At 43.8% G+C, this 62708-nt stretch overlaps 4 protein-coding genes across 5 annotated transcripts; 2 read left to right on the top strand and 2 right to left on the bottom strand.

Moving 5' to 3' along the window:
* The first annotated feature begins 19656 nt into the window (after positions 1–19656).
* On the top strand, positions 19657–25208 carry RNF39 (ring finger protein 39). The gene is made up of 4 exons (XM_032140915.2): positions 19657–20214; positions 21943–21965; positions 22173–22264; positions 23740–25208. Exons 1-4 carry the CDS (start codon positions 19852–19854, stop codon positions 24318–24320), a joined length of 1059 nt encoding a protein of 352 aa, XP_031996806.1. The 5' UTR covers positions 19657–19851; the 3' UTR covers positions 24321–25208.
* PPP1R11 (protein phosphatase 1 regulatory inhibitor subunit 11) lies at positions 25096–28242 on the bottom strand. The gene is made up of 3 exons (XM_032140924.2): positions 27940–28242; positions 26730–26838; positions 25096–26324 (listed from the first exon to the last, which is right to left on the bottom strand). Exons 1-3 carry the CDS (start codon positions 28006–28008, stop codon positions 26122–26124), a joined length of 381 nt encoding a protein of 126 aa, XP_031996815.1. The 5' UTR covers positions 28009–28242; the 3' UTR covers positions 25096–26121.
* Positions 28243–30483: 2241 nt separating this feature from the next.
* Positions 30484–34104, bottom strand: POLR1H (RNA polymerase I subunit H). 2 transcript variants are annotated; one of them, XM_032140926.2, is made up of 5 exons: positions 33971–34104; positions 33700–33854; positions 33352–33452; positions 33036–33145; positions 30484–30718 (listed from the first exon to the last, which is right to left on the bottom strand). In XM_032140926.2, exons 2-5 carry the CDS (start codon positions 33842–33844, stop codon positions 30694–30696), a joined length of 381 nt encoding a protein of 126 aa, XP_031996817.1. In that variant the 5' UTR covers positions 33845–33854; positions 33971–34104; the 3' UTR covers positions 30484–30693. The 2 variants fall into 2 exon arrangements, with proteins under 2 accessions (XP_031996817.1, XP_031996818.1); XM_032140927.2 differs by having other exon boundaries at positions 33989–34085.
* A 453-nt stretch (positions 34105–34557) lies between these two features.
* LOC116460057 (putative uncharacterized protein ZNRD1-AS1) lies at positions 34558–38784 on the top strand. Its single transcript, XM_058432235.1, has 3 exons — positions 34558–34625; positions 37556–37631; positions 38029–38784. The coding sequence occupies exon 3, from the start codon at positions 38179–38181 to the stop codon at positions 38782–38784; it is 606 nt and encodes a 201-aa protein (XP_058288218.1). The 5' UTR covers positions 34558–34625; positions 37556–37631; positions 38029–38178.
* The last annotated feature ends 23924 nt before the right edge of the window (positions 38785–62708 follow it).

Raw genomic sequence — 62708 nt, 5'->3', positions numbered from 1 at the left:
TGGTTCCTAAAGGGATGTAAATGAAGGAAGGGTTCAAAGTAAATGAAAGAATACTTTGTAGCAAGGTTTAAACTTGGAGAGGTCTTCCAACCTGGACCTTAACCTTGAACTATGACCACAGTCTTCTCAGCCATGAGGGATAGGGGTCCCCTCTTTAGGAGCTTCTCAGAAGCTCATTTACTCAAAGAGAGTCCTGGCCATTCATTCGATGTTATGGCTGGGAGGTCAAGTGAATACTGAACCCTGGCCAAGATTTCCATTCCCCAGTCCAAAGTGTTTTCTGCCTCTTCACACAGTTATGATACTACTAACAGCATGTTTACAACATTGAACAGTTTAATAATGGATTCAGATACATTATTCCATTTGCTTCTCACAACTGCTTAAATTAGGTATCATTACATTCCCATATTCCAAATACGGTATGAATGTTCAAACTCGGGTCTTTCAACCCAAAGCACATGCAAAGTTGTCTTGAAAAGATAAAATCTCATAAAATGTATGATAAAATGGCTATAACAAATAATAACTTTCCATTGTATTTCCCTACACAGACAGATGGACACACACACACGTATACATGCACACACACACACACACACACACTTATCTGCTATATTAGTTTCCTAGGGCTTCCATAACACATCACCATAGACTGTGTGGCTTGAAACAATGACACATTTTCTTACAGTTCTGGAAGCAAGAAGTCTGAAATCAAGGTGTCAGCAGAGCCATGCTCTCTCCAAAGGCTCTAGGAAAGAATGCTTCATTGCCTCTTCTAGCTCCTGGTGTTTGCTGGCAATCCACGGCATTCTTTGGCTTGTAAATGCCTCACTCCAATCTCTGACAGCATTTTCACATGGCCGTCTCCCATGTGTCTGTGTCAAAATTTCCCGCCTCTTATAATGGCCCACCCTAATCCAATATGACCTCATTTGAACTTGATGAAAAGACCCTATTTTCTTTTTCTCTCTCTCTTTCTTTCCTCCCTCCCTCCCTCCTTCCCTTCCTTCCTTCCTAACTTCTTTCTTTCTTTCCTTCTTTTCTTTCTTTCTTTTTTGAGACAAGGTCTGGCTCTATCACCCAGGCTGCAGTGCAATGGCATGATCTTGGCTTACTGCAACCTCCGCCTCACTGGCGCAAGTGATCTTCCCACAACAGCCTTCCGAGTAGGTGGTACTACAGGCACACAGCACCATGCCTGGCTAATTTTTGTATTTTTTGTAGAGACAGGGTTTTGCTATGTTGGTCAGTCTGGTCTCCAACTCTTGAGCTCAAGCAATCTGCCCACCTTGGTCTCCCAAAGTGCTGGGATTACAGGGGTGAGCCACCTCATCTGGCCAAGACCCTATTTTTGAATAAAGCCACATACATAGGTACCTGGGGCTAGGACTTCAATATGTCTTTGGCAGACACAATTCAACCCACAACTCCATAATCTGTCACCCACAGGAAAGCGAGGACATAAAAAAGAAACAATGGTATTGGAAAAGAGAGCCAAGGACAACACTTGGTGGAGGCTAAGATGAGGAGAAGAGAAAAGAGATAGTGGGGATATAGGGTGTACTCTCCAGGGAGGGTCAAATTTGAGTATGTGGCCTGGAAAACCAAAGAAAGGAGAAAGATGGTTTTCAAAAGCTAAAAGAGGAAAAAGCATGGCGGGAGTGGAGAAGTCATTAGGAAGGTGGAAGAGCTGCTCCCTAGGGAGGGAGAGTAAGAGCCACTCCACTCCTGGGGAAATCCAGTGAAAACTGGGGCAAGTGTCAAGAGATGGAGACCCACAGTACTGAGCCCCTTCCCCTACCAGAGTGGCCCCCTTGAGGAGCCAGGTGTCTGCAAGCTCCCAAAGCATATTCCCATAGAAACTCTGGGGTCATGAAATCATCTTGTCCCCCTCCCCAGACCTGATCCTGCTGCCTGTTTTCTACTCATTGTTGCTACCAACCCCCACCCAGTCACCCAACCTAGGTGTTATCCTCAACTCTTTCTTCTTCCTCATTCTTACAGCCCTTGAGGCCCCAACCTCCTTGATGTTAGTGCCTACCACAGGACTCCACCCATCTTCCTCCTAGCACTGTCTAGATCAGCCCTCACCTGGATTATGACAGCTGCCTTTCTCATCTCCCTGCCTCCAAACTTATTCTGCCCTATCCATCTTCCATTACCCAGGCCAAAGTCTATGCTTCTCTAAAATTTTATTTTGAAAATCTTCTGACAGAAGAGTTGAATGAATTTTACAGTTACCACCCAAATTCCACCACCTACATTTTATCATTAGCATTTTACTGTACTTGCTTTATCAAATATATTTCCATTGATCCATTCCTTCATCCTTCTATCCATCTTATAATTTTATGCATTTTAAAGTAAGTTGCAGATATTCAAATGATTCCTAAAAATATAATCTGGTCATGTTAGAACTTGGACTTTCAATAATGCCCCCCTTCTCTAAAGGATAAAGCCCGAGCTCCACGTTGGCATGCCTTCAGCCTAACCCCTGCCCCCACCTGCTTCCCATTTTTCACTCTAGAAAGGCCAAATGGCCTAAAATTCCCCACTCACCACACTGTTTACATCTCCCTGACCCACTTTCATTGTTCCTTCTTCTTAGCTTGTCCTCAGCCTTCCAGGGCCTCAAATGCCTCCTTCCCTGAAAGCCTTTCTTGATCCCCCACTCCTCTCCGACACTAGTTTAGGCACCACCTCTATAAGCTCATAACAGTCCCCAGGGCATACCTTGATCACTGCACTAATCTCCACAATCAAGATGATCTGTTTATGTGTGTTTCTCACCTCTACCCCAACTGAGAGCTTCCTAAAAATACAGGGATCCTGCTTTATTTGTCTATTGTCCTTGGTACCTAGAACAGTCTGTGGCATGTGTGGGTGCTCCATAAATATTTGTTGAGTGAATGCATTACTGATTTTGTCCTTTCTAAGAGCACTTCCTGCCTTTGTACCAGCTTCTCCCACACAACATGGGGCCAGGTCTTCAATGTAGATCCCAGAGAGTTAAGAAGGAAGCAAAGAACACTGAGTGTTACCCGTGTTTTCCAGCCAAAGACCCCCCAGGAACATAACTGTCATTAAACACGCTGGGTTTATTACTCCTTGCAGCAATGGAGAATGCACCCCATGGGGAGTGTGGGACATCTCAATAAGAGTGTTGGGAAAAAACCTATGATAGGATTTGGGTTTTGGTTAGGTGATTTGGGGAAAGGTCTAAGGAAGTGGGGGTTTGCTCTGGATTAATGCTGTTAGAAAGCAGAGCAGATCCTGTGAATGAATACCCAAATAAATATTTTCTATAGGGAGGGGAGATTAGAATGAGGGGAAAGCTATAATTGGTAAAGAAGTAGCAAACATTTCTGTTAACCAAAAGAAGGGGTGTTTGCTATTTTGTGGGTGGCACAGTGTCTTTTTTTGGGTCTGTGCTCAGAAAAACTTATGAAGCAGCCTTGCATTGTCTCACTTTATCAAGATCTAAGAGTAAACTTGTCTGAGATTGGTATTCTGTAATATAGTTTATGCCTAATAGGTGAATAACATGGTTTAGCTGTGTTAGGCCAACTTCTGAATGTCAGAGGCTGCTCTTTTTATTTTCTCTCAGTGTTTAGGTGGGGAATTGGGAAAAAGATGAATTAGTGGGGTTGGGGCATGTGTATAGATGTGTGCAGAATCCAGTTCAATGCAAAAAACTTTTCTTTTTTTTTTTTTTCTGAGACAGAATCTTGCTCTGTCGCCCAGGCTGGAGTGCAGTGGTGTGATCTAGGCTCACTGCAAGCCCCGCCTCCCAGGTTCACGCCATTTCCTGCCTCAGCCTCCACAGTAGCTGGGACTACAGGTGCCTGCCACCAAGCCCAGCTAACTTTTTGTATTTTGTTTAGTAGAGACGGGGTTTCACCGTAGCCAGGATGGTCTCGATCTCCTGACCTTGTGATCCGCCCGCCTTGGCCTCCCAAAGTGCTGGGATTACAGGCTTGAGCCAACGCTCCCGGCCACAAAATTTTTCAAATAGAGGAAGTCTGGAGTTTATTTCCAAGATGTCCACCTCCTCAATCCAGGCATATATTTCCAGGTCACAGTGCTGACACTTTCAGCCTCCCGCAGTCACAGACCCCATGGTCATGGTATGGGACACATGGCCCAGGTCCCTGGTGGCTCTGAGTTGTGGGGAGGGAGGAGCCAGTGGCTTCGGCTGGGACCTCTCTCAGGCTTCTACCTGGACATCCCTTGTTCTCCCAGGGCAAACACTCTGAAGCTTGTTTTCTTGGCTGGCTGTTTTTGTTTGTCATCCTGCCTGGGATCACAGCCTCCCGGTGACTCCCAAACCTACTCATTTGAGCCCTGAGGAAAATCTATTAGACATGAATTCTTTGTTGGTTTTGTGACAGTGGCCTCTGACCAGACGGGTTCAGCTCCCTGGACCCCAAGGGCCTTGTTGTCTCTGCTCCCCGCCTTCTGGGGTAATGATCTCACCCTTGCCCCCAGTTTCAGGGATCCAGTGACTCACTGCAGAATAAATCAACATCATGGCAGATGCCTGGCACCTGAGGTGTCTGAGGATACTCTCTAAGGATATGGGGCTGTGATCTTTTTTCCTTCAGTCTGGTGCTTCTGTCTGACTGTTAGTGATTTCCCTTTCCTGATAAAGGCTTTAATATTTCCTTCAAATCAGACAGCCCTGAAGTTGCTGCCTCCTGCTTTCATTATTCCTTTCTGCACAAGGCTGAATTGATTCTGTTCTGAAATGTTCCTTATCCCTGCCCTCCACACACATACTTACCAATGCATGGCTTGCTTTTTCATGGCCTCTTGTCTTGTGCTTCTCTACCTTTTGGTTCAAATCTTCTTCTTCTTCTTCTTCTTCTTTTTTTTTTTTATGAAGTCTTGCTCTGTCACCCAGGCTGGAGTGCAGTGGCACATCTCAGCTCACTGCAACCTCAGCCTCCCGGGTTCAAGGGCTTCTCCTGCCTCAGTCTCTTAAGTAGCTGAGATTACAGGTGCCCACCACCACATCCGGCTAATTTTTTGTACTTTTAGTAGAGATGGGGTTTCGCCATGTTGGTCTGGCTGGTCTCAAACTCCTGAACTTGGGTGATCCGCCCACCTTGGCCTCCCAAAATGCTGGGATTATAGGCGTGAGCCACCATGCAAGCTGAAAGTCTTCTTTAGCTATGATCTTCCTGAATCCTAGTTTGATTTGACTTTTCAGGACATGTTTCTGTGTATTTACACATCTGTGTTTTGTATACATAGAAATGTGTGTGTGTGTGTGTGTGTGTGTGTATGTATTTTTGAAATAGCTATAAACCAGGGACAGTGGGAATAGTGAGGATATGTGTTTGTGGGATCAAGTGAGGTTGTGGTTACAAGAAAAAGCTATATCTTTGATAACAGCAAATCGATAATACACAATGCCTAAAATTAGAAGAGCAAATAGTAATAATATAATCCTTGTATTTACAGCTGTGAAGGCGAACACCAAAACAGCTAAAAGAGTTGAAAGTAGTGGAGATGGGGGTAAGGGCTGCCATTTAAAAAAATTAACTCATCAACTTGTTTAACTTTTTATTTGCATGTATAACTGCGATTAAAATCCTGAAAATAATCTAATTGTGTTCTGTGGTCCTTTTTTTTTTCCCTACCAGCTATGTGAAGATCTGTCACCCACTCATTTCCTCAGCCCAGTTTCTCACCCTTGCTTCCTCTCCCCTGACTCCGTTTCCAGGGGCCAGCCTTGTCCACCCCTTGGGGTCTCTCCTACCTGACTGCTCTTCTCCCACCTCCAATCTATCCACCTGCAGACAGAACAATCTCTACAACCTGTGTCATCAGAGTGTGTTTCACTTCCACTTGAAAATTCTCTGAGACTTGCCTAGTGTAACAGGATTTAGTTATGCCCTCAGTATGACAAGCTCCATGTCCCTCTCAGCACCAGCCCCAGGCACGCAGCCTGTGCCAGGCTCAGACACACCTCCTTCTCTTGGCTGCCCTGGCTCTGTACTCCCTCTGACCAAAACTCTTCCCCTGTATGTGTTTCTTTACAATGGGTCATAATTTATAGTACATAAAAAGTACTGACTTTTTCTTTTAACCATGATCTTATAGATCTTCTCATGTCAACCCAAATAGGTCATCTTCACTATTTTTAACTGATACATGAATTCAATTACATAATGTATATAAAAACATTTTGCATGCCATCTGGCATATAGGAAGACTCAAATATATCCTTATCTCATTTAATTTCCCATCACCACAACATAATGTAGAAACACCCTTTGTCTCCTGTAACACTGTAGTTGTAAGATTCCTCCTCAACTCTTATTACAGCTATGCATTGTGGCTTTTAAAAACATTTAGTATTTTTTTTCATTGAGACAAATCTTGCTATGTTGCCCAGGCTGGTGTCTCACTCCTGGGCTAAGTGATCCTCCTGCCTCAGCCTCCCAAAGTGCTGGGATTATAGGCATGAGCCACTGTGCCTTGCCCTATGCAATGGTTTTAAACAGATCACGAATTTAATTAATATCACTGTTCTCCCCATTCTTTCTTTAGCTTTTCCATCCAGCTCCCTACACATCCCTCTTTTGTGGATCTCAACTCCTTGGAGCTCTCCCCCACACTCTGCTTGCTTGCTTTTCCCTGAAATGCCCTCTGCTATCCCCTTCCGCCATCCACTGGGGAAGTGGTTCTCTTCTCTCCATACATTCCCTGTAAAAGCTTCCCTAAGCTGCCCTCCCCAAGAGGAGCCCTCAGCCTATGGGCAGCCCCGCCCCCCATCTGGTTTGCACCACTCATATCACTCCTTAACCAGAAGGTCAGTCTTTTGAAAGCAGGGTGTCTTAGTATCTTCAGTGCTTAGTATATTGCCTGGCACATAAAAAGTGCCCCATAAGTGTTTGCTGGATGAGAATCCTCAACGTCTAAATGTCTAATCTCATTTTTCTGTTTAATATGCCACATACAGAAGAGGTGCTCTGTGGTATAGAGGAGAATGTACCTTCTTACTAGCTGTGGGATCTTGGACAACTCACATCACCTCTCTGAGCCTCAGTTTCTTGATCTGTAAAATGGGGGTAATGATATCTATGATGAATGAATGATGAAATAAAATATGTGAAGATGTTCTAAAAATGTAAAAAGTATTACTATCACTCCTTCTTCAACCTCATTTCAAACTTTCCATAGTTCTGACAAAATCCTCTCCCCAGGTCCAGCCCCTTCTGTAAGATCATGTCTCTCCCCTCGACTCCTGATCCTCATTCCTTTCTTTTTCTTTTTCTTTTCTTTTCTTTTTTTCTTTTTTGAGATGCAGTTTTTCTTTTGTTGCCCAGGCTGGAGTGCAACGGCGCATGAGCTCACCACAACCTCCGCCTCCTGGGTTCAAGCGATTCTCCTGCCTCAGCCTCACTGAGTAGCTGGGATTACAGACATGCGCCACCACGTCCCGCTAATTTTGTACTTTTAGTAGAGACAGGGTTTCTCCATGTTGATCAGGCTAGTCTCAAACTCCTGACCTCAGGTAATTCACCTGCCTCGGCCTCCCAAAGTGCTGAGATTACAGGCGTGAGCCACCGCGCCTGGCCCTCTCATTCCTTTCTGGTGCTGTTGTTTCGCCCTCTCATTCCCTTCTTCTAACTTAGTAGGCTTTGTTCTTGCCTAATTCCTCTTCAGTATTCACTTCTCTGTAGCCTTTGCCTTTCTCCTTTCAGCATAGCTCTATCTTCACAGCTTCCTGGAAGCCATCCCAAGAGCTCTTACAGGTTCCTTTCCCTCTGCTTCCTTGAAGCTCCTCCCTGCTCCTCCTGCCACACACGCCACCCAGGAGGCAGGGGAGCCTCATGTGGGCGTGGATAACTCCACCAAGCGCTGGTTTCAAGGACGCTTGCAAAGGTGCCCAGAAATGGCAGATAAAAGGGTGCGAGATGCCGTGCTCTGCTCAGGGAGGGGCTGGATGAGGGGAACCAGAGGGTCCAAGGCAGGTCTCGGGGCCAGTTTTCCTTCGAGATTCAGGGCAGGCAGGACAGAGCTGGAGCGGTGTGTTTGGGAGATGGGGGAGGTAACATCTGAGGCTCAGGAGGCAGTCAGAGGGAGTGGCTCCTGAACTAATTGGCAGGCTGGATGCCAGCAGCGTGCCGGTGATGTTTTAGCTACTGGTCACCAGAGGAGAGGAAGGAAGGGAGGGAGGGAGAGTCTGTCATGTGGACCAAGACACAGAGGCACATGGGGCCTGCTGTCGGCTGGCTCTCAGCTCATCAGGCTTTTCTAGGTCACTTTGTGTTGCCACCTCCCTTGCTGGGTTCCCCTGCTCTGCCTCGTGCTGCCTTGCATGCCCCTGGCTTGGTTTCTCTGACTCATAGTCTATGACCCGGACACTCTTCAAGTCTCTGTGTTCCTGGGAGTTGGTGCTCTAACACTGTTGGGGAAGAAGCACTTGAGTCCCAGCATGCAGGCTTTGACCTTTATCCTGCATGGCCCCCAGTTTCCTCCCTGTGACTGGAATGTGACACAGGCTCCTGGAGTAGTTAAGAAAGTAGTAAAATCTTTAATGATTTGAAAATTATAAAATTACAAAATTATTACTGTGTTAATATGAACTATCCTTGTTCTTTTTGTTTCTCCACCACTCCTAATGTCAGATATGCTTACATTGGGCTGCACAGTTCACAGTGCTGTTGGATGGCCCACAGGCCTCCTGGCTTCACATGTCCAACATGCCACCCCTGGTCTTCCTGCCCACGCCAGCTCCTCACAGTTCTTCCCATTGCAGTCACTGGCAGCTCCATCCTCCCCATGATGGGGTCAAATTCGTTAGAGCTTCCTGCCTCCTCCTTTGCTCTCACACTCCACAACCAATGCAGAAACTCACGTCCAGAAATCAGCCCCCTCCCACTACCTCCAACCACTGCCAGGCTCAACTCACCCAGTACTGAAGAAAGTCCTGACAATGACAAGGCCCTGCACAGTCAGCCACTCACCTCTCTGACTTCCTACTCCACACCAGTTGCTCCCTCTGCTCCAGCCACATGGCCTCATGTTAAATCTCAAACACATCAGCAGCTTCAGCATCACAGTCTTTGCCTCTGCCTTTCCTTTCATATGGATGAGCCTTCCTTCAGATAAGCACTTGACGACTTCTCTTACCACCTTCAAATCTTTGCTCAAATAGAATCTATTGAGTTTGTAACTCTATCTACTCCATCCAGCACTCCATCCAGCACTGAGGAAGGCCCATCTCCCTAGGTGATATTTAAGGGGAGACCTGAGAGATGAATAAGAGATCATCATGCTCAGAGAGGAGAGAAGGGCATTCCAGGCACAGGTAACAGCTTTGCATCAACCTAGAGGCAAGAACAATTTGGGCTAATTTAAGCAAAGTAGACGTATGATGAGTTGGGAGTAAAGATGGCACAAGATAATAATGAAGACTTAGAGACTAGAGCAAGCAAAAACTTAAGTTTTAGTAGTGGAATAGGCAAGAGTGCAATGGGGGAAGATCCAGGGCCACTACTTGCTAATGGCATTCCCTGGAGTTGTATAAGGTAGTCATCCCAAAGAGAGAAAACTATGCTAGTATCTTTTTTCCCAGCTTTATATTGCTTCATGGTACCTACCATACATTCCACTTATTTATTTGTTAATGAGCTGTTCTCCCCACTAGAGTTTAATTCCCATGAGGGCAGGTTCCGGTCTGTGTTGATCGCCACTGAGTCCCCAGCTTTCAACACTGTATCTGGCACATAGTAGGTCCTTAATAAGTATTTTTGAACGAATAAATATAAATTATTTTTATCATCCCTAAAAAAATTTTTTTGATATAAGTATAATTGTTTTCACTTTATAGTCACAAAACTAACAAGAGTCAAGTCAAATCTTGACACCCTACTGTTTCTAAGTGGTGTCAGTGTTCCTTCATACTGTATAATTTCTTATCTGGTTTAGTCAAAATGGGCAAAGGCTTCAGTTTTTTCAATTTTAAAATGAGGAGTTTGTCTCAAAAAAAAAAAAAAATGAGGAGTTTGGACTAAGGGATTGCCCATTTGCTGGAGGATGATGCCTGCTCCTTCCTCCAGGGCCTCCCTTGCTGCTCCAGTCCAAGTTCTTTTCCCTCTTCCAGCCTCACCTCTTCCTGGGGTCTGGACAACAGAGGTTAAATGGTTAAAGGCCCACTGGGAGACTGTGAATCACAGAAGCACAGGAATCCTTTCCATTTCTAGCTGCCTACGCTCCATCTCTCTCACTGGCTGAGACTTCGATTCTATCGAGGAAATAGGATGATTACAGAGCAGAAAGAAAGGACAGAGAATGAAAAGGAGAAAATGATGAAGGAGAAGGCAGGGAGGAAGGAGAGAAGGACAGAGCAAACAGGTCTCAGTGAATGTTAGGGAATATTCTGCAGAGAGGAGAAGCAGTTATTGTGGACTGTTGTCCAACTGAAACAAAATATCTCATCACTTTGTCCTTACCCCCGCTCTTGTGATCCCATCTCAACATCCAAAGCTGTTTGGATGCTTAAGAATGTAGCCCATTTTTGTAACAGCCTTGCAATTACACAGTCATCCATTCCAGAAATTAGAAATTCATCCTTGATTTTCCCTTCCCTCATCGCCCAAAGGCCACTTCAATGTTTTTGTCAGTTCTATCTACAAAATACACTTCAAATTGGCCTGCTCATTTTCAGCTCCACTGGATCCCACTATCTCAAGCCATCATCCTTTCTCACCTAAATTACTGGCATAGTTTTCTCTCTTTGGGATGACTGCTGTGTACAACTCTGGGAATGCCATTAGCAGGTAGTGACCCTGGGTCTCCCCCATTCCACTCTTGTTTATTCCACTACTAAAACTTAAGATTTCACTTGCTCTAGTCTCTGCCTAAGTCTTCATTATTATCTTGTGCCATCTTTACTCCCAACTCATCATGTGTCAACTTTGCTTAAATTAGCCCAAATTGTTCTTGCCTCTAGGCTGTTGCAAAGCTTTTACCTGTGACTGGAATGCCCTTCTCTCCTCTCTGAGCATGATGATTCATCTCTCAGGTCTCCCCTTAAATATCACCTTGGAAGATAGGCCTTCTTCAATGTTCTCCATCTAAATTAAGGACTTCTGCTCTCAGTCTCTGTGCTGGATATTTGTCAAAATGTCAGATTTATCAAATAAAAGTACAGGATGTCCATTTAAATCTGAATTTCAGATAAATAATAAACAATTATTTTGTGTAAGTATGCCCCATGCAGTATTTGGGAGATACTTATACTAAAAAATCATTGTTTTTCTGAAATTCAAATTTAACTGGATGTTCTGCATTTTATCTGCCAACCCTACATATGTGGAATTGAGAGGTGACAGCGTGCTGGCAGTCCTCACAGCCCTTGCTCGCTCTCGGCGCCTCCTCTGCCTGAGCCCCCACTTTGGTGGCACTTGGGGAGCCCTTCGGCCCACCGCTGCACTGTGGGGGCCCCTTTCTGGGCTGGCCAAGGCCAGAGCCAGCTCCCTCGGCTTGCGGGGAGGTGTGGAGGGAGGGGCGAGAGCGGGAACTGGGGCTGCGCGGCGCTTGCAGGCCAGCTGGAGTTCCGGGTGGGCATGGGCTTGGCGGGCCCCTCACTCAGAGCAGCCGGCCGGCCCTGCCAATGAGGGGCTTAGCACCCAGGCCAGCGGCTGCGGAGGGTGTGCTGGGTCTCCCAGCAGTGCCAGCCCGCCGGCGCTGCACTCGTTTTCTCACCGGGCCTTGGCTGCCTTCCTGTGGGGCAGGGCTCGGGACCTGCAGCCCGCCATGCCTGAGCCTCCCACCCCCTCCATGGGCTCCTATGCGGCCTGAGCCTCCCCGACGAGTGCCACCCCCTGCTCCACGGCGCCCAGTCCCATCGACCACCCAAGGGCTGAGGAGGGTGAGTGCTGGCAGGCAGCTCCTCCTGCAGCCCCAATGCAGGATCCACTGGGTGAAGCCAGCTGGGCTCCTGAGTCTGGTGGAGATGTGGAGAACCTTTAGGTCTAGCTCAGGGATTGTAAACACACCAATCAGCACGCTGTGTCTAGCTCAGGGTTTGTGAATGCACCAATCCACACTCTGTATCTAGCTGCTCTGGTGGGGCCTTGGAGAACCTTTGTGTCCATACTCTGTATCTAACTGATCTGATGGGGACGTGGAGAACTTTTATGTCTAGCTAAGGGATGGTAAACGCACCAATCAGCGCCCTGTCAGAACAGACCACTCGGCTCTACCAATCAGCAGGACGTCGGTGGGGCCAGATAAGAGAATAAAAGCAGGCTGCCCGAGCCAGCAGCGGCAACCCGCTTGCGTCCCCTTCCACACTGTGGAAGTTTTGTTCTTTCACTGTTTGCAATAAATCTTGCTACTGCTCACTCTTTGGGTCCATGCTGCTTCTATGAGCTGTTAACACTCACCGCAAAGGTCTGTAGCTTCACTCCTGAAGCCAGCGAGACCACGAGCCCACCGGGAGGAAAGAACAACTCCAGACACGCTGTTTTAAGAGCTGTGATACTGCGAAGGTCTGCAGCTTCATTCCTAAGCCAGTGAGACCACGAACCCACCAGAAGGAAGAAACTCCAAACACATACAAACATCAGAAGGAATAAACTCCAGACACGCCGCCTTTAGAACTGTAACACTCACTGCGAGGGTCCGTGGCTTCATTCTTTAAGTCAGTGAGACAAAGAACCCACCACTTCCGAACACAGAATGACCTCATTTCCTTTCTATTGAAGAGATTGAAAAGTAAAAAACTCTATTTCTCAGAATTTTTGGAACTAGGATTCTGGACATGAATTAAGCCCTTCCAACTAAATGTATTTGTATGAGATTTGAAATGCAGAAGTGAGGTAGAGGCTATTTTCCTATAGAAGAGCATGGATGAGCCCCAGTAAACATGAAATGTGCATGGGAGTAGGGCAGCTGGGCCCGTGGCCGCTATGCTAGCAGTAGCTGCAGCACTACTGACCTATGGTGATTGACCTTGAAGCCAAGAATCCAGTTAGGACATCCTGACTTTTTTCTTTTTCTTTCTTTCTTTCTTTCTCTTTTTTTTTTTTTTTTAGGCGGAGTCTTGCTCTGTCACCAGGCTGGAGTGCAGTGGCGCGATCTTGGCTCACTGCAACCTCTGCCTCCTGAGTTCAAGCAATTCTCCTGCCTCAGCCTCCTGAGTAGCTGGGACTACTTCATGTGCCACCACGCCCAGCTAACTTTTGTATTTCCAGTAGAGACTGGGTTTCACCATGTTGGCCAGGATGGTCTCGATCTCTTGACCTTGTGATCTGACCGCCTCAGCCTCTGCGAGTGTTGGGATTACAGGCGTGAGCCACTGTGCCCAGCCAATATTTTTTTTTCTTAATTGAAATAGGTGCCTAAAAGACAGGAAGGAACCTGCTCCTGCATTCTTGACAGATGAGGATCAGAAAGTTTTTCTTACTTACACACCAGCAAAATCATCTCTCTGGGAATCAATTTTCTTATCCATATTGTAAGGGCTAGACTACACATTGTTAAGGTTCCCTTCCACTCTAGCATTCTGCAAATCTATGATTCTTTGAAGTCTTTACTAGAGGTGGGAGCCAGAATCAAATTAGCTATATTTGGTGCACTTACTAGCGATCCTTGTACAGGTTAATAAATAACTTGTTTGGAAGACCTATTCTCCCCGATGGGGAAGTGGACATGGAAATGAGATGATCGTCTTGAATGTAAATAATGTGAAGGGGAATAGGAATTAGAAAAGAAAACTGAGAGAAAAGACTACTAGGACAAAATGAGCTTCAAAATACATAAATCATGCTGAGTGTGGTAGCTTATGCCTATAATCTCAGCTCTTTGGGAGCTGAGGCCAAAGTGGGAGGATTGATTGAAGCCAGGAGCTTGAGACCAGCCTGGGCAACACAGCCAGATCCCATCTCTACAATCAATCAATCAATCAATTAGACCATGTAAATATCACACTTACAGCTCCTCAGTGGCATTCCACTGCTCTTAGAACAAAGATCAACTCCTTGTCCTGGTCTCTAAGGTCCTACACAGCTTGGCTCTTAGTACCTCTCCAATCTCACATCAAACCATTGTCATCACACTTCATACGTTCAAGATCTTTCCCACTTCAGGGCCTTTGCATCTGCTGTTGTTGCTCTCCCCCAACTCTTCTCACTGCTGGCTCTCTCTCATCACCTTCTCAGAGGAGGTTTTTCTAACATCCTATTAAAAGTAGTGCATACCTCCTCCAGTTAATTCCTCTTACATTACCCACTTTGTATTCTTCAAAGCACTGATCACAATCTATAATTATCTTGTTAGTTTATTTGTTTACTTGCTTATTGTTGGCCTTTTTCAATGGAATCTAAATGACCAGAGGACAAGGGACTATGGCTGGCTTGTTCTCCACTGTTCCTAACTCCTAGAACAATGCATGGTACATAGTAGGTGCTTAGTAAATAGTTATTGAATGATTAAATGAATGGATGAATGAATGCACAGCTCTTAAAAGGAAACTGCTGGCCAGGTGTGGTGGCTCACACCTGTAATCCCAGCACTTTGGGAGGCTGAGGCAGGCAGATCACCTGAGATCAGGAGTTCAAGACCAGCCTGGCAAACATGACAAAACTCCATCTCTACTAAAAATACAAAAATTAGCTGGGCATCGTGGCATGTGCCTGTAGTCCTAGCTATTTGGGAGGCTGAGGCAGAAGAATCGCTTGAACCCAGGAGGCGGCGGTTGCAGTGAACTGAGATCATGCCGCTGCACTCCAGCCTGGCAACAGAGCGAGACTCTGTCACAAACAAACAAACAAACAAAAAAACGGAAAGTGCTAAGGGCTTGGTGAACAAGAAGGCCTTGAGAAAATTGAGAAGACAAATAGTGAATGCTTAGGGGAGAATTTAAATGATGGATAGAAATATTAGTGACATTGATAGGTGGGTTGTCAGAAGGAAAGAGAATAAGTGAGCACCTAGGATGAACTTGAAGGATGGGCAACATTTCAGAGAAACTGTTAGCCCTAAGCAGAGATTTAAAGGGAGAGAAAGGAATGAGGCTTCCAGGAGGGGCAGAAAAGAGAAAGTAAAGTTTCAGAAGAAAGAAATTAGTATTTAAGGAAAAGAATACAGACTTTGGAGCCAGCAGGTTTGAATTTCAGTCCTGGCTCTGCCTCCTGCAGGCTGTTTGAGCCTAGTCAAATCCCTCACCATGCCAGAATCCCAGGGGCCTCAGTGTAACGTGGCTGGACTTGGCCTCACAGCTGTTATAGGGTTAAATGAGAGAAGGGACTATGAAGGTGACATTTCTATAACATAGTCATGTATTTGAGTATCAAGATTGATTGGATTAATCTGGCTGGATCTTATTCCTCTATCCCTGCCTCAAGCCACCCCTCCTAAAACTGCCTCCCCCATCACGGCAAGATTTACTCAGAGTCCTTGGAGTAGTTGCATAGGAAAACTGCTCTGGTCTAATAGAATTTCCAGTTATGTTAAAGCACAGTGTAAATATCCAAGTCCTTAAAAAAATGAGTAATTATAGACACAATCAAGATTGAAGAAAATCTTTGGGAAGGGCATAGTGAGTGGGAATTGAGAAAGAATTATGGTCTCCTTCATTGGGATTTCTTACCTGCTAGCCCTTCTTTTCCCAATCCAGTTTTTTCCCCAGAGATGCTTCACATTCTTTGTTCAGGCCTTTTCACTTCTCTTCCACTCAACACAACCTTCATTTCTTTTACAGGTCACCTCCTCCTGGAAGACTTCCTGAAATGATTCCAACTTGTCCTTCAATCTGTCAACAGAATCCTCCCTCACACTTCCCCCCTCACTGCACCTTTAAAATTTGGTAATGACAGATTTAGGTTGATGATGGATACACTTTATCTGCCTTCTTACACACCCTAATTCAGTAATGCTAAATTTTGTTGATGACGGATACTTTACCTGCCTTATCACACTTCCTAAGGGCAGGGACCATGACTGTCCTGTGATCAGTCTCCCAAACTCCTCTTCATACTTATCTCTCCCTCTGGAAAGCTTCTAAAGACTTGTGGGGCTTTTAAAAGCATGAGGATGTTGCTAATATGGAGGAGAGAGACTGAAGGATAAATGAAAGGACAGAAGAAAAAAAATGAATAGAAGGAAAAGAAGGGATGGGTCAAGGCCTGTCCCACCTCTAACATTCCCTAGTGCCATGCATGGGTATCAAGCTGTCACACTCCACAACACCACAGTAGGAATCCTGGAAGGAGTTGGAAAGGGGTGGGAACAGTTATTTAGGAGGCACCTACATTAAGGAAGGAAGATGTGGATCCTAGCAGAGAGACAGGATCTCGTCATGGTCAACTGGAACAAGCCAAGCCAAGCTGACACACATAAAATCACATCCACCCTTCTGGCTCTCTGGAAATAGAATGAACTCAGGGGTGATTAGAGGATCAAGTGTAGAGTTGTTAGGGATTCTGGAAAGGGATGGAGAAGGTCTTGAGAAGTGAGATGTTTCCTGGCAGAGTCTATCTCCAAATGCCTTTTCCCTTACTGGTGTCCTGGAACCATTAGGTATGAACTCATTGTAACCAGGACGTAAAGGCTGAGCTGATGCTTCGTTAGCAGGAATCCTCACCATCTGGTTATGGAAGGCAAATGACAACTAGTCATGAGGCTCCTAGCCAGACAGAGCACCATATGTCTTACATCACATAAGCGTTTCCCAGCACTGTACCTGGCATCTGCCAGTGAGGCATGACTATTGGTTGAGAAGGATAAGAAGGTCTAAGCAGAGTCAATCAAATGACCCTCTCAGATTGTCCAATTAGTGTGATGAGCAATTCAACAACTGGGCCTAAGTTTATTAAGGCTCACTGTGTGCCAGGTGCTATTCTAGGTGCAGGGAAAGCAGCAGCGAACATGAAGGTTAGGTCCCTGTTCACTTACCTTCTATTGGACAGAGACAGATCAAAAGTCCATAAATAGATCATTGCAGACAGTAATAAATAGCATGAAGATAATAAATATGGGTAAGGAGATAGTGAATACCTTTGAGAAAGACCACTTGAGATACAAGTGGTAAAAGAAGTCCTCTCTGAATGTTACCTTTGGGTTGAGACATGAGTGAGAAAATGGAGAAAGCCATGTGAAGCTCTGGAGGAGCAGGGGCCCAGGCAGAGGGAACAGTGAGTGCAAAGGTGGTACAGCCGCACCAGCAATGGCATGCTCAGGGAACAAGAAATAGAAGGCACTGCAGACAGAGCACAAGGAGCAAGATGGAGTGACCAGCCCACATGAACACTCATCATTCAAGACCATGTTTCCCCTGTTAGCTAAACACTGGAACCATCTGGAAAGCTTTTAAAAGTGCTGACACCTGGGACCCATCCCCAGACTGTCCGTTTAATTGGTCTGAGGTATCACTTGGGCATCAGGAGTTTTAAAGTTTCCCAGATAATTCTAATGTTCAACTGAAGCTGTTAACCACTGACAAGCCCATGAGGGCCATGGCAAGGCACTTGGATCGGTGACAGTTGAGGTTCTTGAGGAGTCTCAGAGACAGTTCTCCAGTACTTCAAGCCCAGATCCAAAAAGATCCTGAGAGGCCTTGGAGTTGGGGATAAGCCAGGACAATGAAGGAAAAGAGATAACAGGAGACTGAAAAGAAGGTCAAGAGAGGCAGAGACATCCAGAAAATGTGACAAATTGGAAGGTGCAACAACACAGAAGTTGAGACTCAGAGAGCCAGAGACTGGAGGAGAAAAGGCAATCTTGTGTATTAGTTTCCTATTGATACTGTAACAAATTACCACAAACTTAGGGGCTTGAAACAATACATATTTGTTACTTTATTATTCTGTAGTTCAGAGTCTGAAATGGGTCTTACTGGGCAAAAATTAAGGTGTCAGCAGTGCTAGGCTTCTTCTGAATGGTCTGCTTGAGAATCCATTCCCTCGTCTTTTGCAGCTTCCAGAGGTTACCCACTTCTTTAGCTTGTGGCTTCCTGCCTCAGTCTCCAAAGCCAGCAATGTCAGGCCGATCATTTCTCATGCTGCTATCTCTCTATGCTACCTATCAGAGCGTAGAAGTGCATCTTTTACAAAATAGATTTCAGTCACAACTGTAGTCTTATGCTTGGGTATCTGTGTGTTTTATGAGCACTGAGCTGGGAGGGTTGTTCCAAGATGAATGTATGTGTGTTTGTTTGTGTAGGTTTGTTTATCAGGGTGTCATATTTGAGTGTCTCCCTGATAAGTATGGGGGAGGCAGAAGAAGGGTGCCTGGAGAGGGTGCCTAATAAAGTTCTGCTGCTCCATAAAGACTTACTGCTGTTATACTGTTGTTCTTATTAATAGTAAAACTGATGATAGAGTATCTGTCTCTTTGCCTGTTTTCTTTGAGCATGTCCATCTGTTCCTAAATATAATACTGGACATTTATCCCAGTGATATTCAATGCATATGAGGCTATTCATACACATTATATTTAACTGTGATGTTTGTATTACATGAATGCTTCTGTCTGCAAGTTTGTGCACATTTGGGCATTTGGACACTGATGGATGCAGACACATGTTATATAACAGTGTGGGTGATCATAGTTGTAGACATCTGGATGTTTACTTATGCACAAACCCCCATGAGTATCCAGTTAGCTAGGCCTGGCATTGGAAGGGTAGAGAAGCTAGGAAGAGGAGGGAGCAGGGAGGAAGAGGAGAGGTGGGGAGAGGAGCAGGTAAGGAGAAAAAGAGAGAGATGGAGGTGACGAATGAAGGCACAAAGGAACACCAGAAAAAAATTAGGAAGCAGGAGGGGGTCCCAGGGATCTGCAACTGAAAAAGGCAGGGTTGAGTCACAGCAAGAACACAAGTCAGAAGACCAGGGTAGGGGTCCACTTCTGGTCATTCCCTTGCTATGTGACCTTGGCTATTCCAGCTCTCCGGGCCTCTGTGAACTACCAGAGTTGAAATAAATAATACCGGCTACATTCCAAAGAAGGAAGGAAAGAGAAAACTGGAAATAAAATCACACACGGGGAAAAACAGAAAGAAAGAACCAGAAAGAGAGACTTACGAAGAAAGTAAGGAGAGGCCCTGGGAAGCTGGCCAGAGGTAGAGCTGAGAGAGCTCTGCCCCGGCTCCCTGAGGCCGGAGTGTGGGCGCCTGCTCCCCACCCCTTACCCCAGAGCTGCAGAATGCCCTTAAGCCCTTAATAGGTAAGGAAGGAAGATGGAAACGCGAGAGGCACCGGGAATGAAAACCACACATCAACACTCAGAGGCTTGCCAAAGCCACACAAACCAGGATCTGTGCTTCCGGCCCCCAGCCCCCAGATGTAGGTGTGCCAGCCACCTGGAATGACTCACACCTTGGCAATGTGGGCGCACATGCCAAGAGTGAGCCTGGGCACCCGGCCCATGCGCGTACCACAGGCGGAGGGGAAGGTAAAACTGGGGCTCTTCGGGGGGTCACAGGCGGCTACCCTCCTCACACAGGGTTACCCCGCCCCAGAGCGCCCTCTAGTGACCGCCTCCTAGGCTCTGGGAACCAGGTGTGCTATTCTCCCCTCCCTGCTCCCCCAAACCTTACCCGGGAAGCAGGAGAACTAGATGAGGCGTTACGCAAGGCCTGGTGTTTACCTCCCGTGGGAGCCTCCTCCCTCCCTATAAAGCCTGACGTGGTGGAGAGATTTGCCGAGACTGAGACTCTGGTTGAAGAGAGAGGCAATCCCAGGAGAGGGGCGAAAAGCGGCAAAAGTTAATGCAGGAGTCGGAGAGAAGGGCATCTACACAGCAAGCAGCAGGGGCGGCCCGCCATCTGCGCGCTCGAAGGCGGTCACGGTGGTCGCGGAAGGGGCGGCGTCCAGATCCTTGCTTTCCATGGATGCGCCCGAGCTGGGCCCGGGGCTGGTGGAGCGTCTGGAGCAGCTGGCGACGTGTCCTCTGTGCGGGGGCTCCTTCGAGGACCCGGTGCTTCTGGCGTGCGAGCACAGCTTCTGCCGCGCGTGTCTGGCCCGCCGCTGGGAGACTCCGCCGGCGACCGGCACCGAGGCTTCCCCCACCGCCTGTCCCTCCTGCGGCCTGCCGTGTCCCCGCCGCAGCCTGAGGTCTAATGTGCGGCTGGCGGTGGAGGTGCGAATCAGCCGCGAGCTGCGAGAGAAGCTGGCTGAGCCTGGGGCCCGTGCGGGGAGACGCCGAGGGGGGCGCATCCCCACCATGGGCTGCCTGGACCTGCCCGGAGAGGTGAGGCTGGGCGCGCGTCGCGGAGTTGTTGGTGGAAGCGGGAGGTTTCCGGGGAAGCCAGGAATGGCACGTCTGGAGCCGGAGGCCCTGTGGAAGTTTAGGCAAAGGATGGGGTGGGGAAGAGAAAAGCAAAGGATGAGGGGACGAGGACCCTGGGTCCTCAAGGTGAGAGGCGCCCAGAAGGACGATGGATGGAGTTGACACTTGGTCCACAGGGGAGGAGGCTGGACGGATGCCTGAGCCTTGTGAGAGGGGCTGGAGAGAAGAGACTGGGGAGGCAGAGAAGGGGCACTGGATAGAACGCGGAGAGCCCTGGAGTCGCCGCGAAGGGCACGGGAACTGCAGAAGTTTTGACAGGGCCGCCGCAGGCACCCGGGAGGAGGAGAGCTGGCGGAGGGGAGGGAGCTGCAGGCGGAAAGGGGAGCCGACCCAGGTGAGGGTGAGGAGGGGGCCTGGGAAGAGGGTGGGCGAGGGCAGAACCTGCTTAGAGGAGCGAGAGCAGGAGGCTGGGCTGGTGGGTTGGGGGCGGAGAAAAAGCTGGGGAGGAGGGGACTGACAAGAGGATGGAGGAAGGGAGCAAGGGGTTGGGGCAGATCCAAACCTCCCCGTAGCGTCGTGGGGGTTGGTCCCGGACTCGGCTCAAGCTAAGCTGTGTGTTGTTTGTTATTGTTATTTCGGCTCCTCCCAAGGCCGAGGGAGCGGGTGGAGCGAGGTGCGGGAGAACGGCCGCTGGGGCCTCTGGCTCCTCTCCACATCCCAGTCTTACCACCCATCTACCCCCGCGCCTCTCCTGGGCCCCGGCCCCTTGGCCACCAACCAGCCCATTCCCTTGCCCGACCCCCGGGCGTCTGGGACTCCTGAATGGCTTCTCCCCAGCAGCCAAGCTGGTCTTGGGTCTTGCTTCTGCCCTTTGAAGTCTTCATAGACCCAATTAGTCTGAGTGTAATTGGCACAATTAGGCAAATTGTTTCTCTCTCCCCCTCTCCACCACATCGGCCTGCTCCAGCCATCAGCACTAGACAGTGAAGTGGAGGGGTCGGGATCCCAGTGTTCGGAGGGGAGCACACAGTGCCCTCCCCTGGCTCCCATAGTACTCTGTGGATCTGCTGGGCCTTTTCGGACACATTCAAGTCTAGCTGCCTCCCAGGCCAGGGTCCAGAGACACAAAGCAAAGGGCCCAATAAATGCCACTGGGCTTTTATTGCAAGAGGGGAAGCAGCTTTATTGTAAGGCTTTTATATACCAACTCTTAGCCCGAGGGCTCTGGGTGTGTGTTTGGTCTGTGTGATGGAGGGAGGAAGGGACAGATGTTTTTCTGGGATGCATTGGGGAAGGTGGATAAGAATGGGGCCGCTGAAAGAGACAAAGAATGGGACTGAGGAGGCAGCAAGGAAGGCAAGGGCTCTGAGGACAAGAAACAGTCATGGACGAGCCTGGGAAAAGAGAATTGAGAACCCTTGGAGAGTGGAAAGGGGGAGGACAGTGGGGATGGAGTTAGGAGGATGAGGGAAAAGTGATGGGGTGAGAGGAAGGAGGGATCATGAAAGGTGAAGGAGGAGAATGAGAGGAAAAGGAGCACAGGGGGTAAAGAGGTGAGATCACTCTGAAAGGTGAGGAGGGACACTGCCAACTCAGACAGAGCTCACCTGAGGAGGGGAGAGATAGGGAAGGATGCCCCAGGGAATGAAGCCCAGAGCTCACATTCATGTTTGTTTCTGTCCATCCTAGGATATGAGGAAGACATGGAGACGGTGAGTTCCACTTTTCTGTTCCTTCCTTTTCTCACCAGCTGCCATAGCCATCACATTCTCACTGGGCCCGCACCTTTGATCCCATTAATAGGCAGGTTTTCTGGGGTATAGCCTCATCCCTTCTTCCTCTAGAGATGTGAGTGGGGTATGCGTGGGGACATTAGGATCAGAGGGCTGATTTCCTAACCCTTCCCCTCATCTGTCTAGATTCGAAGTCCCAACATCCAAGTCATCTAATTCAGAGGATGATCTCCCTGAAGATTATCCAGTGGTCAAAAACATGCTTCATAGACTGACAGGTAAGGAAAGAAGAAGGGAGGGAAGGGAATTGAATGAGAGTCTGTGTTAGATTCTCTTCCTTTTAGCCCTAAGAAGTGATCAGGTCCTTTTTGATGTCTGCATTAGTTTCCTAGTACTGCTGTAATGAAGCACCACAAAGTAGGTGGCTTAAACAACAGACATTTATCTCAAAGTTCAGGAGGTAGAAGTCTGAAATCAAGGTGTCAGCAGTGTTGGTTCCTTCTGAGGGCCATGAGACAGAATCTGTTCCATGCCTGTCTCCTAGCCTCTGGTAGCCTCACATGTTCTTTGGGTGATAGGTCTGCACATTTTCTTTTGTATGCATTTGTCTCTGTGTCCAAATTTCCTCTTTTTATAAGTCAGCAATCTGGATTAGAGCCCACCCTAATGACCTTCATTTTAACTTGATTACCTATGTAAAGATCCTGTTTCAAAATAAGGTAACATTCTGAGGTTTGGAGGACTTCAACCTATCTTTGTGTGTGTGTGTGGAGTGGGGGAGGGCAGAGTTCAGCCTATAAAAACGTCTATCCTCGATTCCGCATATTCCAGCCATGTTCCCTCTTCCTTTTTCACACATTCAAACACTGTTGTTTGGATCTGTTCCCTGAAGGTTAGGTGCCTCTCAAAAATCTCTGCTTTCACCACCTCTCGTCACTCCTCTCTGGAAGGGGACCCCAGCATCTCCTTGACCCTTCTTTCCTCACTCACTCCCAAGAAGAAGGGTGCCTCTATCCTTCTTTAAACTGCCTAGAGAAGATGGTCCACCTTCTTGGTCATCCACCATCTTGCCCAGTCCAGATTGCCTCTGGCACCCCTAATCCAGAAATTTTTCTTCAAAGCACCCCATACATATAAGGCCAATGGTTCTTTTTCTGGTCTCTGGTTATCACCACCTGCTCTCCTCCTCTGCCCCACAACCCCTACAGAAATAGGCCTGTCCACCCCACCCCCATTCCTGTGGGTTGGTGGGCTGGTTTCTCAGGATACCTTGGACTCCTCCCTGTACCCCTCCCATCACGTGAGGTTCCAGTATCAGTATGACTTTCTCTTTAGATGAACCTTCCCCATTTTGCTGACCCAGCTCCGGTGCCCCACCCCAGATGCTGCAGATTGAGGTATCAGTCCTTATTCCTCCCTCGAAGTCAGATCAGCCTCACTCTTCTTCCCCCAACCCCACAAACCAGACAACCTCTCATTTGATCTTCCTGCTGTGCTCCCTGCACTGGGCCAGTATGATCCTTCCCCAGGTCCAGTTCTACAGAAGTGGTGCATCAGTACAAGGTCCGATATTGCCCAGGCCTGCTCTTCATATGCCTTCCTCCTTTTTGGTCCTGCAGCTGCCTTTTGGGCTGTTGTGGGGTCACTAGCTCTCAGTCTTTTACGTGATCTTCGTTGACTATTCTCCACCCTACCCCTCCTGTGATTTAGAAAACTCTCTCATGAGGTCCTCTCCCTGCCTCCCCCTCTCCAGCCGACCTGACCCTGGACGCTGGGACCGCACACCGCCGCCTGCTCATCTCCGCCGACCGCCGCAGCGTACAACTGGCCCCACCAGGAACGCCCGCGCCCCCTGACGGCCCCAAGCGCTTCGATCAGCTCCCAGCTGTGCTGGGTGCGCAGGGCTTCGGGGCTGGCCGCCACTGCTGGGAGGTGGAGACTGCGGAAGCCGCCTCCTGCAGAGACTCTTCTGGGGAGAATGAGGACAACGAGGAGAGCCACTATGCAGTGGGCGCGGCCGGGGAATCAATGCAACGCAAGGGCTGCGTGAGGCTGTGCCCTGCGGGTGCCGTGTGGGCCGTGGAGGGCCGCGGCGGCCGTCTGTGGGCCCTCACGGCACCCGAGCCTACCCTGCTGGGCGGTGTTGAGCCCCCGCCGCGGCGCATTCGCGTGGACCTGGACTGGGAGCGGGGCCGCGTGGCCTTCTACGACGGCCGCTCGCTGGACCTGCTTTATGCGTTCCAGGCGCCCGGTCCCCTGGGGGAGCGCATCTTCCCGCTGTTCTGCACCTGTGACCCTCGTGCTCCGCTCCGCATTGTACCAGCGAAAAGCTGAGTCTCGTCTCCAACTAGAAGTTTGGCCCGGCCACTGGCCCTGCAGCTGCTTTTTGGGCGTGAAATTCCCCACTCATTTCTGGGAACACATTCACACGCCCATTGCAGGAGTATTAATACCAACCCACATTTTCCCCCCAAAATAATGAGACCTCACCTGGTCTCCACGTTTCCACATCCCTGCTCAAAATCAAATCCATTCCTGCCTTCTGGCTCTCAGAATCTTCTCTCCCCTACAGCTACTACAGTACTTCCTAACTGACTTCTCCCATTCAAACCATTCTAGGCCTGCAATGGGGAACAGGCCCTCCCCATCAGTACTGGTAAAGTGACCATGTTTCCTACATAGAGGCTCTGCTGGTCAAATACTTGACTCCCACTCTTGCCTCTCCTAGCTCCAGAAGGGCTCAGGGCCTTCCTCGCAGATCTAAGGACTGGGCTACCCTGTCCACTGAGGTTTCTCCTAAAACAAGAGGCTTGACTCTGGTCTGGGCCCTGTGGCCCTCTGGGAAGCTTCGTACCTCTTTTGGGGGATCTGGGGGTGGGGAGGGACAAGCTAGTTCCCCAACCTCCTATGACTGCTTTCTATGCTCACAGCCTTTTTTCCATAAGAACCTTCTTGAAACTTCTCCCCGCACAGTCACAGAAAGGAACCAATGGTGTTATTTCCCCTCTCTCCTCCTCAACCTGGGAATACTTCAGACATCTCCAAACTCATCCTTGTGTATAGTCTCACACCCTTCCCCATAAGTATAAATGGGCCCATATTTAACACATTTTGTGATTTTGGGTTATTTATTTTGTGCATCTGTGGCAATAAATGAGATCTCAGTGGTGGTATGGATTTGACTGATCTCTGCAACTGTGTATGGCAAAAGGACCAGAAAATGAAAACCAGATCCCAGTAAGGGGTAGAGAGGGCCAAGAGAACTGAACATCTGGGCTGGCAGAGAAATCAAAGTCTAGGAGGTAAGAGGTAAGAATGTACTACAGGGGACATACCCCAATCTCTTTGCTCCCTCCCTCTTCCTTCCTCTCCCAGAGACCCAGGTCCCTGGGACTATATTGGATCTGTCTCTGAAGCTGAAAAACAAAAGGTGGAGGAAATAACTGGCTCTAAGTGACCAATCTCAAGCCAGCTTTGTCAGATATCCTAAATCACAGGAGAAGGGTGGGAAGAAAGGATATGATTATTTCTTGTTCCATTTTCCATAAGAGGTGAGAATGACAAGGACCTCTTTTCTAACTCCTCTTGAGGGCGTGAGGAGGGTTAGCAGGAGAAGAAGGGCTGGGAGCTCTGAGGTCTCCTGTAAGACCTCATATCTCACAGGCAAGGACTAAGAATTAGGATTAAATATTTTAGTGGGATAGCTCTAAACCAGGATTAGTAAGCAAAGCTAGGGCTCAAATTCCTGGAATCTGACTGGGACCCTGGCAGTGAAAGCTGGGACTATTGAAAACCCAATTTAAGTGTTCGCTACTCATGTTGAGAGTGCAGGGCCAAGATAACTAGATCCCAGGACAGGCAGTTTGGCAGTGAGAACAAAAGGAAGAGACTGGGACCAAGGTGCCCAGATCCCTCAAGAGAGAAGGGTGGGTATTGGGAGGAAAAATGAGGACTGGGAGAACCCAGGAGGCTGGGTTCTGGAATAGCAGCAAGTCAGAATTCCAGGATCTCTGTTCATCCTCCTCTTCCTCTTCCCTCTATCAGGCAGAAGAGAGGGAAGGAGGGGGCTGGAGAAGTAGCCACATGGATACATTCAGGGCCAGACAGACACAGGAATGGTGGAGGAGAGAGGAATTTAGTGCTGCATTGGCCCTGGTGGGGGCTGGGAAGGGTCAGGAGGCTGGGGAGGGGTGGTGGGGGTCGGTCCTAGGGTTGCACGACGCCGTCCTTTGCGGTGGCCACGTACACAGTGTGTATGACCACAGCCCTCTTCTTCTTCCTCATCACTTTCCGTGGAGCTCTCGCCAAAGGCCCGAGGTTTCTCATAAATACAGCAGCCTGGATTTAGAGGGAGGAGCCCAGTCAAAGAGGAGGAAGGGTAAGATATATAGTCAGTTCCATTCCCATTCAAACTCAGCGAAAATTCCTATTTTCTCCTACCTTCTAGGATCCAGCTTCCCCAGGCCCACCCTCTGGGACTCAGGCCCCACCCCTCTTGTCCTCTTAGAGAGCCACGAATTCAAAGCCCCACTTCTCCCACCTCTGACACTTCTTGCTGTCAGACCTAGGCAATTCCAGTTCTAGCCCTTCCCTACCTCTTTCCCTGATACCACAGAACCACCAAAAAAGTGACAGAACTATGAGCATCTGGGGGCTCCTGGAAAGCCAGTAGACATGAGTAGATACAAGATATGCTGAAGGGAGCCAGAACTCCAGGGCTACTGCGGGCCAACAATTACTCACATTTTGATGAGCGGCGGCCCATGTGTTCATTGTCCACAGTGTCACTTGTCCATTCCACCTTTTTCTCTGGCTTCCGTTTCCGAAGTTTGATGGTAAGGCTCCGGTTCTCCTAGAAGGTTAAGGATGATCATACCTATCTAGTCCCCTCCTACTAACCTTTCCCACGCCCTCCCAGGGAACCTCCTCTCTTTTCTTCTTCAGCTGAATCAGTACCACAGACATAGCACCAGAGGAGCTGAGAGAAGATAAAACAGAACAGGTCTTTGACCTCAGATAGTCCCTTGAGGAATAAGTATTATTTCCTATTCTTATACCACCAGTATAAGAGAAGACACAATTCCTAACCTAGAGAAGGTCCCAGCAACTCTTCAAAGGAAAATATAATCCTTGCTGTTTCTCCAGCTTCCTCCCCAAATCATCCTTGGTAGTATTAATACATGAAAATTGTTTTCCAGTCCCCAGCACCTAATCTTTGATCTCCCTTCCTTTTTCCAGATCCCCTATTCTTTTTCCCATTAAAAAAACAAACAAAACCTTTCTCATTCTCAAGCTCCAGCCGTCTCTACCTCTTATCCACCTATTCTCTGGCATCCTGGCATCTCTAGTAGCAAGTATTACTAATCTATTAATTACTAAACTCCCTTTAATCCAAGAGTATTAAGCCCAATGCAACCTTCTCCCTTTGAAGGCAACTTAACATGTTTTTGGATAAATACTTCTTGTTTCTCCATTTACATCTTTGCTCTCTGATTTCTCAAAATACCTCTTTTCATCTCCTTTTCTTGTTTCCTCATTCCTGCCACTTTCTTTTACATTCATCCATTCAATAAATATTTATTCGAATATCAGTATTGACAATATTGATAAGTTGGCCTCCAACCATGCTTTCTTACACTACCTTTGATTTCCTCCCAACATCTTCCTGGCTCTTTAATCCTCAATTTCCTTTTCGCTTATTACTTACACACATAACCACCCCAAGCATATCCTAACTGTACCTTCCTATTACAAGTTCCTTGACCTGCCTCCTGCACCATCTCTGCCACTCCAAATAGCTCCAATACCTTCCGATTCTCCCAGCCCTAGATATTCAACCCCACACCTCCCATATCCCCAGGCCCAGCTCCTGCAACAACTCTTCTAATTCCTGTCCCCTCCCTCCCAGTATCTCCCAGACCCCTAAACATCACCGCCCCCCCGCCTTTCTCACGGGCTCGGTTGTCACGGTAACCGTTGTCTCAGTGACGGTCTCGCTCAGCCCAGCCCCTGCCTCGGCCATGGCTAAGGCTCAGGAGAGGGAGGAGAGGAGGAAGGGGGATGAGACACCCTTCCCTTTTTCTGTCGCTGAGGTCTAAGAGAAGCGGTATCGGATTCAGAGAGGTAGCCAGGATCCTCCACCTTCTTTATTCCCCCTCCTCCTGGGCCTTCGCTTCTCCACTCCTGGGGATAACCTGGCCAACCCCACTTCCGGCTCGCCGCTTCCGGGTGTGACGCACACTGCAGTCCCCCTTTTTCCCTTCCGCGGCACCAAATGCGTCAAAGCGCAGGCGTCGCTGGATTAGTTCCGCCGTAACGTGACAGCGCGCAGGCGCTGAAAGAAAGAGAAACAAATTTGGCGGAAGGGGTGTCACTGCGGGTGTGGGTGGAGGAGGGAGAGTCAGGGGCAGCACGCGTACTCACAGCCTAGAGGAAGCAGGAGGGGCGCCCAGATGGGTAGGGCCGGGCCAGACGCTGCAGAGTGGGTGTGGCGAGGGCGGAGTTGTGTGCACCAAACTGAGTCCTGCTGCAGATTTCCATTTACCTTGTCTGGGTAGGTGGACAGGCGAGGAAGCTTAAGGAGCAATAGTAATGACCCTACCGTGGCCTATTTCCCTTTCCTTGTTTGATCTGGGTTTCTCTAATGAAAACGGGACGTGGGAGCAGTTGGAAACACACTTAAGAGTCAAGCGATGTTGTTCTACCCCTCGCCCTGTGCCTGTAGGTGTTTGAGCAGTTCAGTTTAGTGCACGTTCAACGTGGGTTTTTTTCAGTCACTGTGCTACGCCTTGATGATGGAGGCGCGTAAGACGCTCAGACCCTGCCTTTTAGCTCTAGTAGGAAAGACAGGCATGCTGAAAACTAACAAAAATATGAAACACTGGGGCATTAACAAATGCCATGTCTGATTTGTAAATCTGAATGTAGTAACATACTGCCAACATATTCATTCTCTCTGGGGTGATAAGTAGAATGAAGCAGAGAAATGGTCGTAAATTACAGTATAGGCCATTTTATAAAAATATATGCACGTTTCTTAGAGAGCAAAAGAAAGTGGTAAAACAAGAACCAGGAAGGCCGACAAGTAGGTTTTTTTAGAAGAGCAGGTTAAAAAGTTGTAGATGTGTGCACTACAGGAAATGGAGTTTTGTACCGCTTGGGTCTGAGGGAGTGCCAGATGAAGCTTGACAGGTAAGCAGTGGTTATATGGAAGGACCTGTATGCTTTGCTAAGAAATTGAGCTTAATCCAATCACTGTTACGGGCCAGAGAAAGGCTTAAAGTCGGGTAGAAACATGAACAGGTTTGTTTCAGATTTCAGGAGTGGGTCAGGAAAGTCAACTGCCAGAACGGTTCAAATGTACAGTGGGGAAGACTGCCCTGCCCATTCTCCAGGTTGCTGTGGGGGTCAAACAAGATAGCTATGTTTGAGAGCTCTGAATATATATAAAGGGCCACACAATTATATGATAATTATTACAGTAACCCCTTGATCACTATTTAAGCCAAGGAATGCGGGACCTGGGTATGCATTTGTTCCCCTTGAAAGTTTTTGGTTCAAACAGAAAAAAGCAAGATATAGTTCAGCATGTCTAGTATAGTCCATTAAAAAAAAACAAACCCATATATAGCAACACACATATACAGAGCCACATACATATACACAAGCACAGATATACAGTATAATTTGGTTATCTCTGTGGAGTAGGATTCCTTGTGACTTTACTTTTTTCTTTCTTTCTATATAAGAATCTAATAGATATACAGTTCATGGGGTGCTGACCCTCTGAACAGCCAAAAAATCCATATAACTTTTGACTCCCCCAAAACTTTACTGTTGACCAGATGCCTTACCAATAACATAAACCATTGATTAACACATATTTTGTATGTTATATGTATTATATACTGCAATCTTACAATCAAGTAAGCTAAAGAAAACATTATTAAGAAAATCATAAGGAAAAGAAAATATATTTACTATTCATTAAGTAGAAGTGGATCACATTTTCATATTGAGTAGGCTCAGGAGGAGGAAAAGGAGGGCTTAAATGTGCTGCTATCTTATGGGTCTTGGAAGTCGAAGAAAATCCACATATAGGTACTCAAGCAGTTCAAACCTGTGTTGTTCAAGGGTCAACTGTATATTGTATTTATCTCAATACTAATAAAATACTCACCTATAGTGATCACTTAGTGGCATTACTTAGTATCAGATTTTTTGTTGTCCAAATTTATATGCTAAAGAGATCTGGTTAAAATTTCTGTTAAATGTCTCACTATCCAAATTCCTAGTTTTTCTTAATCTAAACTCAGGAACCAAATAGATTTAAATAGTATGGCAATACTTAAAATTGCTTTTTGTTTATATTAGCCTCATTCCTGACTCTACTTTTTTGTCCTAATTTTTCCCCCTTTTCTTTTTCATATAAATATATCTCTGTAAACTCATTTAAATTCCTTTTGGAATAAGACAGATTATAAGTAACATACATATGTCAGGGTCTTATAGAAAAATATAACTTTAATAAGGAAATTCAACTAAGGGTAGGAGTACTCCAGGAACAATGGTAATCCCCACATGATGATCTGATTCTCTTCTGGGAGCAAAACATTGCAACCAGACAGGATGGACAAGGCATCTAAAAACCCAGTATCCTTCACCTTCTGAAAGGACAGAGGGACTGTTGAGTTGCCCAGGAAAAAGGTCAAGAGTCTTCCTTCTCCTGGAACCTATGAGGAAAGAAAGGACTTGTTATATTCACCAAAAGATGAGTTTCTAGTAGTAGTATAAGATATGCAATCAAATAATCAAGGAAGGACTTTTATTTACGACATCATTGAGGACTGTCTCCCCTAAACAAACTTCCAATTCTAATTCCAAGACAACTAAAAATTCTGAGATTAAAAATATATCCAATGAATTATAACCTCAAAGCAAAGATTTCTTAGGACATAGAAAGCACTAGCTGTAAAAGAAAAAAAAAAAAGGATAAGCTGAACCTTATAAAAACTTAAAACTTCTGCTCATTTAAAGAAGGTTAAGAAAATAAATAGGCAAGCCACAGGCTGGGAAAAAAAATCTTCTTTTTATTTAAAAAAAATTTTTTTTGGTAAAATGACAACCAGTGATAGGAAAAAAAATACTTTTAAAAGATATATCTGACTATGAATATTTTTAATCCTTTGATGAGATTGCAAGAAAGTAAAGGCAATCTGCACACTGGTTAAAAGTTCTGTAAAACCAGAAATCCAGACAGGGAAGTTAAAACTAATGTCCCTATGAAACGTGACAGTGACACTATGGTGCCCTTTATACTGTTGTGACAGTCACTGGAAGCATAGGAAATGAGGGACAAAATGTACAAGGTCTGATAGGAGACCTTGTGCATAAATTTGGGAACTGCAAAAGGCCGCCCTTTCTTGTAAAAGTGAACAAGAAAAGAAAAAATTCAACTCTATAGAAGGGGAATTTGACTGTCTCAGTAGGTAGAAAGAGACAAAACTCTCTCCTGAGAATTTCTAACCATAAGCTAGCCCTTACATGGATTTGCAGCTCAAATTCATACTATCTGTCTGCTCCAAAAAACATGAAGCCAAGAATTTATTTAAAGTAATTCCAGCTTGATAGTGCTTCAAGGCACCTAGAAAAGAAACACAAATGCTGAGAATACAGCACTCGCCCAAGGCCTCAAAGAATTCCTACAGTTCAAGTTCTAAAAAACTCGAATTTATAGTAAAAAATCACAAAACAAAGAAAAAAAGCACTATGAGAGAGACAGCAGAAACAAAAGACAGCAGCATCAGACACACAAAATCCACGGATATCAGAATTATGAGACATAGAATATAACAACCATATTTAATATTTTAAATATATATTTAAAGAATAATAAAAGGAACAATTTAAAATATGATTAAAGAACTGAGAATTATTTAAAAATTGAGGAGATTTGAAAAGTAATTAATAGAACTCAATTAATAATAGTAAAAAATAATAATACTCGAAATAAACTGAAGACAGAATTAGTGACATGGAAGAGGGACCTGAAGAAATTACTCAGAAGGTGGCATAAAGAGAAAAGCGATTGAAAATATGAAAAGAGGGTGAGAGAAATGGAGGACAGAAGAGAGAAACCTTTTTCTAGTAACTAATTCGAGGTCCAGAATGTGAGGACTGAGAACATGGGGGAAAGAGAATATTAAAAGAGATGATGGCTAATAATTTTCCAAGGTTGATGAAAAAAAATCCACTCTCAGTTTCAGAAAGTCTAACAAATCCCAAACAGAATAAAAGAAAATCATATTTTGATATACTACAGTGACTGAAGAACACCAAAGACAAAAATGAGGTCTTAAAAGCATTCAGAAAGCCCATGTTCTCTAAATCATGTGTGACTAATTCTCTCCAAAGAAAGCTACCTTGACTGCGGTTGAAGACTGCAGTATAAGATGCTGACCACTAAACAATACCTGCTTCTTATGTTGTTTTTTTTTTCTTCATTTCCTTTTAAATATCATAAAAGTAGGTCAGGCGGGGTGGATCATGCCTGTAATCCCAGCACTTTGGGATGCTGAGGTGGGTGGATCGCTTGAGCTCAGAAATTCAAGACCAGCCTGGGAAACATAGAGAAACCCCATCTCTACTAAAAATACAAAAAAAAAAAAAAAAAAAAAAAAAAGCCAGGCGTGGTGGCATGTGTCTGTGGTCCCAGCTACTTTGGAGGCTGAGGTGGGAGGATTACCTGAGCCCAGGAGGTGGAGGTTGCAGTGAGCCAAGATTGCCTCACTGCACTCCAGGCTAGGTGACAGAGCGACACCCTGTTAAAAAAAAAAAAAATCCTAAAAGGTTGATTTCACTGGTTATAAAAAGGGTTAAAAAAGTGTAACTTAAAAAAATAAAAAACAACTACAAATCTCCCTATTACCAGAACTGCACAGAAATAAGGGATGGGACCAAAGGAAACGGCCATTTAGTACAAAAAAATAAATCACTGGATTTGTTTAGTTAGCAAACAGACTGAGCAGAGGGAGGGGAAAGGATACCCACTTGCAGTTGGTACAGGTGTAGAAGACAGTTTGCCCTTCATCGGCTGAACGCATCTGTCTGGTGTGGTATGCCATTCCTTCATGACCACATCGAGGGCAGCGCCTGTCAACCTGGGAAGAAACTGGTGGGTTAGGGAGGCCTGGTCATATCCCCTTACTTCCCACAGGAATCAGGCGATCACGCCTCTCAAACATCGATGCTTTACATCTCTTTTCCCTCTTGGAATTGGGCACAAAACTCTCCAGAGCTTTGCAATCACTCCTCCATTTCTTTCCTACCCACCTTATGGAGCCAGTTCTTGATCTCATTAACTTACCACAGGTCCCTGGCACTCAGGCCCTTCCTCCACCGACATAGGCATGGCTGTCCCCAGTTGGTGGAACACAACTGAAGTCTTCACAACCTTCCCCTCAAAGTCTGCACAGGCAAGTAAGAACTGGTTATGGAGACAACCAGAGAGAGCTGACACCAGAAACCTCCCCTTTCCCCTGGCTGATTAGGCCAGGAGGCCCTATATCCTTTCCCTCAGTTTTCATCGCTAGACCAAATGTACAACTGCCTGATGTCCTGCTCTAGGATCCCCTCCTCAACCCAACCGATCTTGAGTTCCCCAAGCTTCCGACCCTGGGCCCTCCGCCAGGACCCCTGCGTACAAGCCTCTCACCCCGAACGTTGATGTTGAAGCCACAGCGAGTACAGGTGACCGTATCCTGAGCCCCCGGCAGAGGCAGGACCGAGCCGCAATCTGAACAGAAATCCAAGTCCGACTGAAAGCTGGAGCAAGTACTGGCGAGGTCCATGACAGACATGCGGTCTGGTCTGAGGAGGGAGTTGGAAGTTTATTAACAAAAGAGAGAAGAGTTCCTGCCCCAGAGGTCGTAACTATTCTGTCCCAGGACCTAGGAGCATATAACCCGAGCCCTCCTCCCACGCACGCCTCCTGTCTCTGCGACCAAGGAGCCGAAACGCCCGGAATTCCCAGACAGCGTCCGGTACTAAAGGACTTGGAACTCTTTCCTGGGGCCGGCGAGAGGAGTTGACCAACTCCGTGGGCTAGAGCGCCAGCTCTGCGCCCGCGGCGGGGCAGCGAGATAGAGCCGGCTAGAGCGTCAGGCTTTCGGGCTGACGATTGGCTGTGACGTCATAATTATTGCGAACCGTGTTTCGGGAGCCTTAGAGAGGAGACTAACGTCTTCCAAGGGAGATCGCGGCTCCACTTTCACCCTGGTACTGAGACGTTGAGCGCAAAATTGGTAACCAATGCTGCGCTTCCAGCAAATTTTCCCACCAGCACCCAATCCTGGGATCTTTATTCTCTTTGTCTCACATCCTACAGGAATGCAGTCGCGGGGTATATCCCTCTGAAAACCATACTTTGCCGAATAGTGATTTCTTTGGATTAGAGAACAACTCCCCTCGGTCCTGAGCCGGTATTTCCGTTTTGCGGCTGCACAGTAGTTAAAAACAAAGCTAAATGTTCTGGGACGTATAGTTCTAGCGTTCGTTGGGTCACGCTGGCGAGCGTGGGCTTTCTGCAGAGCGCAACCGGCCTCGTGTGCTTTGCGGACGGTTCGCCGCGCTTGGAAAGGGGTGAGTCGGATTCTTGAGGGACAGCAAGTGGTGAGAATGAAGGCAGGAGGAATGCTTAGTCCCATGGGACGAAAGGAAGCAGTGATGAAGTGGGACACTTGAGAAGGGGCTCAGGACTTTGGAGGTGGTGGAACAGAAGAGCTTGGGGCTTCCCCTCCTTCGACTCCTGCCAGATAAGTGAGGCTAGCAGTAGTCAAGAAAGCTCATTAAGCAGGATTTCATAAGACTTAGGTCGACTTTGGCTTTTAGTTGTGCCTGCCGCCTATCGAACTCTTAATTCATTATCGTCATCCGTTAAGTGGACAGCTGACATTTCCCTGATCTTTTATAAAACATGAGAATAAGTATCTTTGGGAAATCTTTCTATTTTCATTAATCTGTAACTTATATTCGAAGTAGAAACTTTCCCTGAAGGGGCAGCTTGTAGTTGTTTACCAGTTTCCTGCTAGCCCTCCCACCACCACCCACTCTGATAGCCTCATATAAAAGTTCTGGAGCCATCACTATTTTCTCCTGTGAAGGACACAAGCTGTAGTCTTTTCACTGGGAGAGGCTCCCATCTGCCTTTCTCTTTAATAATGGAGAGAACACCATAGTGAAAGGGTTGAAACTCAGCAAACTGCTGAAGAGTGACAAGCCCTATCACCTAACTGTGAAATTGCTTGTTATTCTGTCTGTCTTGCAAAGGGAGACGTGTTGTTGAGCTGATTGTCGTAGACAGTTTTTATTCTCACTTATCTGTGTGTCTCCCTTGAAAATGGAACTTGAAATTCTACCCTCCTCAGTTTTCTCTTTTTAATTTGAAAAACAGCCAACATCCCCTGTGAATTGCAGTAAAGGAACAAAGCATTAAAAGGCATATCCTTTTCCCAACAAAAGCTCACAGTTTATTCAATAAAGTGTTTATTGAGCAACTATGCCAGGTTTTGAGCTGAGGCTGAGCCTGCAAAGTTGAAATCTGTGTTCTCTGACCTCAAGGAACATGAATGAATAATTAGAATATAATAAAAGTGTGCTAGTAGGTACAAAATGTGAGAGCCCTGAACATGCATATAAAGCAAACATATCTGTAAACTTCAAGGAAGACTGGGAAATGATTTAATAAAAATAGATACAATGTTATGGCAGATATTTAAAAAGATGCTCAGATATTATGTGTCAAGGATCATCAGCAATCAGCAAATCATTAATTTTGAGAACTCGGGATCACAGACTCTAATGTTAAGTATTGTGCTAGACATATACACCATGGAATACTATGCAGCCATAAAAAATGATGAGTTCATGTCCTTTGTAGGGACATGGATGAAACTGGAAAACATCATTCTCAGTAAACTATCAGAAGGACAAAAAACCAAACACTGCATGTTCTCACTCATAGGTGGGAATTGAACAATGAGAACTCATGGACACAGGAAGGGGAACATCACACTCCGGGGACTCTTGTGGGGTAGGGGGAGGGGGGAGGGACAGCGTTAGGAGATATACCTAATGCTAAATGACGAGTTAATGGGTGCAGGAAATCAACATGGCACATGGATACATATGTAACAAACCTGCACATTGTGCACATGTACCCTAAAACCTAAAGTATAATTTAAAAAAAAAGTATTGTGCTAGAAGCCATGTACAGAGAAATGAAAGTAAGATGATCATACGTTTAAAATCTCAAAATAAGCTTACATAGACAAATAAGAATGTTCCTAAGAGGTCAGTGAGACCAAATATTTGATATCAGATCCTTTCCAACAATATAGAGGCATCATATTTGTAGATATAAATTACAGTTTTCATTCCTTATGAGCCTAAATTTCGCATCAAAATGTTAAAAAGTGATATGTGAATACAGATATCACAGTGTAAACCATGATTAATTTTCAAATTCGTTGTAGAATTAAAATATGTCAAGTATTTAGAGGAAGGGAAAATCACTGTGACAGAGTAGACCGGAAAGACTTTCTAATCAGGAGCTTGACCTGTGAAGGACAGATAGATAGAATTTATTGAGAACTTACCAAGCTCTTTACGTCTAATTCATATTTGTTCTTTATAACCCCCAGAGGCAGGTTTTTGTCTTACATCTCCATTTTATAGAGGAGAAAACTGACAGAAGTTACTTGCCCTGAGTCACACACCTAGGAAGTGGTGGAATTAGATTTCAGATCTAGCCCTGTCAGACTGTAAAGACCATCCTTTGAACTGTAAATGGTATAAAAGGCATACAGAGGAAATGCCAGGCATCCTCAGTGGCTTAAATACGACCTCACAGTAAACTCAGGGCAGACCAGGGATGACACATAAAAGTTGATAGTTTTCATTTGTGTTGCCATCAGCCTCCTCTATAGATAAACCCAGAGTGACCACAAATTCCCATCCTGAGGGGTTCAACAGGGAATAGTCTCATAATGGATTTAGAGTGAAGGATGATTGGCATTGTTAGGCAGGCAAGCAGAGGGCTGAGCAGTCAAATAAGAACAGAATTTCAGAACGAAACATTACAGGGCAGAAATGCTATATGTGCTGATAGAGTCAGAGAGGGCCCGGATCAAGAAACTGCAGGAAGAGAAAACTAGAAACCTAGAATCATCTAGAAAACTAGAACCTAGAATCGTCTCAGAACACAGAGGAGGCTTGAGGACTGAGCAGACTGACATAGATGTACTTGGACAACACCTCACCAAGGAGCATGTCTCTTCCTACTCACAGTCCCCAATACGAGATTCACAGTGGTTCACGCTGAGTCCACAGGAAAAGTATGCTTGTTCATATGAAAGGAAAGATCCTCTTATTAAAAGAGCATTCATTATTTTCTACCATAGGAATGCAGTGGTTTCCCATGGGGGAAATGGCCCTGCTGTAGTCCTGCCTATTAGCAGATTTGTTCTGACACCTCCTACATTTGAATCTATCTTTGTTTTTTTATCTTCCAGATTGGCCTGGAGTACATCATCTAGAGATCCTAGGATTGCTGCAGGTCAGCAGTCTCCACTGGAAAAAAAGATATTGGTAAGTAAATTATCTTCACATCATACAGTTTGGAACCACACAGAGAAGGAATCTTAGGTTTAAAATCCTTCTGTCCAAGTGACACATTCAGGTAGTATGTCTACACTGGCAAATGTTATCCAGCTATATCCACAGTTGCAAAACAAAGTATCATTTTTGAAAACTTCCAACACCATACATTTTTAAAACTAGTTATTGATTTGTGGTGGTGAGTTCTTCATACTTTCAGAGCTCTCAGGCTCACCTAGGAGTGATGAGAATAAAATAACAACTAAGCTAAAGTAAAGAGCATGTAGCTTTTCCTGGTGTCATTAGGCAGGGTGGGCTTGGCTCCTGTTCAAATGTGTTCAAAGGAAAAAGATTATCACATTGTAAATTTCTGACTTCACTTTGGCAGAATCTAGGTGGTGTACATACAACAGCAGCAAGACAGTTGATAATTCAGAAATATCAGGAGGAGTGTGAAATACTCTGTAGGGAGCAAGCTGTTTCTCTTGACTACTGGCTTGCCAAAGCAGAGTCTTATTATAATAAAATCATAGTGGAAATGATGGAAGAAGAGACAGGCAATGAAATCAAGAAAAAAATGGAGGAGAAAACAACCCAAAGCGTAGAAGGACTAAAACAGTACTATTTGGTACCTGAGAGAGAGATGAAACATGTAGAAAGGCACGTACATCAAACAGGAAAGGCTGGAGAATTTAAGAACAAATCATTTAGACAAGTACTACGACCCCCCAATGAAACAAAATTACCAAAAATTATGCCAGAAGGGCATGGCATCCAGAACGCACAGAGAAGAAAGCAGGTAAATGAGAGGGAACAGATGCAGATTAAGGATCACCAGGAATGCATGATTCAAGGGAGAGAACTTACAGAGCAAAGACTCAAGGAAAGAATCTTGAGAAGAAGCCAGAGCCAGCTACTTACATATGAGAAGCATGAGAGAGTAAAGAAAGAGATAAAGGAGTTTGAAAGAGTTATTGCGTATCCTCTTTTCCAACCATGCAGTAGAAGTTGGATTAAAGTGAATATTCTTATGGAAAAGTCTCAGAATGGAGAGAAAGTGAATACAATTGTGAAACCATATCAAAGAAAATTCTTGGCTATGCCGCCCTTTTTAAGAAGTCAAATAGGAAAAATAAGAGATTAAAGTTTCAATGCTGTTATGATAAAATCATATCTCTTAAGTGAACCCTTTTTTTTTTAAATGCTCGTTCTCTCCAGGGTTCAGTGAATATTCCCATTTGTATCAGATACAGATAGATAGTTCTGGACTTGAAAATTGGCTTAACTATTTTTAGTTGACTTGCATTTGTTCAAGTTGCATATCCTTTCTAGTGTTCAGTGTCCTCATCTTTAAAATGGCAATAATGATATTTGATTGCATTTATGGAAGGACTATTGTTTTTGTGAAGTGTAGGTATGTATTAGTTGTTTCATAAATGTTAGTTTCCCCACTTGGGAAGACCGGGGTTGGGCAATGGTGGTAAATAAAGAATTATTCTAGCCTTTCGGCCGGAACCGCCATCTTCCAGTAATTCACCAAAATGACAAACACAAAGGGAAAGAGGAGAGGCACCTGATATATGTTCTGTAGGCCTTTTAGAAAACATGGAGTTGTTCCTTTGGCCACATATATGCGAATCTATAAGAAAGGTGATATTGTAGACATCAAGGGAATGGGTACTGTTCAAAAAGGAACGCCCCACAAGTGTTACCATGGCAAAACTGGGAGAGTCTACAATGTTACCCAGCATGCTGTTGGCATTGTTGTAAACAAACAAGTTAAGGGCAAGATTCTTGCCAAGAGAATTAATGTGCGTATTGAGCACATTAAGCACTCTAAGAGCCGAGATAGCTTCCTGAAACACGTGAAAGAAAATGATCAGAAAAGAAAGAAGCCAAAGAGAAGGGTACCTGGGTTCAACTAAAGCACCAGCCTGCTCCACCCAGAGAAGCACACTTTGTGAGAAGCAATGGGAAGGAGCCTGAGCTGCTGGAACCTATTCCCTGTGAATTTGTGGCGTAATAGGTGTTAAAAAAAAAAAAAAAGCCCCTGGGCTGTAAAAAAAAAAAAAAAAAGAATTATTCTAATATGCTTCTCTTATTCTCCCTGCTCCCAGCCCTCCAAGGTTATTTTGATGAGATTGCTATAGTTTAGTATATGGTCTTTAATATCATGCCTTCATCAGATAACTACTAGCCAGGCCCTAAAAGTGTAACTTGCCCTGTACAATTTATTTGTATGAGAAACTTAATTTTGAGAGCCTCCTACATGCTAGACATTATGTTAGTTACTGAAGGTGAATAAAGAGAAGTCTCTGCCCTTGAATAGTTTTCAACTAATGGCATAGATCACTCTATAAACAGATAATGTAGTAAAGGTTACAATAGAAAGGTACAGGGTGCTTTACAAAGGACGGATTCTAACCTGGCCCGGGTGAGCAGGGTGAAAAGGAGGAAGGTTAGGGAAGGGAGTATTATAGTCTCTCATGTTTCTTCCAGCTCTTTTTGTCACTTTCTATCACCCACTCAAGCAAGACCTTCCTAATGCTTGGATCCACTCAGGGAAAATCAAACTCACCCTTTCTCAAACTCAGCCTTTCTCAAACTCATGCCTTTGGCACTCATTGATAAATCAGAAAGCAAATTTATAAATTTAGTGAGAATTACAGTTGTCAAGCAGAATGAAATTTATGTTTTCTAGTCAGTTTATTTTCTTCCCAGATACCAGAAAGTTGGGAAAGCAGGGGTTCAGAGTTGGTAAGCAGAGAAACAAATAAATGGAAATAGATGCCCTCAGGAATATTATGCTTAAGTTGTGGTAATTGTGATGCCCACCTTGCTTTACTAGCAGAACACCCTTTACCCTGGATACTGCTAGATCAGCCACTGATAGAAATGTCTATGTCTGTGCTCCTCAGTACAGTAGCCCTTGCTACATGTGGCTATTGAGGCATTTAAAATGTGGCTGGTACAGCTGTGGAATGGAATGTTTAATTGAATTTCATTTAAATTTAAATTGCCACATGTGGCAAGTGACTCCTCTGTTGTGCAGTGCAGCACTGGATAAACATAACTCCTGTGTTCTAGACTCCAGTCCCACCATTAGCTTTCTGTTTTTGACAGTGTTTGCTGGTATGATAGGTCACTGCTCATTTTACATTACTATCAGTTTAGTTTCCTTTGTATTTCAGAGGCTCCCTAATCCCTTAAAGAGATTTAAAAATCAGTGTAGACCACTTCTGTGTGAAAATAAGATGGCTGAATTTGCTTTGATTGGAATTAGGAACTGGCTTCTCTTCGCTAGTTCTGGAATTTGGCCAGGATGCACATCAAAATCTCATTCCTACCCTCCTGATTTGCCTCATGAAAACTTTGTTGCTGTGTCTGTTCTCTGGTCCTCTATTGCTATGTCTCAGCTTTAGATTCTATGTTTTGCATAGAAATGGATCATCAGAATGCAACAGGCAGAAGACTTAGAAGTGCAAATCAGTAGGGTAATGACAAACCCTTTGAGCTGAGTGGGACTGGAAAGTAACCTAACACATAACCTATTAGTAATCGTTTACCATGAAGGTTTTCAGTGCTGGACAAATAAATTGCTGAGTTCAACTGCCCTGTTTCCCCTCCAAATCTAGCATAAAAGCAACTGGTGCTCTCAGGGCAATTTCACATCTAATATGACTAAGAATAAAAGTCTATGTTTCAGGAACTCAGTTTGTCCAAACCTGAATCCATCATCTCTACCTCAAATTATATCCACCTTTTCATTTCTTTGCACTGTGTCTGCTTAAATCTTGAGTCACACTTAATGATTTTTTGGTCTTTTTTCTTTTTAATGTGAAATAGAATATACAATACACAATATAATATACAAATGAAAATGTATATTTAGAAGAACAATAATAAATGTCCAGGTGTCCATTGCTTAGACTGAGAAATGGAACATTACTACATCCCAGGAGGCTCGTATGCTCTCATTCATATCTCTCTCCCCTGCAGCCAGAGGCAACCACTATCCTGAATTTTGTATAACTGTCACCTAGCTTTTATAGATTTTACTGTCTGTGTATCCCTAACAGTTGCTTATTTATAGCCTTTATATAAATAGAATTATACTGTATCTGACTGACTACTTTTGCTCATTATTATTTTTGGATTCATCCATGTTGATATGTGACACTGTAGTTCATTCCATGACATGAATATGCCACACCTTAATTATATATTCTGTTGATGTCATTTGGTTGTTTCCAGTTTTTGCTTTTTCTTTTAAAAGTGATACTTAGATAAACATTCCTTTGACATGTTTAATCTTATGTTCTGGTGCCTGTGTACTAGATATATATAAGATATATAAACTGTGGTACATTTATTTGACAGGCCTGATCTTGGAGCCTGTTAGATTTCTGTTCCTTTGTGGTATTATGCCTGTAAGCCTGTTATGTAGAGTCAGGCACATGTTAGCCTCTTAACAGATATTTGTTGAAAGAAAGGACATTTGTTAACTGCTGGAGACAGAACTGTGTCAGGCAGAGCCAGGACCAAAATACAGAAATAGCTGATAACAGACCACTTTACCTTTTTACTCATCTTGTCCAGGTGCAATCATAGTCAACCTCTGTTTATGCTTATGTTTCAGTTGAGGTACTAAAATATTTGTTTACTTAGTTGGTTTTCAATGAGCTTCCAGTACAGGATTTGTTTCTCTTTCTGTCACTTTTCCCAAAACTTTCACTCCACTGTCTTCTAGAAAAGATCATCCACATGTCCTCTCCTCAAGGCACCTGCAGCACGAAAATTTTATTTCTGAACAAAAGGGTCCCCAGAGAAGGAGACAAGGTGTCTCCTTTCAGTACGACATTGCTGGAGTCCCTAGAGGGTCAAAGGCTGTGTAATAACAGTTCCTTCTTCTCTGCTGGACAAAAGCTTCTGAGCCCTCAAGCACCCTGTGACTTAGTTCTGATAGAGTACTGAGTTTGGAAATGGCAGAGTGGGGACCCAAAACAAATCTCCCAATTCCAAGTTCAGTTTTATCCAGCTTTTCAAATAAGATTAAAAAATGTTAATGTCTGTTGATTTGTGTGTGTTGAACCACCCTTGTATCCCTGGGATAAATCCCAATTAACTGTGGTATATTATCTTTTTGATATGTTGTTGGATTCAGTTTGCTAAAATTTTGTTCAGGATTTTTTTGTATATTTTCACTAGGAAGATTGGCCTGTAATTTTCTTTTTTTTTGTATTCTCTGCTTTTGGTATCAGGGTAATGCAGGCTTCATAAAATGAGTTAAGAAGAATTCCTTCCTCTTCAGTTTTTTATAAATATTTTGAGAATTATTGGTATTAATTTTTCTTTGTATGTATGGTAGAATTTGACAGGAAAGCCATCTCGTCCTGGGCTTTTCTTTATTGAGACACTTTTAATTACTGATTCAGTCTTATTACTCATTATTGATCTGTTCAAGTTTTCTATTTGTTCGTGGTGAACTCTCTACAAAAATTACAAAAATTAGCTGGGTATGGTGGCATGTGCATGTAGTCCCAGCTACTTAGGGGGCTGAGGTAGGAGGATCGCTTGAACCTCAGGAGGTTAAGGCTGCAGTGAGCTGGTATTGTGCCACTGTGTTCCAGCCTGGGTGACAAAGTGAGACCCTATCTCAAAAATAAAAAAAATTCATATGGAACCACAAAAGAGCTCCATCCTATAGTAAAGCTATAGTAATAGCTTTGTAACTATTATAGTAGAAACCAAATCATCATGGTACTGGCCTAAAACAGACACATAGACCAATGGAAAGAATAGAGAACCCAGAAATAATTTCATGTACTTACAGCCAACTGACTTTCAATAAAGGCACCAAGAAAGGACACCCTTTTCAATAAACGGTTCTGGGAAAACTGGATATCCATATGCAGAAGAATGCAGCTAGGCTCGTATCTCTTACCATATTAAAAAATCAACCAAAAATGGATTAAAGGCTTAAATGATAGATCCGAAACTGAAACTACTAAAAGAGAATATAGGGGAAATGCTCGAGAACATTGGTCTAGGCAAAGATTTTATGGTTAAGACATCAAAAGCATAGGCAACGACAAAAAAAATAGGCAGGTGGGACTATATTAAACTAAAAATCTGCACAGCAAAGAAAACAACAGAGTGAAGAGACCAACTGTAGATGGGAAAAATATTTTCAAATTATCCAACAGGGGGCTAATATCCAGAGTATACAAGGAACACAATTCAACAGTAAAAAAAAAAAACAAACAAAAAAAACCCTTAAAAATGGTCAAGGGATCTGAATAGAAATTTCTTAAAAGAAGAAATACAAATGGCCAACATCACTAATTATCAGGGAAATTTAAAGCAAACCACAATAAGATATCATCTTACCCTAGCTAGAATAGCTATTATTAAAAAGACAAAAATGGTAGCTAGGATATAAAGACAAACTCTTACACACGGTTGGTGGGAAGGTGAATTAGTACAGCCACTATGGAAAACAGTATGGAGATTTCTTAGAAAACTGAAAATAGATCTATGTGATCCAGCAATACCACCACTGGGTATTTATCCAAAGGTAGGGAAATCGATATATCAAAAGGATACTGGAACCCCCATGTTTACTGTGGTACTATTTACAATAGCAAAGATAGGGAATCAACCTAACTGTCCGTCAATGGATGAATGGATTAAAAAGATGTGGCATATATACACAATGGAATACTATTTAGCTATAAAAAGAACGGAATCTTTTCATTTCCACTAACATGGACAGAACTGGAGATTCTGATATTAAATGAAATAAGCCAGGCACAGAAAAACAAATATTGCATGTTATCATGTGTGAGCTTTAAAAAGTTGATCTAATCGAGGTAAACAGCAGAAAGATAGTATCCAGAGGCTGGGAAGGGTGTGTGTGTGTGTGTGTGTGTGTGTGTGTGTGTGTGTGTGTGTGTATGTGTGAGGGGGATGATGAGAGGTAGGTTAATGGGTACAAACGTACAGTCAGATAGAAGGAATAAGTTCTAGTGTTTGATAGCACAGTAGGGTGACTATAATTAACAACAATATATTGTGTATGTCAAAATAGCTAGAAGACTTGTAATGTTCCCAATACGAGAAATAAATGCTTGAGGTGATGGATATCCTATGTACCCTAACTTCATTATTAGATACTATGTGTGTATCAAAATATCACAGGTACCCCATAAATATGTGCAAATATGTACAAATAAAAAGTCACACTGTATAATTTTTACTTGTCAATTATACTTCAATAAATCTGGAAAAAAAGTATGTATGCAATCAAAGTTTTAAAGTATATTCCCAAATATGTGCAACCATCACTGCATTCAATTTTAGAATATTATCATCACCTGAAAAAGAAACCCCATGCGCTATAGCTATTACTCTCTTATTCCCCCTTCTCCATCACCCCAAACCCTAAGCAGGAGTTAATCTATGTTCTACCTGTATGGATTTGCCTATTTTGGAAAATTCATATGTAAATATAATCATATATGGTCTTTTGTGACTAGTTTCTTTCACTTAATATTTCCAAGTGTCATTTATATTATAGCATGTGTCAGTATTTCATTGCTTTTTATGGCCAAATAATACTACATTCCATAAATGTATCACATTTGTTTATTTATCAGTTTATAGACATCTGGATTGTTTCTGTCTTTTGGCTAATACAAATAATGCATCTATGAATGTTTATTTGCAAATTTTTGTGTGACACATTTTTATTTCTCTTGGGCATATACCTAAGAATGGGTGAGTCCTATGGTATCTCCATTTTTAATCAGTTGAGCCACAGCCTGACTCCTTCCAAAGTGACTACATAATTACACATTCCTGCCAGCAGTGTCTGAGGATTCTCATTCCTGCATATCCTTAACAATACTTATTATCTGATGTTTTGATTCTAGCCATTCTATGGCTGGGAAGTGGTATCTCATTTGTGTGTGTGTGTCTGTGTGTGTGTGTGTGTGTGTGTGTGTGTGTGTGTTTTAGACAGAGTCTCGCTCTGTTGCCCAGGCTGGAGTGCAGTGGCGTGGTCTCAGCTCACTGCAACCTCTGCCTCCCAGGTTCAAGCAATTCTCCTGCCTCAGCCTCCCAAGTAGCTGGGATTACAGGTGCCTGCCACCATGCCCAGCTAATTTTTTCTATTTTTAGTAGAGACGGGGTTTCACCATGTTGGCCAGGTTGGTCTCGAACTCCTGACCTTGCGATCCACCCACCTTGGCCTCCCAAAGTGCTGGTATTACAGGTGTGAGCCACCATGCCCAGCCTTCACTGTGGTTTTAAATTGCATTTCCCTAATAATGTCAATGATCTTTTGTATGAACTTATTGGCTATTTGTATATCTTCTTTAGGGAAATGACTGTTCATATCCTTTGCTCATTCTATTTTTATTTATTTATTTAGAGACGGAGTCTTGCTCTGTCATCCAGGCTGGAGTGGAGTGGTGCGATCTTGGCTCACTGCAACCTCCATCTCTTGGGTTCAAGCGATTCTCATGCCTCAGCCTCCCAAGTAGCTGGGACTACAGGTGTGTGCCACCACACCCAGCTAATTTTTGTATTTTTAGTAGAGGCAGGGTTTCACCATGTTGGTGAGGCTGATCTCGAACTCCTGACCTCAAGTGATCCACCCACTTCAGCCTCCCAAAGTGCTGAGATTACAGGCGTGAGCCACTGCGCTCGGCCTCCTTTGCTCATTTTAAAATTGGGATTATATGTGTTTTGCAATTAAGTTGTAGGAGATTGTTATATATTCTAGAAACAGATCTCTTGTTAGATGTATGATTTGCAAATCTTTTCTCCTTTCCTGTGGGTTTTTTTCACTTTTAAAAAAATTCTTAATTTTTAAAACTTTTAATTTTTTGATGTAAATGTTTACTGTTAATTAGTAAATAATACACATATGGGGTACAGTATGATGTTTTGATATATGTATATATTGTGGATCACTTTCTTGATAGTGCCCTTTGAAGCATTTTAATTTTGATGACATCTAATTTTTCTCAATATTATCTAATATCTTTTGTTTGTGCTTTGGCATAATATCTAAGAATGCATTGTCCAACCTGAGTTCATAAAAATATATGTATTTGAGACGGAGTCTCACTCTGTTGCCCAGGCTGGAGTGGAGTGGCGTGATCTTGGCTCACTGCAACCTCTGCCTCCTGGGTTCAAGCCATTCTCCTGCTTCAGCCTCCTGAGTAGCTGGGATTACAGGTGTGCACCACCACACCTGGCTAATTTTTGTATTTTTAGTAGAGACGGAGTTTCACCATGTTGGTCAGGCTGGTCTCAAACTCCTGACCTTGTGATCCACCTGCCTCAGCCTCCCAAAGTGCTGGGATTACAGGCGTGAGCCACCGCACCCAGCCAGTTCATAAAGATTTATCGCCTAGGTTTTCCTCCAAGAATTTTGTAATTTCACCACTAACATTTAGGTCTTTCTTCCATTTTGAGCTTATTTTTGTATACAGTGTGAGGTAAAGGCCTGTATTAGTTTCTTAGACCTTGTGTAACACATTGCCAAGATTTGATGGCTTAAAACAGCAAACATGTATTCTGTCACAGTTCTGGAGGCCAGAAGTTTGAAATCCAGGTGTTGGCAGGATTAGTTTATTCTGGAGGCTCTGGGGGAAAGTTCATTCCATGATACTTTCCTAACTTCTGGTAGCTGTTGGTAGTTTTTGCTCCATTGGCTTGGAGATACATCACTGAAGTCTTTGCCTTCATCTTCACGTGGCATTCTTGTCTGTGTCTCTTCTCTGTTTATGTCACATCTCCTTCTCTTTTATTAAGACACCAGTCATTGGATTTAGGTCCCACCCTAAATCCAGGATGATCTCTTCTTGGGAACCTGAACTTAATTTCATATACAAAGACACCATTTCTAAATAAGTTCATATTCACAGGTACTGGTGGTCAGGTCTTAGACAAACCTTGCGGAGTACACACTTCAACCACCATAAGGTCCACTCCATCATTTTGTATGTGGCTATCAAGTTTCCCCAGTACCATTTGTGGAAAAGACTATGCTTTTCCCCGTTGAATGTGCTCAGCACCCTTGCTGAAAATCAGTTGACAATAGACACATGGTTTTATTTCTGAGTTTCAATTCTATTCTATTGATCTATGTCTATCTTATGCAAGTACCACACTGTCTTGATTACCATTACTTTGTGGGATGTTTTGAAACCAGAAAGAATGAGTTCTACTTTGTTCTTTTCTTCCTTCTTTTTATTTTTTAGAGACAGTTTCTTACCCTGTAACCCACACTGTAGTGCAGTGGCATAATCATGGCTCACTGCAGCCTCAACCTTCTAGGCTAAAGCAATCCCCCTGCCTCAGCCTCCCAAATAGCTGGGATGACAGGGGTGTACCACCATGCCCCGCTAATTTTTATTTTTTGTAGAGACAGGATCTTGCTGTGTTGCCCAGGCTGGTCTTGAACTTCTGGCCTCAAGCAATCCTCCTGCCTCGGCCTCCCAAAGTGCTGCGATTGATTACAGGCATGAGCCACTGTGCCTGGCCCTTTGTTCTTTTTTCAAGATTGTTTGCATAGTCTGTGTCCCTTTAATTTCTTTACAAATTTACAATTAGTTTGCAAATTTCTACAAAGGAGTCATTTAGGAATCTGGTAGGGATTGTGCTGAATCTATGTTTGGAAATATAATCATTGAGTTATATTAAATCTAATCCATGAACTTTATCCCATTTATTTAGATTTTTAATTTCTTTCACTGATGTTTGATTTGCACTTCTTTTGTTAAATTTGCTTCTAAGTATTTTGTTCCTTTAAAGCTATTACAAATGGAATTGTTTTCTTAATTTCATTTCTGGATTTGTCATTGCAAGGGTTTAGAAATACAATTGATTTTTGTATACTGGTGTTATATCCTTTATCTTTGCTGAAGTTAGTAGTTCTAATAGCTCTTTAGTAGATTATTTAGCATTTTTTATATAAAAGATCATGTCATCTGTGAATATAGTTTTACTTCTTTCTTTCCAATCTGAATATACTTTATTGCTTTTTTCTTGTCTAATTATCTTAGCCAGAACCTTCAGTAATGTTGAATAGACATAGTGGGAGTGGATATTCTTGTTTTAATTGCTGATCTTAGGAGGAAAGCAACCGGTCTTTCACCATTAAATATTGATATGGTTTGGATTTGTGTACCCGCCCAAATCTGATGTCAAATTGTAGTCCCCAGTGTTGGAGGAAGGGTGTGGTGGGAGGTGATTGGGTCATGGGGGTGGACTTCCCCATTGCTGTTCTCATGATAGTGAATTTTCATTGAGATTTTGTAGTGAGATTTGGCTTTTTAAACGTGTGTGCCACCTCCCCCTCTCTCTTCTTCCTGCTTCAGCCACGTAAGATGTACTAGCTTCCCCTTCACCTTCCACCATGATTGTGTTTCCTGAGGCCTCCCCAGGAGCAGAAACCTGTATAGGCTGCAGAACCTTGAGCCAATTAAACCTCTTTTCTTTATAAATTATCCAGTTTCATGTATTTCTCTAAAGCAATGCATAAATGGACTAATACAAGTATGATGTTAGCTGTAGCTTTTTTATAGATGCCCTTTATCCAACTGAGAAAGTTCCTTTCAATTCCCAGTTTGTTGACTTTTTTTTTTTTTTTTTAAAGTAACATGGTCTCAACACATCACCCAAGATGCCGTCAAACTTCTGGCCTCAAGCGATTCTCTTGCCTCAGCCTCCTTGAGTAGCTGGAGCTATAGACACATGCCAATGTGCCCACCTGTTGACTGTTTCTATTATGAAAGAGTATCAAATTTGATCAAAACCTTTTTCTTCATCTATTGAGATAATTGTAGGTTTTTATTCTATTGATATATTACATTAATTGATTTTTGGATATTAAACCCATCTTGCATTCCTAGGATAAATCTCACTTTGTTTTGGTGTATAATTATTTTTGTATGTTGCTGGGTTGTTTGCTAGTATTTTCTTGAAGATTTTCACATCTATATTCATGAATAGCGATCTGTAGTTTTTTTGTGATTTTTTTTGTCTGCTTTTGGTACCAGCCTTATAGAACATACCTTATAGAATATGTTGGGCAGTGTTCCTTTCTCCTTTTTGGGAGAGTTTGTGAAGAAATGGTTTGATATCAGCTATTCATAGATCAGAGTTTGAGTAGCATGGTGACAAACCTAGGATAAATTTTTAGACTTTTATGGATGCTCTAGACTGAATGTTTGTGTCTCCAATCCCCCACCCAAATTCCTATGTTTAAAACTTAATCCCCAGTGTGATGATACTTAGAGGTGGGGCCTTTTGGTGGTGATTAGGTTATGAATGCAGAGCCCCCATGAATGGGATCACTGCCTTTATCAAAAAGACCCCAGGTAGTTCTCCTCACCTTTCTGCCATGTGAGGCCACTTGGAGAAGATATACATGTATGAAACAGGAAAAGGGCCTTCATCAGACATGAAATTAACCAACACCTTGCTGTTGGACTTACCAGCCTCCAGAACTGTGAGAAATACATTTATGTTGTTTGTAAGCCACCCAGTCTAAGGTATTCTGTTATAGCAGCCTGAGTGGACTAAGACTGTGGGGGTATGTAGTGTTATAGATTGGTTTTTGGCCACAGTTCCTGGTTCCTAGCTCCTATATTCCCTTGTTTTGGTCCTTCGTAATAATACTGGGTGTGTTAGGCCTCGGCAGGCCTCAGGAATCAGAATCTCTCTTCTGGCCTCATTTCACCTGCCCCAAGGCAGGACTCTAATCTTCTGCCTTTCTGATTATGGGTCTTAAGACCCTCTCCAGAGGGGATCCCACACTATACATTGGGAGAAGGAATGCTGGTGTCATGAAGCTTCCATAAAAACCCAGGAGAACTGGGTTCAGGGAGCTTCCAGGTAACTGAACAAGTGGAGGTTTTTGGAGGGTGGTGTGCCCAGGAAGGGCATGGAAGCTCCGTGCTCCTTCCCTGATACCTCACCCTACATGTATTTTCATCTGTATGCTTTGTAATATCCTTTATAATAAACTAGTAAACATAAACGTTTCCCTGAATTCTGTGAGCTGCTCTGGCGAATTAGTGAAGCCCAAAGCGGGTGGTGGGAACTCCTGCAACTGGTGTCTGATGTGGAGTGGTCTTGGGGACTAAGCCCCCAATCTGTGGGATATGATGCTATCTCCAGGTAGACAGTGTTGACATTGAACTGGAGGATACCCAGCTGGTGTCCACTGCTTGGTGTGTGGGGAAAACCCCCCACACCTTTGGTCACAGAAGTCTTCTGTGTTGATGATTGTTGTGGTGGTGTGAGAGCAGAGGGAAAATGTGGTTTGAGAGAGAGTTTCCTAAAATAGGGTTACAAAAACATAAATGTCACAGATATTCTTTCCAGAAAATATGTGCATATACAAAGAAATACAAATATTAGTATAAAATCTTAGTGTATACACAGGTCCTCTGAAGTCTTAGACATCTAGATTTAAAAAAATCCTAACAAGAGATAAGTTTTGAGCAATCGTTTCACCATCCCACAATGCCACTCTACTTATCTGAGTATAAACTGATTAGGAAAAAGCTGTACTTCATAACAGACTATCAAGGGAATTGAAAGATGTAATTAATTAGTCACTCATTCATTCAACCAAACCCAAGTGTCTATGATGTACCAGATAAGATTCTAGTCTCAGATTACTGCTCTAGGAATTGACTTTTTTTCATTCTTTTTCCCCTCTATCTTCCTGTGTCCCAGCACCTGAACCCTCTCCATGTTAGGGAGAATTTCATACTTAAAGAGTATGATTTCATACTTAAAGAGTTATTGTAGGAAGTGGACACCAACTTCTTCCACAAAAGAAAAACTCACTTTTCCAAATATTCTGGCAGCTGGATATGGGGTGAGGCTTAGGTTCCACCAGGCAGATAACCACTTGCTGGATTCTGACTCAGGCTGGTGACACAAGCTGGTACTGTGCACACATTTTAGTAAGTGTGGTGTGAGTTGCAGCAGCGATGTCCAGTTGCCAGGAGCAGTCATGATAGCAGTTCTATCTGCAAGGTCCAGTGTCTAGCTTTAGAGTGTCATTGGTATGAACAGTGACATCTGTGCCCAGCATCAGGGGCAGTGATTCCTATGTGAGACTCCACCTAGGATGCGATTATAGATGCTGCTTCTAGCTATGTAGCTTTAAGCCTATTCTCACAGACCTTCCCAAAATAAAATAAACACCAACCTAATGAAGATAGATAGATAGATAGATAGATAGATAGATAGATAGATAGATAGATGATAGATAGATAGATAGACAGACAGACAGATGAAGTCCTTTATGTTTAAATTAGAAAAAATAGCATTTAAATGTGGACTTAAGACCCTTTCCCACCCTAGGCACTGTTGATCACTGACCTCGGTGGTTCCCAATCTGGCTGATCACCAGGATTCCTTGTAGATTTGTTACAAAATACTCAGGCCTTTCCCCATACCCACCATCTCAGAAGTGGAACATGGATCCCAGGACTAACAAGCCACAGGTGAGGCTGATGCACAGCCACGTGGGAATCCTTATCTACATTCTTGCTACTAACAGTGTGATCTGAAGACCATCAGTGTCTGCCTCAACTTTTTTATAAACACAGAATCTCATTCTCAACTCCAGACCACCTGAATCTTAGAAAGTTGTCCAGGTGATTCCTGTGCACACTAAAATTTGAGATTCTCAGATTTACTTACTTTCTAGTTGTGATGTTAGAACTGTGCATTCTGCTGTCAGAGTGTGTTCTGATGAATCCCTTAGCACTGAAGGTCCAGGGTTCAGTACATGTCCTTTTTCTCTTCTGTAGCCATCATTCTCTTGGTGACTCATGCATGCGCTATGCTTTAATATCATTAATATGGCATTAGCTCCTAAATCTATTTTCCCAGCACAGACATTTCTCCTAAATTTCCAACTTGCATATCCATCTGCCAACACAACAACCTCACTTGAATGTCTGACATCTGAGATTCAACATTTCCTAAATTGAATGCCTGTGGTGCCCCCTCCTCAAATATGCCCCTTTCAGAATTTTCCCCCTCTGTGCTGACAACAACTTCATTTTTCTACTTGCACAGTCTGAAATTTAGAGGTTCCTGTTTGACTCCTCTTTTTCATACCCCAGACTTAATCTATTAGGAAGTACTGTGAAGTCCATATTGAGAATATGTCCGAAATCCAATCACTTCCCACTCTTTTCTCTGCTCATACCCCAGGCAAAGCAACCAGCATCTCTAGTCTGAAATACTGCACTAGTTTCCTACAGTTTTCCCACTTTCTCACTCACCCCTCATCTCTCAATTCTGTTCTCAGCATAGCAGCCAGGGTGATCCTTTTAAAAGATGTACCAAATCTCTACTCTGCTGACAGCTATTTGTATCTCCCCCATCTCACTCAGAGCAAAGTCAGAACCCTTCCAGTATCCTCAAGCCTACATGATCTCCCCAAATCTCTGACCTTATCTCAATGACTCTGCTGCAGCTATCTTAGCCCCCTTAACTCCTCCCACAACACAGATGCGCTCCTGTTCTGGTGCCTTTACACTGGGGGCTCCCCTGCCTGGAAAGAACCTGCCCCAGATGTCCTCATAGATAATTCATCTTTTCTCTAAGGTCACATTCCCAATGAGACCACAGACCACCCTAGTAAAACAGCCATCTTCCCTGTCCCCACACACCCACAGTCTGGATCACCTGCCCCACACCCTTCAGCACCTTTTGACAGAAACATTTTCCTTATTTACTCTGCTTATAGTACATAGTCTGTGTTTTCCCACTAAAACATGTGCCCCTCAAGGCCAGCAATTTTTGCCTGTTTTTAGTTTCCAAATGTAAAACTAGCATTTCATACAGCCAGCACTCAACAAATATTGGCTGAATGAATGACCAGTGTACAGCACCTCCCTATTCTAGAAACAGTATCTTTATTAATGTAGCTGCAGACCACATGCTGTTTTGTGGCAGCTACAGTGAAACAACCGCTCATGTTGACATCAATGCCGCATGTACTTTTCTCACAAATGCTGTTCTCTCCTCCCTCCCACACCAACCCTCATATACCACAGCAGACAATTATAGTTCCCTTTTCAGAAAAAAAAATGATCCTAGGATTATGGACCCTATTTCCCAACCAACTGTGAATTAAATTAGAGTCTAGACATCCATGAGTTTGGATCTGAGCCAGCACTAGGATTATTACAGCCAAAGGCAGGGAGAGGGGGTAGGTGAGCCAAAAATAAATTCCTGTTAGAAACCTAACAGGAGTTTATCTAAGGTGAGAAACTGAGATCTGGTCTCTAATTCCAGAATTTGATTTCCTGAAAAAGATTGGGGAAAAGATGGGAAGAACAGACCAGGAAACAGCCCTGGAAGGACAAGAGCTGGATGGGTCTAAAAATTGGTCTCTTGATACCACAGAGACTCCTGTGTGCAGGGGCCACCCCAGGCCTTGTGAGGACAATGACAGAAAAAGTAACTCCTACAGCTGTCCTAGAGGAGATTGGAGACATGGAGACCAGAACTCAGATACAAGAACAAGAACAGGCATAGTCTTCTGTCAAAACAAAACGACGAAAAAGATGGGGGCTGAGGGCCAGACCCAAGCCTGAGCCTAGGCTGACCTGGTCACACAAAGCCCTTGCCACAGTCCTAGAGACAGGATAAGGCCTGGCCCCTCTCCTCCTATACCAAATGCTCTTTGTCACACATTCTCCCTTAATCCAGAGCTAGGAGTTACGTCATCGTTTCTCAAACGTTTTGGTTTCAGGATCTCTGCATGCTCTTAGGAATTAGTGAGGACTCTGAAGATAATTTTATGTGAGTTGTATACGTTAATATTTACCATATTAGAAACTAAAATCATTTAAATTATTTTATTCATTTAGAATATTAATAAATGTATTGCATGTTAGAAATATTTTTATGCAAAGTCAGTATTTCCCAAAGTAAACAGTATAGTGAGAAGTGTGCATCTTTTTACATTTTGTATGTTTGTAAATCCTTTTCTTATGTGTCTCATTAGAAGATGAATGAATTTTCTTCTCCTTTTCTTCATTTAATCTGTTATTTTGGTTAATCTGTTATATTTGGTTGAAGTGTATGAAAAAAAATCCATCCTCAGACAATCATATTTTTGTTGCTGTTCTTGTTTTGGGTTTTGTTTGTTTGTTTGTTTGTTTTTGTCTCATGCTGTCACCCAGGCTTGAGTGTAGTGGTGTGATCATAGTACACTGCTGCCTCGAATTCCTGGGCTCAAGTGATCCTCCCAATTCCGCCTCATGAGCAGCTGTGACTACAGGCATGAAACACCACCGCAGCTAATTTTGTTTATTTTTTGTAGAGGTGGGGGTCTCATTTGAACTCCTGGGCGGAACTCCTAGGCTCAAGTGATTCTCCTGCCTTGGCCTCCCAAAATGCTGGGATTACAGGTATAAGTCACCTTGCTAGGCCAGGAATGTTTTTAATAACATTTTTAGAAAACTGGATATTCATCCTTGATACTACACTAAAATGATAGAAGTGTTAGCTTCTTGAAAGTTATTTGTAATGTGGAACGTGAAACTATCAATAACCATTTCACATGCTGTTACATTAAAATATGTAGGTCCATCTTCCACATTGAATGCTTCTTGTATAATACATGACTTTTAAAAAAAGAAACACAATTTCACCACGTTATGTCTTCCAGTGTTGACACATTTAACTACAAGTTATCAAAAAATCACATTTTTTAATATTACCACAGATATCACCAGAAAAGGTTGTTAAGTATTGGGAAGCCATCAGGCTTATGATGGTGGATACAAGTTCCCCAGGATTCTAATTTTCTCTTGAGAGCTTGCCTTTTATCATTGGGAATAATACCATCAGTGGATTATGTGGAAGGGACAGGCTTATGTTAATTTTTGAGAAAGTGTCAGCCAAATATTCAAGTCTAAATGGTAATCATTTCTGTCATTCCTTCTTTCAAGTAAAAAGGATATTCCATAAAAAGTAGACTAGTACAACTCACAAAATGATTTTGTGGACACAAACATTTTAATTTGCTTTTGTTTTTGTTTTAAGACAGGGTCTCACTCTGTTACCCAGGCTGGAGTGCAGTGGCATGATTTTGGCTCACTGAAACCTCCACCTCCTGGGTTCAAGTGATTCTTGTGACTCAGCTTCCCTAGTAGCTGGGACTTCAGGTGCGCACCACCATGCCTGGCTAATTTTGTATTTTTAATAGAGACAGGGTTTCACCATGTTGGCCAGGCTGGTCTTGAACTCCTGACCTCAAATGATCCACCTGCCTAGGCCTCCCACAGTGCTAGAATTAATTGCAGGTGTGAGCCACTGTGCCCGGCCTCAAACATCCTAATTTGGAATGTAGTAGTACGTTATGCATACTTCCCACTTAATCATTTAAGATATATTAAAATGTGGATTCTGGGATAGAGATTTAATAAAGTTAATAATTTTTTGATACTTCGACCAGGACATATTTAAGTGAAACCTGTTTTTTCTTCTATAAGAAGTGGTTAAGAATATAATAACTACTATTTCAGTTTGGTACCATAGCCTCCCTTCTTGTCAAGTTTTACTTTAGTACAAATAATGTCTTTGTTATATTATAAAAATACTTTTAACCTTGTGGATCTATGAAGGGGTTTCAGCAGTCCACAAGGGTTCCACAGATTGCACTTTGAGAAATCCTGTTCTGGGTAAGCTGTGGAGAGTTCTTGACTGGCCCCTTTGCCTCTTCATATTCCCAAATTTTTCTCCCCGAGTAGGACTCCCTGCATCCCAAAACTTAGCTAGCGCTAAGTTTGCCTTGCCCTGGGCTCTTATAGAAAAGAACCTATCACCTGTAAATTGGATGCAGAGAGTGTCCTTAGTCTGGGAACAGAGGTGGCAGATGTGTTTCCGTTTTGGAGCTGGGAATGGTTTGTGCCTAAAAGCACAAAATAGAGATTCACTCCTGACCCACTTTGATTTTGCAATCTCTATGAGAAATAATATTGGCCCTTTCATTTCTATTTTTTCCAAGATGGGGTCTCACACTGTTACCCAAGCTGGAGTGCAGTGGCATGATAATGGCTCACTGTAGTGGCGAACTCTCGCGGGGCTCAAGCCATCCTCCTGCCTCAGACTCTTAAGCTGGTGGAACTACAGGCACTTGCCAGCATGTCCAGCTAATTTAAAAAATTATATATTTTGTGGAGCTAATTTTAAAAAATATTTTGTAGAGATGGGATCTCGCTATGTTCCCCAGGCTGGTTTCAAAGTTCTGAGCTCAAGTGATCCTCCTGCTTTGGCCTCCCAAAGTGCTGGGATTATAGGCGTGAGCCACCACAACCAGTCACCCTTTCATTTTAAATGTGTCTAATGCACTTGACTTGAGGCCCACATAGCACCAAGAGCAGTTATCTTAATCCATCAGGCTGCTATAACAAAAATACCCTAGATTAGGTGGCTTATAAACAAAAGAAAGGTATTTCTCACAGTGCTGGAGGCTGGGAGGTCCAATATCAAGGTGTTAGCTAACTCCGTGTCTGGTGAGGGCCTGCTTCTTCATAGCTGTCCTCTCACTGCATCCTCCCATGGCAGAAGGACCAAGACAGCTTTCTAGAATCTCTTTTGTAAGGGTACAAGTTCAATTCATGGGAGTTCTGACTTCATGACATAATCACTTCCTCTAAAACAAGCCCACTTCCAAATGTCATCTCACTGAGGATTAGGTTTCATTTTGGGAGGAGCATAAAAATGTCTAAGCAGTAGTGCTGTTCAATAGAACACTCTGTGATGATGAAATTGATCTATATCTGCACTGTCCAATATGGGAGCCACCAGTTACATGTGGTTATTGAGCACTTGGAATGTGGCTAGTGTGATAAAGAGTTGATTTTTTAGTTTTATTCAATTAATTGAAATATAAGTAGCCATGTGTAGCGAGTAGTTACCATTTTTGATAGTGCTTATTTAGAGTGCTCTTAGTTTTCAATCTCCCCCACAAAAAAGATACCTTGTGACTCCCAGATTGAAATACATTAAAATCATCTTCACATAGAAGCCATGGATTTAGCTGTGTGGGTCTTAGACATATCCCTAAAATACAGCAGGCCCAAGAAAGTTCAATATGTATTTTAACAATTAGAGTGTACATATAGATTACCAAAACATGATTTATCAACTCAAGGTCATACATTTTCAAAAATGCCTATCACCAGAGCTAATCCTTGTCAATATTTCTCTGAGACTCTCAGTGTTACTGTTTTCTATAACCTGGTGAACACAAGGAGGTATATAAGTCATTACTTAGCCCAAGAGAAAGTATTTATTGAAGGTGCCATATAAAATATCTTATAGGCTTTGTAGACATATTTTAAAATTATAAGCAAACGATTTAAACTTTTTCATTTTTGAGATAGAGTCTTATTCTGCTGCCCAGGCTGGATTGCAGTAGGGCAATCATGGCTCACTGCAACCTCCGCCTCCCAGGTTCAGGCGATTCTTCCACCTCAGCCTCCCAAGGAGCTGGGCCTACAGGCACGTACCACCACACCTGGCTAGTTTTTGTATTTTTTGGTAAATAAACCATGTTGGCCAGGCTGGTCTTGAACTCCTGACCTCAAGTGATCTGCCTACCTTGCCCTCCAAAAGTGCTAGGATTATAGGCATGAGCCACCACACCTGACCAGGTTTTAAATGTTAAAACTCCACCTTAGAACTCTTTGCTTCTTGCTCATTCCTCCCAGCTTTCTCCCCAAATCAAACATATCTCTGTGTTTCTCTTCACTCTGGGACTTCCCTCTCTTCATATCATCTGTACCTAGATGAAAATATATGTTAAGTTTTACAATTGTGAGGTAGAAAAAGATTCTCTAAGCATGACCCAAATATGAAAAGCCATAAATAAAAAATAAAACTTCTCTATGTCAACCACAAACTCACAAATATACAAACATATGCCTGTGATCAAATTCAAAGACACATAAATAATCGGAAAGACAAAAGGTAGCATATTTCAATGTCTTTCAGCAAAAAACTACCAGGAACGTCTATAGCCGAACAACTGGGGTTTATTACTCATTGTCACAAGAGAGAATGCACACCATCTTAGCGTGAGGATATTAGAAAAAATGCAATATAGGATTTGGTCTTTGAGTGGATGTTTTTGGGGAGAGCTAAGGAGGTAGGGGTTCACTCTAGATTGAGTGTTGTCAAGAAGCAGGAACATTTCTACGACTGTCTCAATAAATCTTACCCATAATAAATGCAGAGCAGAGCAAGGATAAAGTTGTGGTTGGTAAAGAAACAGCCATCACTCATGTTAGCCAGCAGGGGGAGAGGTTTGGTATTTTGTGAGGTGCACAGTGCCTTGGTTTTTGTCTGTGCTTATACAAAATTATGTAGTGCCCCTGTTTTGTCTTGTTTTATCGTGTTCCCAGAGTGTCCTTGTCTGATGTTTTGTAATACGGTTTATGTCCAAGAAAAGAATAATATGGCCTAGTGTTGAGCAGTAGGACAGCTTCTAACAGCAGTGAAACCTACTGTCAGTGTCAGATGTCAAGAGCTGCTTTTTTTCTTAGTTAAATTCAACATTTTTAAGTACCTACATCCCAATAGGAAAATAATAATATTAGAAAGCAATATGGGAAAGAATAAATCAAATATCAGACAATATACGCTATGATTAATGAATATGAGGAAAAATGAGAACATGACATTAGAAATGGGAATGAAAATTAAAATCTGTCAGTTTGTTTGGCATATGTGAAAGTAAATGATGAGCATATTATCCAGAGGTAGGGAAAATACACTGTCATAAAGGCTGATGAAAAACTGGGGTATACTTTGGGAGGCCAAGTCAGGTGGATCACGAGGTCAGGAGATCAAGACCATCCTGGCTAACACGGTGAAACCCGTCTCTACTAAAAATGTAAAAAAAAATTAGCCGGGCATGGTGGCGGGCGCCTGTAGTCCCAGCTACTCAGGAGGCTGAGGCAGGAGAATGGTGTGAACCCGGGAGGCAGAGCTTGCAGTGAGCCGAGATCGCGCCACTGCACTCCAGCCTAGGAAACAGAGTGAGACTCCATCTCAAACAAAAAACAAACAAAAAAAACCCTGGGGTATAAATTTCTAGAGGGGACTTTTGCGACACATATTAACAATATAAATGGACTTACATTTCAATGCATATATTTCTCTTTCAAGAATTTTTCCTAAGAAGATAACCACACACATTCTAATAAATATATGTTCAAGGATGTTTCTTTTTTTTTTTTTTGAGACGGAGTCTTGCTCTGTCGCCCAGGCTGGAGTGCAGTGGCGCAGTCTCGGCTCACTGCAAGCTCCGCCTCCCGGGTTCACGCCATTCTCCTGCCTCAGCCTCTCCGAGTAGCTGGGACTACAGGCGCCTGCCACCATGCCCGGCTAATTTTTTGTATTTTTTAGTAGAGACAGGGTTTCACTGTGGTCTCGATCTCCTGACCTCGTGATCCGCCCGCCTCGGCCTCCCAAAGTGCTGGGATTACAAGCGTGAGCCACCGCGCCCGGCCCAAGGATGTTTCTTGAATTTTGGTTTATAAAAGCAAAATGATGGAAACAATCCAAATGCTGTAATCAATATTGGGATAGTAGCTATGAGTAGCGGAACACTTAATATACCTCAAGGTATAATACCATGTGTTTTACTGGGTGAGGGCAAAGGGCCCATGTGTGGAGAAGGCTGGGAGAGGAGCAAGCTGAGATGGGATCCCACTGTTAACTGTGTCTGTGCTTGTTCTCGCCTACATCCAGAGTTGGAGGTGTGATTCTGCTGTGTTTAGTGTGGAAGCTGGCAGAATAAAAATGGAGCCACTAATATTTTTCTTAACCTCGACAAATAGAGCTGGGAAGGCCATGAATAAAATATTCCCATGCTTATATACCTGATAACAAAAGCTATCACAAAAGACTACAAAAATCACAATCTTGCACAAGGGCAATCACAGCTTTACACAAAAATACTTCTATAAGGATATCAGCCCAGCAACTGCCTGTCCAAACTTGGACCGATGTCAACCTTAGTGATCATTGTAGCCCTTTAAAAACCTTTGTCTTCCTTTACCTCCCCAAACACACACATAGTTTACTATGGCATGTGTATTCCCATTGCAATGCTCTATTTCCAAATAAATATTTTTCTTTTAGAGAGCCTTTCTCTGTTCCTATTTTTGTTGATGTATATGGTGTCAAAAACAGGACTTGGAAAAGGTCACTATCAGAACCTAGTGCAGTGGTGTACACCCGTAGTCCCAGCTACTCAGAGGCCAAGGCAGAAGGATTGCCTGGGCCTAGGAGTTCGAGGCCAGCCTGGGCAAGGTAGGGAGACCCCCATCTCTAAAAATAAGACATTTTTTAAAAGGTCTCTATCAGAAGGAATCGGTGATCATTGGAACTGGTGTGCCATACTCACTCGAGCCCTTTGAGCTCTGTGCTTCCACAGCTGGCCTTTCCTGCCCTGGTGTCCTCCCTCAGGCTGAGCCTCCCTCCTTTGGTAGAGGTTTTCTTATATTATTTGGAATCTGGTTTGGTACAGTCCCCTTAGTAAAGAACCATGCATAGCTCCTGGATGATAAAAGACTTTTGGTCTTTTCTAATAAGGCCTTTCTGGATTGAGTACTCTGGTTTCTGTAGAACTTACATACTGTCTGTGAGGCAAGTTATTTTGTGGTGAATTCACTTTTGGTCACACACCTGGTTTAATATTTTGTTCAGTCTGCATGCCTTGGTGAAAATATTTGTGAGCATTCTTATCTTGGTTTATTTTTGTTTGACTCCTTTTCAATGCCTATTCCTGACAATCTTCCAGGAGCAAAAATAAACATTCAAAATGGGCACTGATGGCTAATTAAGAGCCACTCAGGGTCAAGTGTGGTGGCTCGTGCCTATAATCCCAGCACTTTGGGAGGTCCAGGCAGGTGGATCACTTGAGTCCAGGAGTTCAAAACCAGCCTTGGCAACACGGTGAAACCTCATCTCTACAAAAAATAGAAAAATTAGGTGGTACATGCCTGTAGGCCCAGCTATAGATAGGCTGAGGTAGGAGGATCACTTGAGCCTGGGAGGTCAAGGCTGCAGTGAGCCATGAGCTTGCCACTGCACTCCAGCCTCGGTGATAGAGTAAGACCCTGTCTCAATAATAATATAATGGTAATAATAACAATAAATTTAGACCACAAGAAAATTAAAGTGCAATAATTCATCCTCTCTTTTGAAGCTATATTAGTTATTTACTTTTGCATAACAAATTACCTAAGACTTAGTAGCTCAAAACAACAAATATTTATTATCTCCTACAGTTTCCAGTGATTATGGGTCAAAACTCCTAACATTCCTTGACGGAATTTATATAATTTTCTTTGCTCTTGAGATTGATGAGAAACAGATTGGCATTGTTAACGATTAAGGCATGACAGGTTTTCTAAGAGTCCTGCTCATACATTATGGCCATTCTTGTGCACATTTGTAAGTAGATGGGCAAAATGAAGGAAAATTCAGAACTGAAATGGTCATTATTTTTAAAAACCAGCAATTATAGTGTTAACATGTAGAAGTTCTCTCCCTCTCTCTCTCTCCCTCCCTCTTCTTTTCTGCCTACTTTGAACATGATGACATTTCTACAGGTGTTGAGATAAAACTCACTGCTTATGGCATTTCAGTCAAGGAAAGAAAGCAGTCTTAAAGGCTTTGAAATTAATAAATTAATGGCTGTACAGATTACAACAATAGCTCCATGGTAATCAACCACCTAGACACCTTCTTTTTTTTTTTTTGAGACGGGGTCTTGCTCTGTCACCCAGGCTGGAGTACGGTGGCCTGATCTAGGCTCACTGCAAGCTCCACCTCCTGGGTTCACGCCATTCTCCTGCCTCAGCCTCCTGAGTAGCTGGGACTACAGGCGCCTGCCACCACGCCCGGCTAATTTTTTGTATTTTTGGTAGAGACGGGGTTTCACCGTGTTAGCCAGGATGGTCTCAATCTCCTGACCTTGTGATCCGCCTG

This window comes from Hylobates moloch, unplaced genomic scaffold, assembly GCF_009828535.3.
Source record: "Hylobates moloch isolate HMO894 unplaced genomic scaffold, HMol_V3 SCAFFOLD_20, whole genome shotgun sequence".
Lineage (NCBI taxonomy): Eukaryota > Metazoa > Chordata > Mammalia > Primates > Hylobatidae > Hylobates > Hylobates moloch.
Note: the sequence above shows the minus strand (reverse complement) of the source record. Positions and strands in the feature narration are given on the sequence as shown.

Coding starts and splice junctions, on each gene's coding strand:
- RNF39 (XM_032140915.2), top strand. CDS start 19,852: ATGGATGCGCCCGAGCTGGGCCCGGGGCTGGTGGAGCGTCTGGAGCAG. Junction 21,966..22,172: donor ATGAGGAAGACATGGAGACG/GTGAGTTCCACT, acceptor TCATCTGTCTAG/ATTCGAAGTCCCAACATCCA. Junction 22,265..23,739: donor CATGCTTCATAGACTGACAG/GTAAGGAAAGAA, acceptor CCCCCTCTCCAG/CCGACCTGACCCTGGACGCT.
- PPP1R11 (XM_032140924.2), bottom strand. CDS start 28,008: ATGGCCGAGGCAGGGGCTGGGCTGAGCGAGACCGTCACTGAGACAACG. Junction 26,839..27,939: donor TTACCGTGACAACCGAGCCC/GTGAGAAAGGCG, acceptor TTAACCTTCTAG/GAGAACCGGAGCCTTACCAT. Junction 26,325..26,729: donor GGGCCGCCGCTCATCAAAAT/GTGAGTAATTGT, acceptor CTCTAAATCCAG/GCTGCTGTATTTATGAGAAA.
- POLR1H (XM_032140926.2), bottom strand. CDS start 33,844: ATGTCTGTCATGGACCTCGCCAGTACTTGCTCCAGCTTTCAGTCGGAC. Junction 33,453..33,699: donor CTTCAACATCAACGTTCGGG/GTGAGAGGCTTG, acceptor TTGCCTGTGCAG/ACTTTGAGGGGAAGGTTGTG. Junction 33,146..33,351: donor CTGAGTGCCAGGGACCTGTG/GTAAGTTAATGA, acceptor GTTTCTTCCCAG/GTTGACAGGCGCTGCCCTCG.
- LOC116460057 (XM_058432235.1), top strand. CDS start 38,179: ATGATGGAAGAAGAGACAGGCAATGAAATCAAGAAAAAAATGGAGGAG.